Source organism: Apium graveolens, chromosome 3 (assembly GCF_009905375.1).
Source record: "Apium graveolens cultivar Ventura chromosome 3, ASM990537v1, whole genome shotgun sequence".
In the NCBI taxonomy this organism is placed as follows: domain Eukaryota; kingdom Viridiplantae; phylum Streptophyta; class Magnoliopsida; order Apiales; family Apiaceae; genus Apium; species Apium graveolens.
This window is the reverse complement of record NC_133649.1, coordinates 115793710-115865798: the sequence shown is the minus strand read 5'-3', so window position 1 is coordinate 115865798 and position 72089 is coordinate 115793710. Positions and strand designations below refer to the sequence as shown.

The window sequence follows — 72089 nt, the reverse complement described above, 5'->3', positions numbered from 1 at the left end:
ACCCATGATGACGATAAGTGCTATTATGGGCTAATCGTGATCATGGGGTTGCAACGGATTTATTATGGAATTCTTTAGTAATTGTTTAATACTTTAGTGTGTGATGATTGTATGATATCTAGTATTGGTTGTGCGTATTCGTCTTATGTGCGTCGCGAACATATAAGATAGGGTGTTAATCTCTTGTGAAGCGACGGTGGATCTTGAGATTTAGAACTTGCCATGCTAGCATAGGTTCATGTACGTTGTGCTTGATTAGTGGGTAACTCTAACAGTTTTATTTGCCCTATGTAATCAAAAGGAATAACTTGTTCTTAAATCGTTGTGTTGTCAATTTCTGTAGACATATAGGAACTCAACATAATTGATGACTATTCAACTTCTATCTTAATTGTGGATGTTTGGTAGAATGGTATTAGTACAATGAAAGTTGGCTTTTATCAGTTTCGTGTTATTCGATTAATATCATCACTGTCACATGCTAAAGGTAATAACAATGACTATTGAAGGAAGTAGTAATGAAGTTGTGATCTCATGAGTGTTTTATTATTGATAATTTGAAGTGTTAAGTAAGTGATTAATTAAGCAGTTAATTGTAGTTAATATTTAATCAACAATCTTAAGTGTTAGTGTCTTAACATTGAGAAGTAATCATATATTGGTGAGTGAGTTTAATTAGACAATAATTTAGTCTGAGTCTCTGTGGGAACGAACTAGAAAGTATTCTATATTACTTGTGAACGCGTATACTTGCGTGAATATTAGCGCGTGTTTTCGCCCTAACAAGTTTTTGGCGCCGCTGCCGGGGACTCGGCGTATTTGTTTAGTTTATGTACTTACCATCATTGGTCATTAGGACTCAGTGATTAGGACGTAGTAGTTAATTATTGTTTCCGGTTGTGTTTCAGGTACTTTAGCAAGTGTTTATGCAAACTCGTTCTCGTGCTCGCAAGAGGACTTTAGATACAGCTGAGGAGACAGACGAAGTTCTTGATATTCCGGAGAAGTTAGATTTTGAGGATTCGGATTCAGGAATTGAGCGGAAAGAACCAGTAAACATGGGAGATCGTATTGTTCAAGCTGATCCAGCTCTTATGGATTTTTCTCGGCCTAAAATTGATGACATTCAGTCAAGCATCCTTCATCCGGCTATTCAAGCTAACACCTTTGAAATCAAGTCGGGCACTATTCAGATGGTGCAGAATTCTGTTTCTTTTGGAGGAGCGGCAACTGAAGACCCCAACATGCACATAAGGAATTTTGTCGAGATCTGCAGCACTTTTAAGTATAATGGCGTGACTGATGAGGCTATCAAGTTGAGGCTTTTCCCATTCTCACTGAGGGACAAGGCTAAAGACTGGTTACATTCTGAACCAGCTGGGTCCATCACTACGTGGCAAGATCTTGCGCAAAAGTTTCTGGTGAAGTTTTATCTGATGGCAAAGACTGCTGCTATGAGGAGTGCTCTTACTCAGTTTGCGCAGCAACCTACAGAATCTATGTACGAGGCTTGGGAACGCTACAAGGAAATGTTGAGAAAATGTCCACATCATGGAATGCCGTATTGGATGGTGATCACGGGTTTCTGTAATGGTTTGGGGGCCCAATCTCGGCCCATGCTCGATGCAGCAGCTGGAGGCGCCTTATGGGCTAAAAGCTATACTGAGGCGTATAATCTTATAGAGACGATGGCTGCAAATGAGCATCAAAACCCAACTCAGAGGATGACGTCAGGCAAGGTAGCAGGTATTCTGGAAGTTGATGCAGCCACCGCTACTGCAGCCCAGCTCCAAGCGCTATCAATGAAGGTTGATTCTCTGGCTACATATGGAGTTAATCAAATAGCTATGGTTTGTGAGCTTTTTGTAGGTTCTCATGCTACGGATCAGTGTTCTCTTGTCAACGAATCTGTTCAGTATGTGAATAATTATCAGCGACAACAGCAGCCTGTGTCAGCGACCTATCATCCTAACAACAGAAATCATCCAAATTTCAGCTGGGGGAATAATCAGAATGCTATTCAGCCACCATATCAGCAAGGAGTGAGTAAACAGTTTAACCCACCTGGATTCCAGCAACCACAGCAGTATGCTACAAGGCAATCATATCCTCAACAGGGAAGTACAGCTGCACCTACTAGTGCTGATTTTGAGGAACTTAAGCTGTTATGCAAGAGTCAGGCGGTTTCTATCAAGACCTTGGAAAATCAAATCGGTCAATTAGCCAATACAGTGCTCAATCGTCAACCTGGCACCCTTCCCAGTGACACGGAAGTACCAGGCAGGAAGGAAGCTAAAGAGCAAGTCAAGGCTATTACCTTAAGGTCTGGAAAAGTTGCTGATACTGAAAAGGCAAAAGAAGGAGAAGCTGAAATTAGAGATGAAGAATCTAAGCAAAAGGAGAAAGCGGCGGAACCAAGGAAGACTACTGTTGAACACACTCTGCCTGAGGCTAATACAGGGGAGAAACAGCTCTATCCTCCACCACCTTTTCCTAAAAGATTGCAGCAACAAAAGTTGGATAGACAGTTCGGGAAGTTTCTGGAGGTGTTCAAGAAACTTCACATCAATATACCTTTCGCTGAGGCTCTGGAGCAAATGCCTAGTTATGCGAAGTTTATGAAGAGTATTCTTTCAAGGAAGGTGAAACTGGATGACCTTGACACCGTTGCTCTCACGGAAGAATGCAGCGCTGTTCTGCAGCAAAAGTTACCACCAAAACTAAAAGATCCAGGAAGCTTCACCATTCCTTGCACCATTGGCAATCTGACCTTTGACAAGTGCCTTTGTGATTTGGGAGCAAGCATTAATCTGATGCCATTGTCGATCTTTAAAAAGCTGGATCTGCCTGATCCAAAACCCCATACATGTCTCTACAATTGGCTGATCGTTCCATTACTTACCCAAGGGGCATAGTGGAGGATGTGCTCGTCAAGGTGGATAAGCTCTTCTTTCCTGCAAATTTTGTTATTCTTGATTTTGAGGAAGATAAGAAGATTCCCATAATCTTGGGAAGGCCTTTCTTGGCTACTGGTCGTACCTTGATAGATGTGCAAAAAGGTGAACTTACTATGTGGGTACAAGATCAGGATGTGACCTTCAACGTATTCAAGGCAATAATATTCCCTACAGAAGATGAGGAGTGCTTAAAAGTGGATGTGATTGATTCTACGGTTACTTCAGAACTCGATCGCATGCTAATGTCTGATGCATTGGAAAAGGCCTTAGTAGGGGATTTTGACAGCGATGATGAAGATGGCAACGAGCAATTACAATATCTGAACGCTTCTCCCTGGAAGCGAAAGCTGGACATGCCATTTGAATCTCTTGGTACTTCTGACCTTAAGAATGCTGAAGGAAAGCTCAAACCATCAATAGAGGAAGCACCTACCTTGGAGCTCAATCCATTACCTGAACACTTGAGGTATGCTTTTTTAGGTGATTCATCTACGTTACCTGTTATTATTTCATCTGACCTTTCAGGTAGTGAGGAAGACAAGCTCTTAAGGATTTTGAGAGAATTCAAATCGGCTATTGGATGGACCATAGCAGACATCAAGGGGATAAGTCCTTCATATTGTATGCATAAAATTCTGCTAGAGGAAGGTAGTAAGCCAACTGTGGAACAGCAGCGAAGACTGAATCCCATCATGAAGGAGGTGGTGAAGAAAGAAATTCTGAAATGGCTGGATGCAGGCATCATTTATCCTATTTCTGATAGCTCGTGGGTGAGCCCCGTACAATGTGTACCTAAGAAAGGAGGTATCATTGTGGTCGCAAATGAAAAGAATGAGCTCATCCCCACTCGAACAGTTACAGGATGGAGAGTATGCATGGATTATAGAAAATTGAACAAAGCCACAAGGAAGGATCACTTCCCTCTTCCATTTATTGATCAGATGCTTGACAGGTTGGCGGGTCATGAGTATTTTTGTCTTCTGGATGGTTATTCAGGGTATAATCAGATTTGTATTGCACCAGAGGATCAGGAAAAGACTACCTTCACTTGTCCATTTGGCACGTTTGCTTTTCGCAGAGTTTCGTTTGGGTTATGTGGCGCCCCGGCCACTTTTCAGAGATGTATGATGGCTATATTCTCTGACATGATTGGAAATAATGTCGAAGTGTTCATGGACGACTTCTCCGTCTTTGGACATTCATATGATGAATGTTTGAATAATCTGCGCGCCGTACTCAAAAGATGCGTGGAAACTAATTTGGTGCTCAATTGGGAGAAATGTCATTTTATGGTGCGTGAAGGCATTATTCTTGGGCATAAGGTCTCTAACAAGGGTCTGGAGGTGGACAAGGCCAAGGTGGGAGTCATTGAAAATCTTCCCCCACCTAATTCTGTGAAAGGAATCCGTAGTTTTCTTGGTCATGCGGGTTTTTATCGGCGATTCATCAAGGACTTTTCAAAGATATCTAAGCCGTTGTGCAATTTGCTTGAGAAAGATGTGCTTTTCAAATTTGATGATGAATGTTTGGCAGCATTCGAGACTCTCAAGAAGAGTTTGATCACTGCACCAGTTATTACAGCACCAGATTGGACAGAACCGTTTGAGATGATGTGTGATGTGAGTGATTATGCGGTAGGTGCAGTTCTGGGACAGCGCAAGAAAAATCTCTTCCATGTGGTCTACTATGCGAGTAAGACTTTAAATGGGGCCCAATTGAACTACACCACTACTGAGAAGGAGCTTTTGGCTATAGCCTTTGGTTTCGAGAAATTTCAATCTTATCTACTTGGTACAAAAGTAACAGTATTCACTGATCATGTGGTTATTCGCTATCTGGTTTCCAAGAAGGATTCGAAGCCGAGACTCATTCGTTGGGTGCTTTTACTTTAGGAATTTGAGTTAGAGATCAAGGATAGAAAAGGTACTGAGAATCAAGTAGCTGACCATCTCTCTAGGTTAGAGAATCCCGATTCTACTTCACAAGATAGGACATTAATCAATGAATCTTTTCCGGATGAGCAGTTGTTCGCAGTTCAGGAGGAAGAACCATGGTTTGCAGATATTGTAAACTATCTCGTCAGCAATGTAATGCCTCCTAATTTGACATCCGCTCAAAAGAAGAAGTTTCTGCATGAGGTGAAGTGGTATATGTGGGATGAACCATATTTGTTTAGACAGGGAGCTGACCAGATCATCAGGAGATGTATCCCGTTCTGTGAGACGGAGGGGATATTACGAGACTGCCATTCCACAGTTTATGGTGGACACTATGGTGGTGAGAAGACGGCAGCTCGTATTCTGCAAGCAGGTTTTTTTTGGCCTACTTTGTTCAAGGATGCTCATCAGTTTGTTTTAAGGTGTGATCGTTGCCAAAGAGTGGGAAATTTGACAAGGAAGGATGAGATGCCATTAAATGTGATGCTTGAAGTCAAGGTCTTTGATGTTTGGGGAATCGATTTCATGGGGCCTTTTATCTCATCTTGCAATAATCAGTACATCTTGCTGGCAGTCGATTATGTCTCAAAATGGGTCGAAGTTAAAGCTTTACCGACAAATGATGCAAAGGCAGTGCTAATTTTTCTTCATAAGCAAATTTTCACAAGGTTTGGAACACATCGGGTAATCATAAGTGATGAAGGATCGCATTTCTGCAACCGTAAGTTCACTTCTATGATGCAGCGTTATAATATGAATCATCGAGTAGCTACTGCCTATCATCCGCAAACAAATGGTCAAGCGGAAGTGTCTAACAGAGAGATAAAGCGCATTCTAGAGAAGGTTGTTTGTCCGTCAAGGAAGGATTGGTCTTTAAAGCTCGATGAAGCTGTTTGGGCTTACAGAACAGCATACAAAACTCCACTTGGTATGTCCCCGTTTCAGTTGGTGTACGGTAAGGGATGTCATCTACCTGCGGAGCTTGAGCATAAGGCCTACTGGGCATTGAAGAAGTTGAACCTGGATTTAGATGCAGCTGGTAAGAAAAGAATGCTTCAGCTTAATAAACTTGATGAATTTCGACTGCAAGCGTACGAGAATAACAAAATGTATAAGGAAAAGGTGAAGAGGTGGCACGATAGGAAGCTACATCCTAAGTTATTTGTGCCGGGACAACAAGTGCTCTTATTCAACTCTCGGCTCCGACTTTTTCCAGGGAAGTTGAAATCGAGGTGGTCTGGGCCTTTTATTGTCAAAACTGTGTTTCCACATGGAGCGGTAGAAATTTTTGAGAATGATCTGGACCAAGCATTTAAGGTTAACGGTCAGCGTTTGAAGCACTACTATGGGGACATGGCAAACCGAGAAGTGGTTAGTGCCATTTTGTTGACTACTTGAGAAGGGTACGAAACGTCAAGCTAATGACGAAAAAGAAGCGCTGCATGGGAGGCAACCTATGAATTGTTGTTACAGGAACCCTTAGAAGTTAATAACCTATCCAAAAACACAAAAAAATCAGAAAACAGGGGCTGAAAAAAAAAATTCCAGTGACCCCCTGAGCGCCCGCTCAGCATTGCTGAGCGACCAAAGCTGAGCGCCCGCTCAGCTTTGCTGAACGACCGCGCAGCAAGCTGAGCGCCCGCTCAGCTTTGCTGAGCGACCGCTCAGGGGTCGCCTGCCAGAATTTTTTTTTTTTATTTAGTTCAGAAAAAAAAACAGTTGTAGCCCATAAACCCACGATTTGTTCCCACTACCCCATCATTTTAACTCTTAATTCCCAAACCCTAATCTAATCCACACCCTATATATACATACACCTATCCTACATATCTCCCATAAACTTCCTACACTTAAACTCTCTCCCAAGCACCAAAACCCAGTTCTTACACACTTTTATTCACGAATCAATGGCACCCAAGAGAGCACGCACTATTGACAGCAGCAGCACAGTTCCTACTGCTGATTCATCGAGGGGTACTGCTGTAAGGCCTTGGTTAACTGACAGAGCTGCGGAGGAGGAGTACACTAGGCTTTTGGGGAAGCCGATTCTGAAAGAGAGAGGGTTTTTACCATCGGGGAGGGATGGTGAGTTGCTGCCCATGATTGCAGAGAAGGGGTGGATAGCTTTTTGTGAGTCACCCGAAGCGGTACCGATGAGCATTGTTCGCGAGTTCTACGCGAACGCGAAGGCCGAAAAGAATGGATTTTCTATGGTCTGAGGGCTGACAGTTGATTATCACCCTGCGGCGATTCGCCGTGTGATTGGACAGCGAGAGAGGAAGCCCGAGGAGGAGAACTGGAATGAAAAGACTGCTGAGGATTTTGACTTGGATTTGATTTGTGCGACTCTCTGTCGACCGGGCACAGTTTGGACCTTCAGGACCGGCACTAATGAGTGTCGTCACTTTTCGGCGATCGCCATGAACAGGTATGCTCGTGCATGGAATGCATTTATTTATGCTAATATTTTGCCTTCTTCGCATACACACGAGGTCACAGTTGAGAGAGCACAGTTGTTGTGGGGAATTCTGAATGAGGAGTACTATGTGGACCTTGGTGAGTTTATCTACCAAGGAATTCTGAAGTTTTTGAGGGGAGCGAAGCATATGAACATCCCTTATGCATCCACGGTTATGAAGCTATGCCGAGCAGTGGGAGTGAACTGGCCGGCTCATGAGCAATTGCAGTTGCCGGCAGCTCCGATTGATTCTGGGACGCTGAATGGGATGCAGGAGTGGACCGGTGGTGAGCCTGAGGAGCATGGGCTGGGTTATCGTCTTCTAGGAGGGCGTCCAGCATGAGGTGCTACTATGGCTAGGCCAAGGCGTGATGAGGCTAGTTCTTCGAGAGCTCAGGAGGGTGATGGGTTGGCTGATGCTCAGTATAGGAGGCTTTCACGGTGGATGGATGCCATGTATGAGACGCAGAGCAGGTTTGCTCAGGAGCTCACCCTTACGTTAGGGACTGCTTTTCGGGGCCTTGGAGCTGATATCCAGTGGCCAGTTTTTGGTGAGAACTCTGCATACCCGCCGCCTGATACTCCACCCACTGAGGGTGATGATGATGATGACTCCGAGTAGGTATACCCTATGTTCCTTTCTACTACCTTCACTGAGGATAGTGAAGATTTTAAGTTTGGGGGTGGTAGTTAAGGAATATTGTGTGTGTATCATATAGCTGCATATTCATGATAGCTTAGTTCATATAGTTGCATAATTTAGGCCATATAGTTTTTTTTATATATATAGCTTTTATTGTTTATCATGTCACGTAGCTCATGCATTTGCCATGATCCCTTTTGCAATGATTGATCGACTGAATTGTGATATTGATGCGAGTGTAGTGATAGCATTAAAGTGATATTAAGTCGTGTAGGTTGATATGCATGCTAGAAACACTTGTAATTCCACTAAGTCTTAGAGAATGCGTAAGGGCTAGATTGTTGTTATGATTTGGTTGTTTTCGAGGTCAATCTATTTATTATGCTTAGAATTCGATAATAGGTTCTTAGTGATAAAGGCATGAAAAAGAAAAAAAAATGGAGAAAAAAAAATGGAATTTGTTGCTAGTTGTGGCTAGGCGTCAAATGGCTAGTAGCCGGCTCGCATATGGTGCGAGTAGTCTAGGGTTGAGCAAGATGGAGCGAAACGCACTTGCTCAGAAGTTATTAAAAAAAAAAATTAGTTTATGCATAATTGATCAAGAGTGGGCTCTTTGGTATTCGAGTTATTAAGTTCTTAGGGGACTTTGTGCCTAGTGACCTAAGGCTTTTAGAGTCTGGGATCCGCTAACCTAACGCTCGTTATATGGATACCATTGTATAAGTCTTTTGTGGACCTCACTCATTGCACGGTCAAATAAGCATTTGTGTTGTGAATAAAAAGCACGATTCCGTAATAAGCTCCAGAATTCTTGTAGTATTGTATATCACTTTGTGCCTAGAATTTTTATTCTTTGTATAATCATATGATTGCCTTGAGGATAGTCGAGTCAAAATAATTGGTCTAGTTCCGAAGCATATATGTTAAGCATTTGCACACACCACGTTTCTGGCTGTATGTTCGTTTACATGAGTTTATTGATCTTTAGTTGTCTAACTGCATTTGTTGAGATGTTGCAATTTGGTTGGTTAATCGTAGTAAGGGGGATCGCTGTATTTTCATATAGATTGCATTCATGCATGTTTTATATTTATTTTTGAGTCTGTGACGCTTGAGGACAAGCATCGATTTAAGTTTGGGGGTGTGATAAGTGGCATTTTATACCACTTAGAGCGTCTTAAAATGGCTTAAATTGGTGTCTTGAAATCAAGTATTTTGTGTATTTGATGCATTTTTCTAGTGTTTATGCATTTCAGGGTATTAGTTGCATTTCGGGGGAGGAATCATCAAGAATAAGCCTTGGCATGTGTTCACCATTGCGTGAGGAAAGAAATGGGCAGATTACGGCGAAGAAACGGAGCAAATCAGGATTTTTTCCAGTAGAGGTCTGAGCGCCCGCTCAGCAATGCTGAGCGGCCGCGCAGGAAGCTGAGTGCCCGCTCAGCTATGCTGAGCGGCCGCGCAGGGTCGGGAAAAAAGATATATTATTTCAGGACTTCTACTTCTGTTTGGTTTTCACTTCTATGTAATCTGAGTTTTATTGGACTATTATATAAGTAGATTTGAGACGTTTTCACAAGTGTGGATTGAAGAAGATCGTGTTTTTACGCAAGGAGCGAAGGAGATAAGGAGGAAGACCAATTTAGCACACCGCAACGAAGAAGAAGCATATTTTCTTGTGATTCTTGTTTCGTTGTAACGTTGGATGCTAGTTTTCTTACTTTGAACTTATTTACTCTTGTGACGTACTCTGTTTTAATATAATTAGTTTAGTTATTATTTTCTTGTGTTTGTTTATCATGATTTCATATGAACCCATGATGACGATAAGTGCTATTATGGGCTAATCGTGATCATGGGGTTGCAACGGATTTATTTTGGAATTCTTTAGTAATTGTTTAATACTTTAGTGTGTGATGATTGTATGATATCTAGTATTGGTTGTGCGTATTCTTCTTATGTGCGTCGCGAACATATAAGATAGGGTGTTAATCTCTTGTGAAGCGACGGTGGATCTTGAGATTTAGAACTTGCCATGCTAGCATAGGCTCATGTACGTTGTGCATGATTAGTGGGTAACTCTAACAGTTTTATTTGCCCTATGTAATCAAAAGGAATAATTTGTGCTTAAATTGTTGTGTTGTCAATTTCTGTAGACATATAGGACCTCAACATAATTGATGACTATTCAACTTCTATCTTAATTGTGGATGTTTGGTAGAATGGTATTAGTACAATGAAAGTTGGCTTTTATCAGTTTCGTGTTTTTCGATTAATATCATCACTGTCACATGCTAAAGGTAACAACAATGACTATTGAAGGAAGTAGTAATGAAGTTGTGATCTCATGAGTGTTTTATTATTGATAATTTCAAGTGTTAAGTAAGTGATTAATTAAGCAGTTAATTGTAGTTAATATTTAATCAACAATCTTAAGTGTTAGTGTCTTAACATTGAGAAGTAATCATACATTGGTGAGTGAGTTTAATTAGACAATAATTTAGTCTGAGTCTCTGTGGGAACGAACTAGAAAGTATTCTATATTACTTGCGAACGCGTATACTTGCGTGAATATTAGCGCGTGTTTTCGCCCTAACAGTTACTCACTCGATGGATATCAAATCATCATCTGTTGGGACTATATTGAATCATCTGTTGGGACTATATTTGATCATCCGTCGAGTGCTACAAAATTCACTAAGTTAAATCTACTAAAATGTTTTGATTAATTTATCATCAAGTTCACAACATATTCCTAATAATCTCCCCCAATTTATGTCTACTGGAATTGTAGCCATAAATTAAGAGAAACTTGATGATAACAAAACACCCTAAAACTACAACTTGAAAATAGTAGATAAAACTGATAAGTGCTGCAATATTTACTGAAAATTGAACAACACAAAGTATACAAAGAAATTGCTCACAGTTATTATCAAGGTGCTCCTCAAGTCTGAGAAAATAAGTCTATTTCCTTGATTGTCTAGGTTTCTTCCCAAGCCTCCTGTTGTTCTCTTCTATCTGATTTTGGAGTTGTCTATGGAATTTAAGTTCATCAGCTTCTGAGAGATCTAGCATTCCTTGCATTTCCAATAGAGTCTCATTGCTAGAGATACTCAACTGGTCCTCCAATATGAAAAATCTTCTAACTCCCTTTTTATCCCTGAATTCCATTAACCAATAGGGCCTTAGATGCACTCTCTTTCATGTGAAGGGAATTGACAGAGTTTTTGGAAGTACATCTTTGGTTCTATTACTCCTCAGCTCCCCAATCTTCTTTAGAACTAATCTTCTAGCAGTCACATGGTACCCAAAGTTCTTTTTGAATGATGAGTAGATCTTTATCAGAATAGATTGGCTTTCTAGAAGAATCCTGTAAAGTGGCCATATGATCTCTTTTCCTCCCTTGTATTTGAATACCAGTCTTTCAGGAAGATGTCTGTGAGCATTAATTCCTTTAACTTCTTCCAATTCATCTAAGTAGAGGTTGATATCAAAAAACTCTTTGATGTCACAAATGTATAACATATCTCCTTTGTTGATTGTGGATTGAGATTTGACCAGGGTCTTGGATTTGAGAGTCACTGGTTTCACTTTCTTGCTAGCTCTTGTTTTTGTATTCTTTGGCTTGAAGATAGGAAAGTTCAGTTCAGGAATATGCAAACTATCCCAGTCCACTGGCTCATCCTTTGAAATTATGGGCTCACCATGCTTCAAATGCCACTGAGGATTTTGATGTTTGAGTTGTAGTTGTGGAATTTTTAGGAATGTGGTCTTCCTTTTCCTCATCACTAAAGTTCAATTTCCTCTTGGAATGGAGTTTGTATCTGAATCTTCTTTTCTACTGTGGTTCTTCTTACTCTTTCAGATCCTTAAGTTCAGCAATTACAGTTGGTTGTACATGAATTTCTGTTATGGTTTTTACAGCTTGAAGCTTGGCCAAGATAGCAGCTTGCTTCTTCTTTTATTTAAGCTTTTTAGCATCCAAAGCAGCTTGCTTCTTTTCTTTCCTGATTCTTTATTTCTATTCCTTCTTAGCTTCCACAAACATGGGGTGTCTAGCCACCACACAAATTTCCTTACCATTTATGTAAATCTTGGCTAATCTTCTTTTGAGTGTTGAGTCATCTGGATCTTTGTAGAAGGTAATTGACCTAGCCGACAATTTCTTCTCATCTGGCCTAGGTGTCTCATACACAGTGTCCATAGGATTCTTGTCTGAAAACTTTGAATAGTTTCTTTTAGGCTTCATGATGAAATCTGCTTTTGGAGATTTGATGCAAGATGTTTGGCCTTTTCCAGATAATTCATACTCATTTCATTCGCAGAAATGTTCTTGACTTTAGAATGGTTAATGAATGTTTTGTCTGGCTTCTGAATTGGCCCAAACTTTTGTTGAATTTATGCATCTATCTTTCTCCATTTTTCTTTCAACTCCTTCTCAGATGTTGTTACACCAATCTTTAGCAGTTTGTCATCTATGTTTAGCTTTGCTGCTTCCAGATTTATGATGTCAATAATGTCCATAACCGGTGGCTTTGTGAAAGCAATTGCTGGCACAATCACTTTGTTGACTTGAATGTTTAGAACTTTCTGATCCCACTCACTCCTTGATTCCTCTTGACTGATTGGGACAATAGAGCTTTCTTTCTCCCCCTTTTTGTTATCATCAAGTAGAGTAGAGGAAAAGGTTTTTGCTACCACCAGCCTTTGAAGCAAGTCTGTTTGTTGTGCCTGATGTAGATGTATAGCTGTTAGAGAGGCTTCCATAGCTGTTATTTTTTTGTCCAAGGAATCCACCTTGATTGCAAGATCAGTGTTCTTCCTTAGCTGTCTTTTAATATCAAGCATTATGGCTTCTGGAAGTTTGACATCTAGTCTGTCAGAAATATCCTTCTTTACTTGATTGATCTCTGTTTTGATAGAAGTGATATCCTGATTGTGTTGGAGGCCTTGGATTTGATGCAGTTGTAGAGAATTTAAATGTGCCTATAGGAGCTGCCTAATGCCTGCATCTGTTATAAATTGAATGACATTATGTATTTCCTGGATTTGATGAATGAGAGTGACCATGAAATGTTAAAGATCACAGTCCTTAGAGAATGTCCATGAAGGAAGGCCAGATCTTGAGTCGGTGCATGTTTCTCCCCTATGTTCATGAGTTCCTCATTTTCACCATCTTTTCTAAAGAAATCAGCAGATTTCTCAATCCCATAGTCAACATCATCATCAGCTCTATGTGGCATAGTTGTGATGGCATCCTTAGCTCTTTGCATTGACTGGGTGGTGTGTACCAAGTTCAGCATTCTTTCTGCATTTTCATTGCCCTTTCCAGACAAAATCTGATATGCTGGAACAGGATGAGTAAATGCCTCAGCATCCAGAGAGATGGAACTTATAACAGCTTGATCCTGCTGAGATAGTTTCTCTAAGTCTGCATCATTGGCATTCATTGACTCACTAGCAATGATGTCCATCCTTATATCTCCTGTACATGTATTTCTCTCAATTTCTCTCTCTTTTTGCATCAAGGGCTCCCCTTGGCTCCCCACCCTCACACCCTCACCTTTACCATCTAAGGTGGGACTCCTCTCACTCAATTTTTCCAGTCATGAAGAAATGGACTGCATTTGTTCACTCTTTTTCTCTCCTTTTTCCTGGGAGCAACCCACACTATCACTCAATTTACTCCCTTCCCTCAGTCCTAAGAGTGATTGTATTACTACTAAGTCTTCTGCACTTCTGAGAATTGAATAAATTTTAAGTTGTGCAGAGACACCTAACGGATGAGGAATATCGATCGGGATAGTAGTTTGGCTATCCGACGGATGACTGCTGTTAGGCTTATCCGTCAGGATACAATCACTACTCGAAGGATGATGAATATCCATCGGGATAGAAGAAATGAATGAGTTTGGAGTGGAGACTATTGTAGACTTTGTGCAGATTGATGAAAATTATGTCACAAATGTCTCAACAGACTCGGAAAGAAATGGCAAGTGAGCCAACAAATCATCTAAAAGATGATGCTCACTTGCTTGGATTTTTGGCTTCTCTAAGAGAGTTAAAGATGGAGAATTTGGAAGTGATGTGTTTATCATGTCAACATCCAGTGAGTGTGTGGGAGAGTTTGGTCAGGTGCTTCAATTATGAGAGATTTTGGCTATGACTCCACATTTATTGGAGCCACATCAATCTGACTTTGAGATGGTGCAGTGACTGGGTCTTTAGGACCAGTTTGCACTATGTGTGTGTCCTGTGCATCCCCAAGGGCTTTTGATCTTTTCTTTCTAGCATAAGTTTGTGGTGAGCTAGTGTCCCTACCCCTTTTGGCCTGTGCTCCTGGTTGGGAGCTTGTTTTAATAGTGACATCCTTTTGGGAGGATGAAACTAGTAATGTGATTATTTCCATATTAACAACCACAGTTTGTTGGGAAACTCTGGTGTGGCTAGGTTTGGGTACTCTCTTCTCACTAGCCTTATCCTTATAGTTTCTTTGTTTTTCACCCTGTCCCTTACCTTTCTCACCCACCTTCACACTCCCCTCTTTGGCTTTAGTGGATTTTGCAACTGGTTTCTTTTGAAAGAAACCAGAGGGGGCTTTTTTAGATTTGGATTTAGAAGTATGTGATTTATTAGCTTGGGTAGGCATCTATTTGGTCATTGACACAGATGCCATTGCTACATTTGAAGTCAAAGAAATATGTGAGGTTGGAAGAGTGGAGACAGTAGAAATTACCTCACTTACTTGAGGTCCCTCCATTACTGGAAAATAGAAGAGGATCACCTCTTTGTTGTGGTCTGCTCTATTAAGATCTGCAATTATTCTTCTTTCTTGAACCCAAAAATTCAGCTTGTTGGTTGGGTTCTCAATCACAATGTTCTCAATAAGATGGTTGCATCATGAAAAATCTAGCATAATAGACACTTTTACCTCTCTTATTGAGTTCTCCTAACTTAAAGCCTAACTCAAACAAAACCAAGTCATTGAAATTAAAGTACTTATCAGTAACTAGCATGTAAAGCATGTTAAGCATGGATATGTTAATAGAGTCAAAGTTACTAATTTTACCAGAAAACACTTTAGTTACCACATCACACAAATAACTCCATTCTTTCCTAAGACCCAACCTTCTAATTTCACTTAGTTTAGAGGTAGTGAGTGCATAGCCCGTGGAATTCAGCATGTTAACTATATCAGTGTCTGTATGTGGAGTAGTAACAGTATTATCAGGAATTCTAAAGCATGCTTTGACAATATCACTATTAATACAAAACTGTTTACCTTTAAGAGTGAAAGTGATGGTCTTGTTAGTTGAGTTGTACACTGCAGTTGTCCATATCTCTTCTACAACCTCACAGTAGATAGTGGGAGATTCCAGCATAACATAGTGGAGTTTGCAGCCTTTCACAAAATCCATCATTTTGTGGTAATTTCCAGACTGTTGAATCTCCTTGTTCACTAGAGCTGTGAAGTTGTTCTTTTCATTGATGTACCCAGTTTGAGACATGATCTTGACTACTGGTGTCATTGTTAGAGATTGAAATTTTCAGAGAGAGTGATTGCTTTTGAGGAAGAAAGAAGTTAGAGCAATTGAATCTTGAGAATGATAAAAGAGAATAGTAGAAATGAATTTAGCTTTTATACTATCTCAGAAATAAACTGTCAAAAATAATAAAGTAAAATAAAGTGACCAATAAAAATTGCCCAAAATAGCCGTTTACAAATAAATAAACTGTAAAAATTCCTTCAATTATCCGTCATGTTATGCTTACAAACTGTAAGTATACCCGATGGATAATGTTCAGAAATTTAACGGCTAGGATTGAGACAATTCGACATATGAGGATAAATCAGTTATCCGTCGAGTTATAAAATTCTCCAGAAAAATAATTGATTTTTATTAACAATTAATATCGATTTGAAAAACAATCGCTATATATATATATATCGATTTGAGAACTCTGTGAAGCTCAAATTGGCTCACAACTGCTTTACAAGTGAACAAACAAACTACAGAGAAATTCTTAACAGTTACAGCTTTTTCTATTTCTCTTCTAAATGTGTTTGCTTAGTTTGATAGTTGTTTTTGTTCTACTTGCTACACTTGGTTTAGATATCACCAAGTTTACATGGTAATAAGACAGGATAATAAAACAAAACCTATCAAGTCTAACTCCATGCTACTTCATAACGCATGTGACTGTGTTATCACTGTCAACAGATATTTGAATTGATCATCCGTCGGGTACATGCTTGTCATCCGTCTGGTGGCTTTGTTGATCATCCGTTGGGTAGCTTTGTTGATCATCCGCCGGGTAGCTATTTGACACTTGAATCCATTTCATTTATGCAGAATTACAAGATTATCTCATATTTACAATTAATCCACCTATTCTGCATATCTACTAGTAGTCAACATGACTCATATGCTCCTACGGAATCTACACAAAGTTGTTTGCAGAAATGTGCTACAATACTTATTATTACATAAGCTGCTCACTCGATGGATATCAAATCATCATCCGTCGGGACTATATTGAATCATCCGTCGAGACTATATTTGATCATCCGTCGAATGGTACAAAATTCAATAAGTTAAATCTACTAAGGTGTTTTGATTAATTTATCATCAAGTTCACAACATATTTCTAACAGACCAGATGGAAACCTTGTTCTTGACCAAGTTCCAAGCAGCTGTGAGATATGCTCCGTCTGTCAGTACTCTGTCTAATGTCAAACAAAGGGAGAATGAAAGCTTGACATCTTACTTTAAAAGGTTCAATGCTGAGTCTACCAACATAAGAGGTGCTTCGGACGAAGCTTTGAAAAGTTTTTTGATAGCAGGGCTAAGGGTTGGCTCAGATTTCTGGAAACATTTACAGGAAAAAGATATGGCTCCTCTGTCAGACGTCTTTGCTTTTGACAAAATCATTCAAGGCCATTAAACAATCTTTGGCAGAGGTTCAACCGGCTTTGCAAACAAGCCAGCGAGGTAGAGCAAGAAAGAGGGATAGATCCCCAATCCCAAGATATTGAAGAAGTAGTCGAAGCCCGAATAGGGTAAATGCTGCAACTGTAAGGAAGGAATGGAACCCTCCCTCAAGCTATGACATCAGAACTAGAGGGTACACCGCTTTGGTTGCATCGATTGAGCACATCTTTGAGGTAAACAAGAACATGGGACTTTTTAGAAAGCTAGAGGCTCTGTCGTCTTGGCAAAGCAAAGATAAGAAGAAGTACTTTGAATTCCATGAATCATCCGAACACAACACCCATGAGTGTCAGAAGCTAAAAGATTAAATTGAGATTATAATCAAGGAATGATATCTTGGTGAGTGGGTGTGAAGGAAGTAAGGAGGCATAAAATGGTGCTGACATAGTAAAGGAGGAAGGAGGTCGTACCCCTCGGGGATCTAATAACGAAACTCTGGAAGAAAACAAGTTCGTCAGGGATGGCTGCATCCGAGCAATATACGGAGGGGATCCTGGGATGGAATGCAGTAACAGAGCCTTGGCAAGATATGCAAGGGAAGCTTGGTTTAGACCATTGAATGACGTGCACAGGGTGGAGACTCGGCCACCAAAAGTATTCAAGGGAAAATCCATGGATATCACCTTCAGGGAAGCAGATGTCAGGTGGGTACATCACCCCCATAATGACGCTCTAGTCATTTCTCTCCAAATTGGAACTAAAAACATCTACAGAGCCTTCGTGGACAATGAAAGCTCGGCAAACATCCTTTACTACAGCACTTTTAAGAAGATGAGTTTTCCTGACCGAGATATGTCAGGAGAGAATTCTTTTGTCTATGGTTTTTCTGGCGAAGGAGTTAGAGTAATGGGATCAATTCAACTGTAATAACCCTAATTTTTGGAATTTTTGAAACCCTGATGAATAGTAACTTTTGCTGATGATGCTGATTAAGGAAAATTATCAGACCACACTATATAGGGGTACTGTTATGGAAATTCTAAGATCGTATTAGTATTTCATAAAGTAAATAAGTATATGTAAAGATCGTCAGAATCCAAATTCGAACACTTTGATTTTTCCCGAAAATCCACCAGATACCGAAAGAATTGAGTATAAGGTAACATGATTAAAAGGATTTAAATTCAAGGATTATAAGAGAGGATCATAAAAGGAATATAAAATATTGAGAAAGGTTTAGGGGAACCCAAGTAATAAGATCCCGGATATGATCCCTCGAACGATAAACGCGAACGAAAGTTAAGCGAACCGTATAACAGATAAGCGGTCATTAGCCAAGTAATTAAGGGTTAATCAAAGAGGTGAGTGGATGATAATGTCATCATACCAACAAGAAGAAGACAAGTGTAACAAGATGACCTAAGCTTGATGACATAAGCTTGACAAGTGGGAAGGATTGGTTGGTTGATTGTGAGCCACACATTTTTCACCATGGTAAATTCCATGTAACCAAGCTAAACACCACACAAATCATCAAAACACAAATCAAGAAGATATTTCTTCTTCTTCTCCTTCATTTCCTCGGCTTTTCTTCTTTAAACAAGAAGGAAAATTTCAAAACTCAAGCTTCACTCCATCATAAATCAAGAGGTTAGTCTCTATAGCTCCTATATTTCATAACTAAGAAGAGCAAGTAGTTTGAGTGCTTGAATCCAAGGTTTTCTAGCTCAAATAAATCATTTTAGTCTAGGGTGAATAGTAACTTTCAAGAACAAACTTTTGATTCTCGATTTTATTTGTAAGGTCAAGGTAGCTTAAGCATAGATCAAGGCTTCCATGGACATTCCAAGGATCTTTCATTGATTAAAAGCTTCAAGAAGGTATAAAAACCTTCAAACCCTAAGCTTTACTTTGAATGTTTAGGAGTGGTTTTGATTGTTATAGTATATGAGAAGCATGATGCTTGTGTGTTTCAAGTTTGGTTGGGTTTGTAGTGATTTGGATGATTGAATCTTGTTTATAGTTAATGAAATTTAAGTATAGTTAGTAGTTCATGTTTAGGGTTGAATGAATTGGAAAATCTTGAGATGTTGGGACTGATATGGTAAGGTTTGGATGAGGGTTGGGTGTATTGTTGATTGTGAGTTGGATTGTGGTTGTTTGGAATGGTTTAAAACTTTGGTAATCGCGTAAACATAGTCGTCATAATGCCCAATTTACCTTAGACTGCTTTAGTTCTTAACTTCAGGACCTGTGAACTCACTGTAAGATTCTGACCATTGCCATTTTTAGATATTTCATGTTACGAGCTTCATTTTGATATGTGGTTCGCTTGAATCCGATGTACGGTTTAGGAGAAACGACCGTTTTAAGTAACGGCATTTCGCGAATGAACCATTACCCCTCTCCTTACTTTGAAACCTTGGTTAAGGCCCTTAAATGACTATTTGGAGTATGAAACAATTATGTAAAGAGGATTAGGCAGTTGGTAGGGTACTCGCGAAATAATCGCCTTAAAATTCTTAATGGTTAATTTATTAAAAATGGTAGAGCCGAGGGTACTCGAACGACTTATGTAATTCGTTAAGCGTAGAAGTGACCATAAGCGAACGTTAGGGTTCAATTGGTTAAAGTCTAGTTTCTTAAGCGACCGGGGTTTAATTCCGACTTATGTTGTTGTTCATAGGTTATCGGACCCACTCTAAGCTTAAGTCTATCCGGGAACACTCAGGCAAGTTTTCTACCCGTTATACTGTTGTTATGATGTAAATAGATGTATATGTATTATCTTGTGATAAGTGCATGATTGTTATTAGCAAATCTTGCGATATATTGGAGCATGCTGATATGGTATATATGCATGTCTGTTTCGTAATCTTGATATCTAATTCTTGATTCAATTGCTTATAAGTTGCATAATACATATGCTAGAGATAAGCAGTAGTTACGTATACCCTTAGTATAGGGGACCCAAAGGTGAACATTTTCTAAACCGGGAGTCGATGTTCTCGAGTATAATATATATATATATATTTATTTATTTATTTATATATGTATATATATAGATATAGTTTTCAAAACTATTAATCGAATAAGGTTTATTCGATAACTTTATTTTATTTAATGAATATTATTTTGAATATTCATTCGAGGACTTATGACTCCGCTTATTTTATTTAATGAATATTATTTTGAATATTCATTCGAGAACTTATGACTCTGCTTATTTTATTAAATAATATTATTTATTTTATTAAAGAATAATATTTCGATAATCAAACTTATTTTCGATTATTCAAATAAAGATCGTACTTTCGTATAAGTATATCTTTGGTTATTTATTATTCATTTCAAGTATGAGTTTTTAAAAAAAACTTCTACTTCAATTATTTTTATAGAGATTATCCTTTATGGGAATATTATTTAAATAATAATATTCAGATATTCTCCAATATATCGGGACTGATTTATTTTATAAAATCAGCATTACTTGCCCAACGTTCGGGATGTAAGTCCATCTATTATAGTCGGCATAAGCAACATGGGCTCAGTGGGGGTCCATGAAAGTGTAAGTGGCTCAGTGGGAGTCTATCAATGTGTAAGTGGCTGAGTGGCAGTCCAACATAGGTCCTAATACGGCCAGGGTGATGACCAGTGGGGAATTCGTCCATCTACTAGTAGAAAAGGTTACTTATTGGTATCTTTGCCTGATCAGCAAGATATCAGGTTTATACCAAGGTTTTCTCCTTTCCAAATTCATTGGATATTGTAACTCTATTTATAATTTTCATAACAGAGGTTTTCAAGGAATGTATGAAATGTATATATAGGTGTATATATATATCGGGACTTAATGAAGTATCTTGTAACTTCATTATTTATAATGATATTTCAAAGATTGAATCTATTCAAGTCTTTTCTTGTAGTCTCATCTATGTGATGAACTTTTTAAACTGATTATACCTTAAATGGTGGTAGTTCAAGCAATATTTGGAAAAGATATAAGTATATTGGAGTATCTCGTAACTTCACCTTTTCAACTTATATCTGGTTAATGATTATCTTATGCATGATAAAGATTTTCAAAAAAACGTTGAGACAAGGTTAGATATATGAGATCACCTTGCAACGATATTTTTTTATACAGTTATAAACTGGAACTCTGTGTATGTTATACATGACAGAGGATTTCAAGATTTTTAAAAGTATATATACATATATACTAAATATTTTGCGACTTGGTCGCATTAAGAGATCAAACTTGGTTCATTTCTTTTTGACCAAGACTTTCATGAGTATTATGAGAATGCTCATATATTGTAAATTATTATACATATTATTTCGGTGGGCTCACCCTTGCTTTCTTCTTTCATCACACAATAACAGATAGACAAGATGAACAGGACCAAGCTCCCAATTCGTGAGCGGATAGGAAACGTTCTGTAATTTCCTGTAGGCGTTGATGCCATTGTGGCTGAGGTAGGAACTACCAATAGGCTAGGCTTTCAACTTTTGATGTACCAGGCTTATGTATATTATGAATTATAATAATGGGAAAGAATATGTAAATTTATTCAGAAACCCTTTTGAGGTGTAATTACTTATAATTGTGGAATAAAATGACTTGTGTTATTTTTGGTATTCATCTCTGAGACTATAACTTGTGGGGTGTCTGTGTGTGTATATTGTGGGGTTACAGTACGCAGTAGTTGGTTGACTATTAAGATTAAGTATTGATAAGGGAAATGGAACTCGTGATAACCCGAATCCCCGACCCCAGATTTGGGGGTGTTACATCAACTGCCATGCACCCTGAGAGAAAGTCTACTGTCTGTAAAAAAGATGCTCAAGTTTAAGGTCCTGAATTAAGAGTCATCCCTCAATGTGTTGTTAAGGCGACCTTTTCTCAGGGAGATGATGGTCATCACTTCGATCCACCATCTTACAATCAAATTTTCAACCCCAAATGGGGTAGGCAACATAAAAGGCTCTCAATATGATTCCTGGGAATGTTACCGACAGGCAATGAAGGGTTTTAGGAGAAGGGATGTCCAAGTCGGAGATGCCCAAGATGATGAGCTGGAAGGAAGCATTGAGCAGCCAATCGAAGAGATCCGTGTCCATTACTATGTTGAACAGGAAGATGAATACTCTGCCAAGTTTCCTTCTGTAATGTTATTCTTAGAAGACACTCTCAGGGTCGAAATGTTGGAAGAGGAAGAAGAATCCCCAAATGGTATATAGTCCAAGGAAACTTCAATGGGGAATGGCTTGAGGGAAGAAGTGATGTTTTGTAAAGCCTCGGACAAACTGTGTGTAAGGTAGATGCCCTCTTCCTAAGGGCGCGCTCTTATCACAAAAAATCTCAAAAGAAGTTGATGCCCTTGTGTCTCAGGGCGCGCCTTCTCATAATCAGAATTCAGAAGAAGTTGATGCCCCTATTACTCATGGTGCACCTTCATTCAAAGAGGAAGTTGATGCTCCTCCTCTAGAGGATGCGCCTTCTAAACAAAGTAATGAGGATCATAATCAGCTCGACTTGGATCCAAGGATACCAATGCCAACAGAGAAAATGGGGCCAGGTGAGGATATGATTGAAATTCGAATCAACAAGGGAGATCCAAGCAAAGTTTTGAGAATTGGATCTCAGCTAAGTTTGAGGATGAAGGAAGGGATTTCAAAATTTCTCTTGGCGAATCTTGATATGTTTGCTTGGACCCACTCAGATGTGGTTGGAATTGATCCGAAAGTCATGTTCCATCGATTGAATATCGATCCCAAACACAAAGGGATTCGACAAAAGCGCAGAGCTATAAGTGGAGAAAGTGTTATAGCTTTGGTCGAGGAAGTGGATAGACTCTTGGATGTCGGATTAATCAGAGAATCTTTTTACCCGGAATGGTTGGCAAATCCGGTGTTAGTGAAAAAACCTAATGGGAAGTGGAGGACTTGTATGGACTTCACAGATCTAAACAAGGCTTGTCCAAATAATAGCTTCCCTTTGCCAAGAATTGATCAATTGGTTGATGCTACGGCAGGTCATGCTTTGCTAAGTTTCATGGACGTATACTCTAGCTATAATCAAATTCTCATGTATAAACCTGACCAAGAGCACACTTCTTTCATCACTGACAGAGGTCTCTATTGCTACATCGGAATGCCATTTGGCTTAATCAATACCGGGGCAACTTATCAAAGGCTTATAAAAAAGATGTTTAAGAAGTAGATTGGGAAGACAATGGAAGTGTATGTGGACGATATGCTTGTAAAACTAAGAGAGCGGAGGATCATATAGAGGATTTGGTTGAAGTGTTCCACATTCTGAGAAGGTATAGAATGAAGTTGAATCCTCAGAAATGTGTATTTGGCATGGATTCGGGGAATTTCCTGGGATTCATGGTAAACCACTGAGGAATCGAGGCAAACCCCGCAAAACTCAAAGCTCTGCTGGATATGAAATCTCCCACAAGCGTTAAGCAGGTGCAAATTTTGACGGGAAGAATTGCAGCATTGAATCAATTTATGTCCAAATCTTCAGATAGATGCAAAGAATTCTTTAAAGCAATTAAAGGCATGGGGAAGGATTTTGTATGGACCTCGGATTGTGAGGAAGCTTTTCAGAAAATCAAAGAACAGTTGGGGAGTCCTCCTATGTTGGCAAAACCAGAAGAGGGGGAAACATTGATTCTTTACTTGGCAGTCTCAGAATACTCCATCAGCGCAGCGTTGGTAAGAGAGGAAGAAGGTCATCAGTCACCATTGTACTATGCGAATGAGAGATTATTGGATGCATAAACTAGATACACCAGCATGAAAAAGTTAGTATATGTCATTGTCCCTGCGGCACGAAAGCTAAGGCCATACTTCCAAGCTCATGAGATAGAGTTTCGCACCGCCTATCTTCTCAAGTACATTTTACATAAGCCAGAATTATCAGGGAGAATGCTAAAGTGGGCAGTAAAGTTGGGACAATTCGATCTGGAGTATTGCCCTCACACAGCAATCAAGGGGCAAGAGTTTGCTGACTTCATACTTGAGTTCGATTTTGAGGTAGATGATAAGTCTATAGTGTTGGCAGAACCTTCGTCACAGGGGAATTCCCCTATCGAAGTGAGAGAAGATTTCCCACACCCTTGGTGGGTCTTGCATGTCGATGGGGCAGTGAATAATAGTGGGGCAGGAGCCGGGATTGTTTTGGTTACCCTAGAAGGACATCATTTGTTGAGTGCCATTCACTTCAAGTTTTATGTCACCAATAATGACGTCGATTACGAAGCACTAATCAATGGCCTGAAGATAGCTTTTGAAGTAGGGGTCATGAATTTGATAGCTCAAAGCGACTCAGAGTTACTAATAAATCAAGTCAATGGAGGGTTCCAGGCCCGAGGTCCTCGAACTGAATTATATATGCGATAGTGCAGTGCTTAATTAAAAGATTTGGTAGCGCCAAGTTGGAGGGCGTGCCAAGAGAAGAAAACAGCAATGCGGATGCCTTGGAAAAATGGGCTCATAGTTGGATAGCGTATTTCTAGGACAAATTCCCTTGGGAATTTAAGAAATTCCAAGTATTCCAGAAGTAAGTTTGTTTCAAATGCAAGAGATCCCATAGGAGACTTGGATGACCCTTATTCATAATTATATCCAAGCAGGGACTTTGCCAGAAGACAAGTTACAGGCTCGACACCATCGCTATCAGGATGTGAAGTACGTTGAGTATCGCTCGGGAGCCAAAACAAAACGAACACGCCTGCTATGATGCAGTCTATCACCCACAAAGTAATGGTCATATGGAGGACATAATTAAGATCATTAAGCATACTTGAAAGGACAATAGCTACAGAAAAAGAAAGGAGATTGGCCAGAACATATGCCAATGGTTCTTTGGTCTTATAATACAACTCCAAGATCGACTACGGTCGAGTCCCCTTTTATGCTGACCTATGGGTATGAGGCTATGATTCCCGTAGAAGTGGGAGCTGGATCGTTGTGAAGGAATTTTGTTAGGTCCCAATGTGTTTGTAGAAGGGGGGTTGAATATAAACAGTACCGAATAATCGATAAATGCGGAATAAAAAATGTGAAACAAAATTCAAGTTAAATAAAAATATTATTAAACTTGAAAGGTGTTACAACAACTGTATCGATTACAAGGAATTAATCTCAAATTAATTATCACAAATTTATAATAAATTCGACATGAACTTTTTCTATTTTTGCAATAATTAGAATCAAATGCTAAACGCGATTTGAGATTAAGTTCTAGGGATTTTGATCCGCTAGATTGTTACACAAGAGCAAGATAAAGATTTCTAGTGCATTGGATTTAACTTTACAATCTACAAATTTAATCTTGAAGTATGCAGATGAAAAGATGAAATATTGATTCTTGTTTTTCTTTTCTGCTTTGTTCTTGACTTCTGTGTTGTGGATATGTGAATGTGTTCTGCTTCTACTTCTTTTTAATCAAACAACCGAATAGAATGAACTGGAATGACAATCCAGAGCTCAGCAAGACAATCAGTAGGACTATCAAATGAACTAGCAAGACTATCAGAATGAACTAGCAAAACTATCCTCCTCCCAGTGTAACTTTCGGCAAGACAACTGTTTGTACTAGCATGACTTTGGGTATGACTATCAATTGTCATACCGATTGTCATATTAGTACAATCAGATTGTCTTGTTGAATTTAAATAGATTTTAATCCAATTTAAATTCTGAAAATCCTTAATACTAATTCTAAATTAATTAATCAATTAATTCAATTATTCAATAAATTAATCTTTGCAGATATAATTTATTTTCTTAATTAAATTATATGACTTAATTAATTAATAGAGAATTAATATTAATCTGGAGCAGCAACCATTCTTCTGAAAATCTTCTGAAAATCACTGTCAATTGTGAATCAATTTCACCACTTCATTGTTGACACTCGATGTACTGTCTGGTTCATGAGTGACTAACTTCCGTGACGTTTCTTCAAGCCTTAACCTTGATACTCTTGATTTTCTTCAGACTAAATCCTTGTAATTAATTGATACTCTGACGAGATCTCTGTCACTTGATTAAATCCACAACATTGATTTATATCACTGAGGCTTGATCAATTTCTTGAACTTGTTCCAGTGAATTAATTCCTCAAGTCTGTAGATGCACCTTGTTTCTGAATCCTTTGACAGATATTACTTTGCGAGATCTCTTTGACGGTAGATCCACTATTTACTTATTACATTCTTATTTGAGTTGAGTTGAATCCTCGAATATACAAATAGGCTATGACATATGCCTTACAATCTCCCCCTATTTGTTTGTTAGACAATAACACACAAATACCTAGAGGATAACTCAACTAACAAATAAGAAAAAGATATAAACAGAAATGCAAAGTAAATAGCAGAAAAATTCTGGAATAAATATAACATTTTCCAGATTCCAAAGTAGACGTTCCTCTAGACTAAACATATCTTCAAGTAGTTTCATCTTCTTTTGTACAACCACATTTCCTGTTGAGAAGCCCATATCTCTCTTGCTTCTCCCCCATGAGAATCAACTGATTAAAGAAGATCACCTTCGTTTACCACCTCTCCCGTACAATAGGATCCGCAGATAAAAACCAATGGTACTCCCCTAACAGCTTCTTCCCTTATCAGAAAATCACCTTGTGTTTACCACCTCTCCCGTACAATAGGATCCGTAGTTACAAACAACAATGGTGTGGTGTAGTGTACATGTTTGATCTTTTTCTTCTCCCTACTATTTCTCCCCCTTAGTTGAGGAATCCTCCAAACTATTACTTAAGCTTTTATCTCCCCCTTAAAGAAGGAATGTATGCCGTCGTCTGAAGGAGTTCTCATATTCACTTGGTTGGAAAAGAAATAACAAGAAGTTTCTCTTTCTTCCTCACTATGAGTGTGTGATTCTGTTTAGTGTACCTCACATGTGTTTCACTCTTCTCTCCACTCATGTTTACACTCAATCTCACAAGTATATCACTCCTCTCATAGCTCCAAAAACCAGCTGTACCTGCAAGGAAAATCACATTAGCCATCCTTAAGGAGGTCACAGGTGGTGCAATGGGAGTTCACAAATCCCCATCCTTGTTAAACTCGTCAGATGAATCTGAGTCATAATTTACAAGTTGCTGGTTTCCCTTTTAGGGTTCCAGATTTGAATTCTGGGAAGGTAACAAATGATCCAATGAATTTAGCATAAAGATCAAAGTTCCCTTCTAATGTCTGTGAAGACATTTCCTTGTGACTCATCAGGTAATATCTGAATCATTATCAATAAGTTGTCGATCTGCACCTATGTCAGATCCACTATCCGCAGATGCATCCAGGGGATTTAAGCCTAGGGAGGTAGACACTGACCACTGACATATGGCTTTTGGATCAGTATCCTCTCCTAACACCTGTAAAGGCAATTGGTCCATTAACGAACCTTAAACAATCGAATCTGACCTTAAAATGGTCGAAACTCTTGTTTCCGTCAACTCATCCTTTGTGTGTGTAACCTCTCCTTGTGCATCAAGAATTGTTTATGTTTGAAGTGGTGACACTACATCGGATACCTTGGCCGACAGGCAAATTTCAATAGACGCACCCTGTTGAGAGAATGAATCTAGTAACTGTTTTTGTGCCTTTTCAGCCATTACATCTTTTTGAGAAGATGTATGGGGGCTAGCAGTTGTCTCGGTTTAAATACTACTCATCTATGTAGGAGACAGAGCTACTGGGTTGACTACAGAACCTTCCTTATGTGGTGCACTAAGGCACTATCTCCCTCACGCTCATTCATACTACATTTAGTGGTAAGAGAGTGTTGGTTAGTTCTGTTTTTGTGTTTGTCTTTACAGTCTGGGATAGATGTTGTGGGTTTTCAACCTCATGACTGTCAATGAAAAAAAAGTCATTGGAGACTGCACCTGTATCACAGAACATAGGGCAATATAGAGTGATAAAATGTACTTAAGATCTATAATGAATGAAAATTATACATTTAATCTTTTGAGAGAGATGATGTACAATAGTGATTTCAAAGGATTTTACATGAAATAAGAAATCACTAATGTAGAAAGAAGTTTGATTTACTCCTAAAACTCACTGCACATATTAAACAATATAATTGTGCCTAGTGATTAGAGAGTTATAAATATGACGACTCTACTAGTTCATATTAAATTATAACTTCAGTTAGAGTGCCATACCATGTCCTTGACGATTGCTTGAGTAGTACACTAGTTCATACCAACCTGAAGTGAGATTATGAAGAAGAGATTGCATAGTCCAATAGATCTGCAGCTGTAAAGTCCATGAACTGTGGTGCATTGACTTCCTCTTTTGACTCACCAACCAGGAGTACACTTGTACACATCTTACTAGAGTCCAATTCCAAGTGTAATGTGCAGCAGGTGCCTGATATGTCATAATAATCTCAAGTCTCGTCACTGGTGCTATATGTTAGATATTTCTTCCTGATAATAACCTAGCACAATATACAAATTTTCAATGATAACATTCCCAGCTTGCAAACAGCCATATCCCTCAGATAAACCTTTGCTGTTATCTCCAAAGGTAACCAGTGGGCCAGCTTTCTCAATCCACATTTGATAGCAGGGCTCTATCTCCGGTCATATGTCTTGATGATCCACTTGTCAAGAATCCACACTACCGGTTACACCTGTATAATGCCCTGCACTACAAATGGATTAGACCTTCTTCGGAACCCAAACTTGGTTGGGCCCGGCATACTTGTAGAATTGTCCTTTGTCAGGAAAAACAACATTTTTAATTTTAATGGTCTCAACTTTCTCACTGACTGAACATTTGACCTTATAAATAGCCTTAACAAATTTCTATTTAGGCTTAGGCACAAATGTCTCCTTTCTAGCCTTAGAAGGACTAGCAGTCTTAGACCTATCATGCTTCTTATTATTCACATGCTGACGAAGAGTAGTCTTACATTAGAAACATGCTTACCATTAAAATAAGCATACATCATATTAAAAGCACAAGACATACAATTAGAAACACCACATGCTTTATGAGAGTGATTAACAGCAGGCAATTTATGCATGGTAGTCATGGCATTTTTGTTTTCTAACTCATGTGTGTCTGAGTTAGTCTCAGTTGCTTTCACAACTTTGACTGGAACTTTCGACACACTCGACTTGGAAACAACCTTCTCATTAGCAAGATCTTCAGCACGAATTTCTTCTTGAATAACAGAAGAGGTTGCATCAAATGGTTCAGCAATTGATGGTTTATAGAGGGGTTCATCAACACCCTTAAGCACATGTGGTACTTCCCTCCCTTTAGCACATACATGAGGAGGGAAGTTTATGCCTAATTCTCCAATAGCAGCATTGTAATCATAACCTATTCCAGATGTTTGATTAACAGCTTGCTTACTGTAGAACTCTTTAGCCTTCGAACAAGAATTGAAGTAGGCTCTAACCTTAGTCTCAACACCGATGATCTTGTCTTTGAGAATAGTTTCGATTTGTCAATAACAGTCAACTCTATTCTCTAGAAAAGATACTTGTTCTTTTAACTTGTCTTGATTAATGTGCACAAGTCTTAATTCATTGACCTCTTTCTCAAGGTCTTTGATCTGCTGACTTAACAGTTCATTATCACGACGAGCACAATCTAAGGAACCTCCTAGATGATAAACTAATTCAGCATCAGTAAATTTTACCTCTTTTCTTGATGATGAAGCTTTTCCATCAATAACCATAAGAGCAAGATTCTCATCTTCTTCATCTTCACTATCAGTATCATCCCAGCTTCTTCCCTTTGACAGGTAAGCCCTTTCAGAGTTCTTTCTTACTTGCTTTGGCTTCCTACATTATGTGGCAAAGTGTCCCAACTCATTGCAGTTATAGCATCTAATGGTGCTCCGATCAACCATCCCTGTTTTGTATCCACCACTGCTGGTGTTAGAGGATGAAGATCCACCTTTCTGGAATTTGTTGTAGTTGGACTTGTACTTAAGCTTGGGATTCCTCTTGAATCTGACATGGGAGAATCTTTTGACAATTTGGGCCATTGACTCGTCTTCCGATTGCTCCAGCTCTTCCAAGGAATAAAAATCATCACTTGATTGATTTGTAGTAGGAGGATCATATTCTGCTACTAACATATTTTCCTCAGCCTTGGAACACTGTACCATTCTCTCCAATTGTTGAGATTGCTGTTGTTGTTGACCTTCAGCTACAAGTGCAGTAGATGTGCTGACCATTCTATCCTTCCCGTAGACTTCCTTCTGTTGAATCTGCTCCAACTCATAGGTTTTTAACACTCCATAGAGCCTGTCCAAAGAAATCTCACTCAGATCTCTAGCTTCTCTAATGGCAATGATTCTATGTTCAAGATGAGTTGGCAGTGTTAAAAGGAACTTTTTGTTGACCTCCCTGATTGAATAAAATTTTCCATTGATGTTCAAGTTGTTGATCAACGCATTGTACCTCTCAAACAATTCAGTAATTCCTTCTCCTGGATTTGATTTGAAATGTTCATACTCAGAGGTTAGGATCTCCAACTTGTTCTCCCTAACTTCCTCTGTGCCTTCATTAATCACCTCAATAGTTTCCCACATGTGTTTGGAATTTTTACAGTTCATCACATGTCTGTTCATCAAGGGATCAAGGGAATCAATTAATATTATGTGAAGGCTGGCATCCAAGGAGGCTTCTTCCTTCTCAGAAGGAGTAAAATCTTCAGGCTCTTTTGGATAGGTTCTAGCTTTGGTAATCACAACATCATCTACTATCACCTCTGGTTCAATAACCATCGGAGTTTTTAGACCCTTCTTTAACAAGTTCAGATATTTGGGATTTGCAACTTGTAAAAATAATAGCATCTTCTTCTTCCACATGATATAATTTTCTTTATCAAATAGTGGAATTTTAACGGTTCCAACTTTTTGTGAAGTCATTATGAATTTTTGAATAAATAAAAATTCAAGGAGTTGAAAAATCACAAAAGTCTAGGATCTTGATTTGTTCGTTAATCAGAAGGCTCTGATACCAATTGTTAGGTCCCAATGTGTTTGTAGAAGGGGGGGTTGAATACAAACAGTACCGAATAATCGAATAAATGCGTAATAAAAAATGTGAAACAAAATTCAAGTTAAATAAAAATATTATTAAACTTGAAAGGTGTTACAACAACTGTATCGATTACAAGGAATTAATCTCAAATTAATTATCACAAATTTAGAATAAATTCGACATAAACTTTTTCTATTTTTGCATTAATTAGAATCAAATGCTAAACGCGATTTGAGATTAAGTTCTAGGGATTTTGATCCGCTAGATTGTTACACAAGAGCAAGATAAAGATTTCTAGTGGATTGGATTTAACTTTACAATCTAGAAATTTAATCTTGAAGTATGCAGATGAAAAGATGAAATATTGCTTCTTGTTTTTCTTTTCTGCTTTGTTCTTGACTTCTGTGTTGTGGATTTGTGAATGTGTTCAGCTTCTGCTTCTTTTTAATCAAACAACCGAATAGAATGAACTGGAATGACAATCCTGAGCTAAGCAAGACAATCAGTAGGACTATCAAATGAACTAGCAAGACTATCAGAATGAACTAGCAAGACTATCCTCCTCCCAGTGTAACTTTCGACAAGACAATTGTTTGTACTAGCATGACTTTCGGTATGACTATCAATTGTCATACCGGTTGTCATATTAGTACAATCAGATTATCTTGTTGAATTTAAATAGATTTTAATCCAATTTAAATTCTGAAAATCCTTAATATTAATTCTGAATTAATTAATCAATTAATTCAATTAATCAATAAATTAATCTTTGCAGATATAATTTATTTTCTTAATTAAATTATATGACTTAATTAATTAATAGAGAATTAATACTAATCTTGAGCAGCAACCATTCTTCTGAAAATCTTCTGAAAATCACTGTCAATTATGAATCAATTCCACCACTTCATTGTTGACACTCGATGTACTGTCTGGTTCATGAGTGACTAACTTCCGTGACGTTTCTTCAAGCCTTGACCTTGATACTCTTGATTTTCTTCAGACTAAATCCTTGTAATTAATTGATACTCTGACGAGATCTCTGTCACTTGATTAAATCCACAACATTGATTTATATCACTGAGGCTAGATCAATTTCTTGAACTTCTTCCAGTGAATTAATTCCTCAAGTCTGTAGATGCACCTTATTTCTGAATCCTTTGACAGATATTACTTTACGAGATCTCTTTGACGGTAGATCCACTATTTACTTATTACATTCTTATTTGAGTTGAGTTGAATCCTCGAATATACAAATAGGCTATGACATATGCCTTACAAATTTGTTCATTGAGGAAGATGCAGAGGTTAACCAAAGGCTCCACTTGGATTTTCTGGACGAAGCTAGAATGAATTCTCCATTAAAACTTGTCGTATATCAGCAGAAAATTGCCAAGTATTTCAATAAGAAGGTAAAGTTTGTGCCTTATAAGTGGGAGATCATGTTTTGTGAAAAGTAATGCCAAATACTAAAATAGATCAACATGGAGTACTTGGAGCTAATTGGGAAGGACCATACAGGGTCAAAACTATACTTTGGAAGGGGACTTATCGCTTGGAAGATTTAGATGGCAAGCTCATCCATCGAGCCTGGAATGCAGAGCACTTGCGAAAGTATTATCAGTAGGTGTTAGGGCGAAAACACGCGCTAAAATACACGCAAGTATATGCATTCGCAAGTAGTATAAGATATAAATTAGATTCATTCCCACAGAGACTGGTTTAGGTTATGTTCAATTTATGCACCTATGAAATAATGTATGGTTATCGCTCAATGCTAAGACAAATAACAAATTGGGTTTTTATTAAACTAAGAGATTATGCTAAATAACATTAACTAAGAGAATTGAGGTTGAATTACTATATATGACAAACATGGGATTCTAACTTCATTAAATACTTCATTCAATAGCCTTTTCGTTCTTAACCTTAGCATGTGATGGTGATGACACTAATCAGATAACACGAAACTGATAAACGCCAACTTTCGTTGCTCGAGTACCATTCTACCAGACATCCAGAAAATAGATAGAAGCTGAATAGCCACCAATTATATTGAGACCCTATATGTCAATAGAATTTGACAACATAACGGTTTAAGCACAAGTTATCCATAATGATTACATAGGGCAAGTAAAACGGTTAGAGTTACCTACGAATCATGCATACACAAACATGAACCTACGCTAGCATGGCAAGTTCTAAACCTCTATGTTCACTGTCGCTTCAATAGAGATTAACACGTTATCTTATATGTTAGCTACACACATAAGATGAATAAGCACGACGAATACTAGGATATCAATTAATCACCACATAACAAGATATCGAAATAAATTAATTATTGAAATCCATAAGTAAATCCGCTAGAATCCCATGATAACGATTAGCCCATAATTGAACTCATTGTCACCATGCGTTCCAATGAAAGCATGGTATAAAACAAGGTTTTAATAAACTGAATAATAATTAAAGTATGAATAAACGAGATCTAGGTTCAACAAGAACGAAAATGAGCATCCAAAGTTACAACTAATTCAAAGAATCACAAGTTGAAAACATGATCTTCTTTTTTGGAGTTGTTATGTGCTTCTAGGTCTTCTCCTTGGTATCCCAATCTTCTCGGATGATGAAAACCTTTTTTTAAGTATATATACGCCCCTAGTGGACCTGGACCCTTAAAATCGTCAAATTCCACTCAAAAAAGGCTTTTTCAGCGAAATCAGCGACCAGCCGCGCCTTGGGCGGCAGCTCGGCTCTTCTGGATGGGCGCTTAGCTCTCTGGGCGGCCACTCAGCTCTCTGGGCGGGCACTCAGCTCCTGTCTGGAAAAATTTCTGATGAATCTTGTTTTGGCCATAACTTGAGTTCTACTCGTCAGAATTAGGCGATTCAACTGCCCACGCGAAGCTGTTGAGATTCTCTACAACTTGACAATGGCCTTGGCTTCTAATTCTGATCACTTTTTATCATATTTCCTTTAAAAGCTCTTTTATTCATATAACTGATACCTGAAATGCAATAACACAAAAATACATCAAAATACCAACAACTTGAGTCCAAAACACCAATTTAAGCTTGTAATAAAGCATTCCAAGTGGATATAAAATCCACTTATCACACCCCCAAACTTGAATCGATGCTTGTCCTCAAGCATAACAGACTCAAAACTACAAAACAAACCTAATGCATGAATGCAACTACGTGAATACAACTAAATGATAATGCAATCGATCCCCTCAGAATAACCATAACCAAATGAATAAGCCAATGCCTCTAAGAATACAATAACTTGAAACAGAGTTTGAATAAATCCCACAAACCAGAAACGTGCGTGTGTGGAATACTTAACAGATATCTCTCGATACTAGATCAATAACCATAACTTATGTATCATCAAAACAATCAAAAGTTTATAAACAGAATAGACAATAAACGCATTATGACTCACAACACCTCCTTTCTACTAGAGTTATACAAGGATTCACACTATTATTGAACATATAGCAAAGATGCTTCTTTGACCGTGCAATGAATGAGGTCCCAAAAGACTTATGCAATAATACCCATGTAGCGAGCGTTAGGTTAGCGGATCCCAGACTATAAAAGCCTTAGGTCACTAGGCACAAAGTCCCCTAGAACTTAATAACTCGAGTATTAAAGAGCTCACTCTTGATCAATTATGCTTAAACACATAATTTTTTTCTTCTTTTTTTTCTTTTTTTCTTTTTTTTTCTTTTTTTCAACAGTTTCTGAATGAGTGTGTTTCGCTCCATCTCATTCAACCCTAGACTACTCATAAAAATATGAGCCGGCTACTAGCCATTTGACGCCTAGCCTTACAACAACTAGCAATGAAATCCAATTTTTTCTCCAGATAAAAAAAATCAGTATTTTTACGTCATTACGAGAATGTCACAAATTCTAAATATAACCAAGTGATTAAATCTCAACAACAAATAAGTATGATCATGATCTAGATCAAAAGCAACCCTATAAGACTTTGTGAAAATATTTGTTTCTGGCATGCAAATCAATTCATTAAGACTTAGATATCCCTCTATTCGTCATCACCACACTGAAATCAGTATCAACTTATCAAATATCATAGTTCATCTTAAGGGATCATGCTAAATATGCATGCAAATGCAACTATATGAAATCACATAAAAATAAACAAATATGTCCTAAATGAACAATCATGCAAAAATATGAATGAACTACAACTAAATATGCAATATGAATCTATATGAATCTATATGGACACACACACTAATCCTTACATTATCACCCCCAAACTTAAAATTTTCAATGTCCTCATTGAAGGTAATAATAAGGATTTCAGGCATACCTAGTCGTCGAAAAGATCACCCTCTTCGGGTGGAGGATCAGGTGGCCAATCAACCTTGTCACCAGTGTCTCGAACAATAGTATCGAAAGCGTGTGTCAAATCTTCAGCAAAATGATGGTGAATGTCGTGCATGGCCTCCATACTCCTAGTCACTCGCCTGTACTGCTCATCACCAACACTAGTCCTATCAACTACCTGTGGCGCATGAAAAGAAACCTCTAAAGGCACGAGAGGATCCGTTCGGCCATCCTCTATATCATCAAAAATATATCTTAACCCCTTGTCAGGGGGTGCACCTAAGAATGCATAACTCAAGTGATCTGGTAGTGGGTTGAGCTCAAGTGTGGGAGCTTCTTGAATAAATGTTTCAAAACACTCTTGAGAAATTTTCAGCTCTGCTAACCCAAGAGAATCGAATGGCAAATCCAACTTCCTCTTCCACGGAGGTGCATTCAAAACCTGAATTTGCTCTACTTTAAATCACTCCTCTTTAGCTGTGGGTAACTTTATTTCCTTGAACACATTAAAAGTGACCTTTTGATCGTAAACCTTCATTGAAAGCTCTCCTTTTTGCACATCGATCATAGTTCGGCCTGTAGCCAAGAATGGTCTTCCCAAGATAATGGGAATCTTCTTATCTTCCTCGAAATCAAGAATTACAAAGTCAGCAGGGAAGAAGAGTTTATCCCCCTTGACCAAGACATCCTCTACTATACCTCGTAGATAAGTGATGGAACGGTCAGCTAGTTGCAATGACATGTACGTTGGTTTTGGATCAGGCAGACCAAGCTTTTTGAAGATAGATAAGGGCATCAGATTGATGCTAGCTCCCAAATTACATAAACACTTGTCGAACGACAAGTTTTCGATGGTGCAAGGAATAATGAAGCTTCCAGGATCTTTAAGCTTGAGAGGCAACTTCTGTTACAGCACAGCACTGCATTCCTCCGATAGAGCAACGGTCTCTAAGTCATCGAGCTTCACTTTTCGAGAGAGAATACCTTTCATAAACCTCGCATAGCTAGGCATCTGTTCAAGAGCTTCAGCGAAAGGTATGTTGATATGAAGTTTCTTGAACACCTCCAAAAACTTCTTAAACTGCTTATCCAGCTTTTTTTTCTGTAGCCTCTTTGGAAAAGGAGTTGGAGGATAGATCTGTTTCTCCCCTGTATTACCCTCAGGAGGAGTGTGTTCCACAGTAGTCTTCCTTGGTTCCACCTCTGCTTCCTTCTGCACTTCTTCTTCAGCCACAACTGCATTTTCTAAAACTTGAGACTTTTCAGGCTCTTCATCTTGTTGAATTTGGGGGCTTGCGACCTTTCCAGACTTTAAGGTGATGGTGTTCACCTGTTCTTCAACTTCCCTCTTGCCTGGATTGGCTTCTGTATCACTAGGAAGCATTCCTGGTGGCTGATTCAATAAGGCATTAACAATTTTCCCTATTTGGTTCTCCAGAGTCTTGATAAAAATAGCCTGGCTTTGGCATATAAGAGCCTGGTTTTTGTACATAAGCCTCAACTCCTCCAATTCAGATTTTTCATTCGAAGATAAACCTGCATCATGATTTTGTTGTTGAATTTGGAGTTATTGTTTTGGTACAATTTGGTTCTAAAAATAAGGAGGGTTGAATAGCTTATTTCCAAACTGCTGGAACGGCTGTTGCATCGCATTCTGATTGTTGCTCCAGCTGAAGTTAGGATGATTCCAGTTGTCAGGATGATAAGTGTCTGGAACTGGTTGTTGCGATCTCTGAAAGTTGCTCACAAACTGAGCTGAGTCACTAGATATAGTGCATTGCTCCGTCACATGCGAACCTGCACATAGCTCACAAACACTAATTATCTGTTTAACACCATAGTTAGCCAGAGAATCGATCTTCATAGACAACGCCTTTAGTTGAGCAGTGATAGCCGTAGCTGTATCCACTTCAAGAACTCCTGCTACCTTGCCCTGTAGAAATCTCTAGGTTGGATACTGATATTCATTAGCAGCCATCAGTTCAATTAGATCATAAGCTTCCTCATAGCTTGTAACACCCCCAAATCTGGGGTCGGGGATCTGGGTTGTCACGAGTTCCATTTCCCTTAATAACACCCAATCTTAATAAACAATCAACTACTCCGTACTGTGACCCCACAATAAACACACACACCACAAGTTATAGTCTCAGAGATGAATATCCAAAAATAACACGAGTCATTTTATTCCACAATTATTTCTCATTACACCTTAAAAGGGTTTTTGAATAAATTTACATTTTCCTTGCCATTATTACAATTCATAAATATACATAAGTCTGATACATCAAAAGTTGAAAGCCTAGCCTATTGGTAGATCCTACCTCATCTACAATGGCATCAACGCCTACAGGAAACTGCGGAACGTTTCCTATCCGCTCGCGAATTGGGAGCTTGATCCTGTTCATCTTGTCTATCTGATGTTGTGTGATGAAAGAAGAAAGCAAGGGTGAGCAGCAAGCCCGCCAAAATAATATGTATAATGATTAACAATATATGAGCCTTCTCATAGTACTCATGAAAGTCTTGGTCAAAAGAAATGAACCAAGTTTGATCTCTTAATGCGATGAAGTCGCAAAATATTCAGTATATGTACATATATACTTTTCACAATCTTTGAAGTCCTCTGACATGTATAATATACACAGAGTTCCAGTTTATAACTGTATAAAAATATCGTTACAAGGTGATCTCATATGTCTAACCTTGTCTCAACGTTTTTCTGAAAATCTTTGACATGCACAAGATAATCATTTACTAGATATAAGTTTAAAAGATGAAGTTACAAGATATTCCAATATACTTATATCTTTTCCGAATACTACTTGAACTACTACCGTTGAATGTATAAATAGTTCATCCCATAGATTAAGCTACAAGACAAAACTTGTATAGAATCAATCTTTAAAATATCATCAAAATAAAATGAAGTTATGAGATACTTCATTTGATGCACACGTCATTTTGAAAACTTGACCCTGCCAACACTCAACAATCGCCCAACCGTAGCCTTTCTATCGAAGTGCTCTGGGTAGTGTTGCAGAAATATTCAATTGGATGATGAACTCATTACGGGAGTTTGCCGCGCCAGGAAGACCACTTACGATGATCAATCATAGTAGTGCAACCCCACCATTTTCTACATGTAGAGGAGAACCTGTCGGATTTACTTGTCAACCGAACACTGAACTCCTAAGGAATGGACCGCCTTAGCGAAACTTCCAGGCCATTTGGGCCAATATAATAAGGCTGGGCCGGCGCCACTCGACCACTTACGCCACTCCTAGTTCAGATGAAATCCATGACTCTGAAACGTAAAGCTTGTTCCCCCTTTCCCCAAGTAGAAACTTGTTGATACGGCTCCACCAAGAAGTCGTATCTAGTTGGAAAGGAGAACTCACCGATATTTCCCAGGCGATGCCTGTTAATGGATTAACTTGTTCCAAGAATTTTACTTCCCGAGTGTTGGGTAAGTAATCAAAAACTCTTTTATCAAGACAACAACCTTGTTGCGAATATAAAATACACCACAGAGCCGGATCCCTCCGGTTTTGAGCGAGTATTTAAATCCCCTTTTTAAAAGGAAGATCTTAAATATAAAAATGAGTTTTGGGATCCGCTCTAACTTTTGAAAATCATTTTAAAGACTTGAAAACACTTTAAAGAGTGTTTGGAATAATGCTGATTTAATAAAGTAAATCAGTCTCAATATAAAGAAATATCTGAATATTATTATTTAAATAATATTCCCATAAAGAATAATCTTTATAAAAATAATTGAAGTAGAAGTTGTAAAACTTATACTTGAAATGAATAGTAAATAATCAAAGATATACTTATACGAAAGTAATATCTTATTTGAATAATCAAAAGTAAGTTTGATTTTCGAACATTATTCTTTAATAAAATAAAGAATATTAGTAAATAATAAGCGGAGTCATAATACCTCGAATGAATATTATAAATAATATTCATTAAATAAAATAAAGGAGTCATACATCCTCAAATGAATATCCAAGTAATATTCAATAAATAATATAAAGGAGTCATAAGTCCTCGAATGAATATTCAAGATAATATTCATTAATAAAATAAAGTTATCGAATAAACTTTATTCGATTAATAGTTTTGAAAACTATAACCATATATATATATATAAATATATATATATAAAATCTACTCGGGATCCTCGACTCCCGGTTTTAGAAAATATTTTCACCTTTGGGTCCCTATACTAAGGGTATATGCAAATTACCGTTATTCTCTGGCATAGGTATTATCAACTGAACCAACGGATATATATGGAAAGAATACGAAATAGGCATGCATATGTACCATATCACATGCTACAATATATCGCAAGAATTTGCTAATATAACCATCATGCATCTATTACAAGATAATGCATATACAAGTGTATACATCACAACAACAGTATAACGGATAGAAAACTTGCCTGAGTGCTCCCGGATAGACTTAAGCTTAGAGTGTGTCTGATAACCTATGAACAACAACATAAGTCGAAATTAAACCCCGGTCGCTTAAGAAACTAGACTTTAACCATTTAGAGTCCTAACGTTCGCTTTCGCGCTTACGATTTACTTAAGTCGCTCGAGTACCCTCGGCTCCACCATTTTTAATAAATTAACCATTAAGAATTTTAAAGCGATTCTTTCGCGAGTACCTTACCAACTGCCTAATCCACTTTACATAAATGTTTCATACCCCAAATAGTCATTTAAAGTCCTTAACCAAGGTTTCAAAGTAAGGCGATGGGTAATGGTTCGGTCGCGAAACGCCGTTACTTAAAACGGTCGTTTCTCCTAAACCGTACATCGGATTCAAACAAACCACATATCAAAACGAAGCTCGTAACATGAACTATCTAATCATGGCAATGGTCAAAACCTAACAGGGAGTTCTCGGGTCCTGATGTTAAGAGTAAAAACAGTCTAAAGTAAATCGGACATTACGACGGCTATGTTTACGCGATTTCCCAAATTTTTACCATTCCAAATCATATCAATCCAACTACTAATCAACAACAACTCAAGATACACATCAATGCTACTGATTTCAGTCATAATAAGCTCAAGGATCTCAATCCAATCATATATTATAACATCTCCAAATTTAACTAAACTACTTAACAATTAATCTCGAATCATGCTTATCATTCAAATTACTACTCATCCATCCAAACCATCTCCAAACTTCAACATTCAAACTTATTACTAAAGGGTGTGAAGATTTATACCTTTCTTGGAGGGTGGAAAGTTACTAGGAAGCCTTATGGAGCCTCCTACAAGCTTGATCTTTCCAAAGAAATCAAGAACACAAAGTTAGGCTTTAAAGTTTCTAAAAGTCCGATTGAAAGAACTGTAAAAATGAGGGTCTTACCATGCTTATTTGGATGAGACTTGTGAACAAGAGTTGTAGACCATCTCAATACCTTTCCAACGAGTTATAGAACATAACATTTGAGTGAGTATTGAAGGAGATATGGCAGTTTAAAGTTGCTGGGTTTGTTTTGGCCGAGAGCTTTTGCTCTTGGAAGTAAAAGTCAACTTCTAATTTTTGTGTTTTATGATATTTGCTTGGTTGCTTCTCCTTTTTGCCTTGGAAAATGTTTTAGCTTTTTACCATTGTAAATTTTACATGGCCCAAAATCAACGAACAAAACAAAACCCCTTGTCATGCTTATGTCATCTTGCACATGTCATAATGCTTCCACTTGTTCACACCTTGTTGGTTTGATGACATCATCATCCCTAACCTCCTTGATTAACTCCTAATTGCTTGCCTAATGACCGCTGATCTGTTATACGGTTCACTTAACTTTCGTTTTCGTTTATCGTTTGAGGGATCATACTCGGGATCTTATTACTTAGGTTTCTTTAACCTTTCTCAATACATTATATTCCTTTCATGATCCTCTCTTATAATCCTTGAATTTAAATCCTTTTTATTATGTTACCTTATACTCAATTCTTTCTGTATCTGGTAGATTTTCGGGAAAAATTAAAGTGTTCGAATTTGGATTCTGACGATCTTTACATACACTTATTTATCATATAGAGTACTAATAATATCCCAGAAGATCAATAAAAGAGCCCCTACATAGTGTGGTATGAAAAGTTTTCTTATTCAGCATAATCAGTAAAATCACTATTCATAAGTGTTTCAAAAATTCCAAAAATTAGGGTTATTACATAGCTCTTTGCCCATAATGCTCCACTTGTTGCTGCATCGAGCATGGGTCTGGATTGTGCTCCCAACCCATTGTAAAAATAATTGATGATCATCCAATCAGGCATTCCATTATAAGGACACTTCCTAAGCATCTCCTTGTAGCGCTCCCAAGCTTCATATAAAGATTCTCCTGATTGCTGCACAAATTGAGTAAGAGCATTCCTGATTGCAGCTGTCTTGGCCATAGGGAAGAATTTAGTAAGAAACTTCTGAGCAAGATCTTCCCAAGTTGTAATCGAACCAGCTGGTAGAGAGTGTAACCAGCTCTTAGCCTTGTCCCTCAGAGAGAATGGGAACAGTTTCAGCTTCACAGCATCTTCAGAAACACCGTTGAACTTGAAGGTGTCGCAGATCTCAATGAAATCCCTAATGTGCATATTGGGATCTTCCATTGAAGAACCCCCAAACTGGATTGAATTCTGCACCCATTGAATTATACCGGGCTTGACCTCAAAGGTATTAGCTGTGATAGCTGGTTTGACAATGCTAGATTGAATGTCATTGATCTTGGGTTGAGAAAAATCCATCAAGGCTTTCGTTCGTGCTGCTGGATCTCCCATTGTAATGAGTACTTGAAACACAAATAATTAAACCGTGAAAGTAAAAGAATCCGAGTCAGTAAACTTTAACGACCACTGATGACAAGCACATAAACTAAAAATTAACATTGAGTCCCCGGCAGCGGCGCCAAAAACTTGTTAGGGCGAAAACACGCGCTAAAATACACGCAAGTATACGTGTTCGCAAGTAGTATAAGATATAAATCAGATTCGTTCCCACAGAGACTGGTTTAGGTTAAGTTCAATTTATGCACCTATGCAACAATGTATGGTTATCGCTCAATGCTAAGACAAATAACAAATTGGGTTTTTATTAAACTAAGAGATTATACTAAATAACATTAACTAGGAGAATTGAGGTTGAATTACTATATATGACAAACATGGGATTCTAACTTCATTAAATACTTCATTCAATAGCCTTTTCGTTCTTAACCTTAGCATGTGATGGTGATGACACTAATCAGATAACACGAAACTGATAAACGCCAACTTTCGTTGCTCGAGTACAATTCTACCAGACATCCATAGAAGAGATAGAAGCTGAATAGGCACCAATTATATTGAGTCCCTATATGTCTATAGAATTTGACAACATAACGGTTTAAGCACAAGTTATCCATAATGATTACATAGGGCAAGTAAAACGGTTAGAGTTACCTACAAATCATGCATACACATATATGAACCTACGCTAGCATGGGAAGTTCTAAACATCTATATTCACTATCGCTTCAATAGAGATTAACACGATATCTTTAATGTTAGCTACACACATAAGACGAATATGCACAACCAATACTAGGATATCAATCAATCACCACACATCAAGATATCGAAACAAATTAATTATTAAAATCTATAAGTAAATCCGCTAGAATCCCATGATAATGATTAGCCCATAATTGAACTCATCATCACCATGGGTTCCAATGAAAGTATGGTATAAAACAAGGTCTTAATAAACTGAATAATAATTAAAGTACGAATAAACGAGATCTAGGTTTAACAAGAACGAAAACGAGCATCCAAAGTTATAACTAATTTAAAGAATCACAAGTTGAAAACAAGATCTTCTTTTTCAGAATTATTCTGTGCTTCTCGGTCTTCTCCTTGGTATCCGAATCTTCCCGGATGATGAAAACCCTTTTTTTAAGTATATATACGCCACTAGTGGACCTGGACCCTTAAAATCCTCAAATTCCACTCAAAAAAGGCTTTTTCAGCGAAATCAGCGACCAGCCGTGCCTTGGGCGGCTGCTCAGCTCTCCTGGGCGGCGGCCAGCTCTCTGGGCCGCCTCTTAGCTCTCTGGGTGGGCGCTCAGCTCCTGTCTGCAAAAATTTCGGATGAATCTTGTTTTGGCCATAACTTGAGTTCTACTCGTTAGAATTAGGCGATTCAACTGCCCACGCGAAGCTATTGAGATTCTCTACAACTTTTCAATGGCCTTGGCTTCCAATTCTGATCACTTTTTATCATATTTCCTTTAAAATCTCTTTTATTCATATAACTGATACCTGAAATGCAATAACACAAAAATACATCAAAATACCAACAACTTGTGTCCAAAACACCAATTTAAGCTTGTAATAAAGCATTCCAAGTGGATATAAAATCCACTTATCAGTAGGGTGCGATCTTAGCCCCCTCACTTCTATGATCATTTTTTATGTAATAGACTACTAGCAAATAAATTCCTCCTAGCCTAGTGGGTAGTATATATAACTACGAACCTTGGAACTAGACGAAGGATAAAATTTTTAAATAATTATCCCACAGAGCATAGTAGCCATGGGACTGGTGTAATTTTTACACGAAGGGCTTTAGCGAAGAAAGAGATGCGGATGAAAGTGATCTAAAGTAAGTAGCCCTTACTTCTGCGTATTATCAATAAAAGAAGAAAAGTTGCTTCAGCTGTTTATTTTTTTGGTATGTATGCTCTTAAAAAGATAAGGCACGCCCTGTTTGAGAGTGCTTTAATGATAGTAATTTGGGAAAAGTTGTGCTAATTTAAACTACACGAACAAAAGATATCCATGATATGATACTTCATTTATAACATTTGAATTCCATACATATATTAAAGGATGTTTAAAGCCTACAGATTATAGGTGGACGTGCACTCTGGATAAAGATTAGAAAAGAATCCTGATCTAAATATCTGCTAAAGTTGGAGGTGCGCCTTAAAGGTAGGCGAGCCATAATCGAACTTTTCTAACATAGTCCAAAGTTATGACTATAAGATAACGCAGAATAGTGAAATCAATTTGACTTGGAAAAATAAGGTTCATAAAAGATAAAATAGCCAAAAATAATGAGGCTTGCCTTTTTAAATTGGCTTTGAAATAATATCACATTCTAAGTTAACGTACAGTTAAGATATCAAGGCGCACCCTTATAATAGGAGGCGCCCCAAGTTTCTATACTCGGAAAATTTTATTAGAGTAGAAATGAAAAGCATACGATTGTCATAATAAAAGGAAATCCAGAAAACCAAAACAAAAGAGTAAATAGTTTCACAACTTTGCACAGCATCAAAAGAGGGCTGGCACCTCAAAGTATTAAGATTAGTTTAAAACATATTCAAAAGAAGATCAGGGCACGCCCTGAGAGTCACTAGTTGGAGGAATTGATTGGAGAGGAACTGAGGGATCAACCTCAGGCACATTCTTGGTAGGTTCATCAGGGGGTGCACCTTCCTCCTCTTCTAGGCCGAGCTCAACCCTCTTATCCCGAATCTCATTAGCAAACTCCTTCTTGAACTTTGCCATTTCAGTAACCGTTTCCTCGCTAAATTTTTTGAAAGTATATTCAGGATCATTCGCTACGAATTAGAAGCCATTGGAAAAGGCTTTATCCGTTATCATTCTTTTTTCCTCCATCCAACCATTCTTCTCCAGATCCTCGAGATGCTCCACCCTCAAATTTGTCACTTTCAGCTCTGTGTGGAGAAGTTTTACCTCTTTATTGCCAATATCAAGCTGACAGGTCAAGTTCTTCACTTCTCTCTTGAGATAAGAAATATGAGAGTCTTTTGCTTTGATATCTTTGGAGTGGAGGAGGTCTTTATCCTTCCAATTATTTTGGAGAATATTGTTATCTCCCTGAAGCCTCTCCAGGCGCGCCCTATCTGCCAAAATCATATCCACGGCTTGAGCAGAGTGGAACATGAGTTGGCAGGAAGCCCTAACAGAAGCCTTGGTAGATTCTTCAAGGCTCATAGCCTGCCATTGCTTAACTTCCTCATATGTCACATAGAGAGAAGCCATAGGACCTAGATGGTTAAGTGTTAATGTCTCAGAGCTGGAGGACGTGCCCTCCGTCCTTCTTTTCTTGTCTACGTCTTGACCTTCTGTTATATCAACCACTGCCTTTTTGGGACAGGGGTAGGTTGGAGAATGAGAGTTGGAGCAAGGATAGATGGATTGGACTTTGAGGCATCCTTCTTTGATTTTGGATTGGCCTTATCACTAGGGCACGCCTCGAAAGATTTGGGGATTCTAGGGGGAGCTAATTCTGTATAAAATATTAAAAAGGATTAGTAAAAATAGTAAAAGGCGTGCCTAACATATGAGGCGTTCCCAAATAGAAGTGAAGAAATATATTTATGCAGAAGTTAAAAAAATGCAAGTATGAGGCGAATGAAGTACAATGTGCGGTATACGAATAAAGAAACTAAGCCGACAATAAAGTAAAATATAGTGAGGACGCGTCCCAAAGGGAGGGCGTGCCCCAACAAATACTATCGTTATTCAAACCTATTGAGCATTCATTTTAGGTGGTGCTATCTTCATATTCTTCCTCATCTTCTTCATCATCACTGTCAACTTCTACAATACGAGTAAGGGGAACGCCTTTCCTAAACTCTGTATACCTACGTTTAGTCCCAATATGATCAGATAGTATGCCAACTTGCATTATGTTGGACTATGTAACAAGTGTCTTCAAATTCTATCTCTATGCAGCAATCTTGAGTATGGCTTCCGCCCTTTCTTTGGGCACGCCCTCATGTTCCCACACAAAAGTCTTATCTGGTGCAAAAGGGATGAATAACATGAGAATAAGAAAAAAGTTAAAATAAAGAGAAATAAGTAGGGCGCCGCCTTACTTGGGTCTGTATTGAACTGAATTCTAATTCTAGGGACGTCATATAAGTATAAGAAGTTTTCTTTCCATATCTTCTCGGGACTGACTTTCCCTAATGAAAAGCCCTTCTTATTATGTTGTTTTTCCACACCCAGGTAGTAATAACCATGATCAGACTTTCTGAAGCTGAAGAAATGGCTAACCTTTTCCATGGAAGGTACAGAGAATCCTAGATCCATGTACATAATGTACAGTGCTAGAACCAGTTTGTAGTTATTGGGGGATATTTGAAGGGGTTCCAGATCATATAACTCATTCACATCCCTCGGGTAGGGATGGAGAGGCGCGCCTACACCTAAAGATACCAGCTTTGGAATGGTAACCATCCTTGGGATTCTGAAGTTCCTGCCATAATTAAAGATATGGGGGCACATCATGCTCAGAGGGCGCGCCCACATCCCTTTCATATCATAGAATTCCATTAGCCATTCTAATTGTTCATCCGAATAATTATATGAAAGCCCTACACAGAATAACTTTCCTTGTTCCTTTCTGAAACGTTTCTTCACGCCCTCCGTACAAACTTCATACTTACTCCAGTCAAAATCCAGCTCGCTGTCAGAAACTTCCCAGTGAATGAATGGAATGGGTGTGGGTGCTGGAGAGGTAGAGAACTGAAGGGTGTCTTCATCGAAAAAATTCATCTCATCACGAAGAGGCGATGAGTTTTGTGATTTTTGTGGGGAAGTAGGCGCGTCCTATGATTGTTGTGGGGAAATACTCAGAGAGATTGCCCTATAAAAAACCTTGGACAGTCTTGCACCAACATTGGCGTTAATTTCGGTACTTCTGTACCTATATGTATTGAACTCTTCTAGCCAGTCATCAAGTTCTGTGTCAACAGGGGTTGGTGACCTTTCTTTTTGGACTAGCTTTTGCTTGCCTCTTCTTCAAGATAAAGGAATATCATCCATAGAAAAGCTACTCGGGGAATCTGCCAACAATTTGCCTTCCTTGGAATCCTGGATAAGGCGCGCCACACGGCCTAGAAATTCAGGGGTATGATGGGTGTTTGGAGGTTGTGGTTTAAAGTAGACGTTGGGAAGAGAATATATCTCAAGATTAGAAAGGAATTTCTTGAAGGGATGAAATGGAGAAGACGCGCCCTCGTCTTCCACCTGTCAAACGAAAAGAAAAAACATTGAGGGCGCGTCCAATTCAGAAAGATGAGAAGAAAATATGAATAGTAAATAATATAAGGCATGCATTGAGAAGGTAGCATGCCTCATTCAGATGTTACATGTGTTAATTTAGGCTAAAAGCATTTATCCTGGCTACCTTTAAAGGCGCGCCCTAAGTTAAGGTAGAGCGTCAAGTAAGAATTTGTGTTTCTAAACTTATAACACAACAAGAAGAATACTAAAAAGAAAAGGGAGGGCGCTCCTTAATGGGGGAAGGCATGTCTAAAGCTTAAAATCTAAGTACACTATTAATAGTAAAATGGGATGGCGCGCCCTAACCTGTTGGCTCGCCTTAGGTAAATTTTACGATATGATAAACACGCTTTGAATCTAAATTGGGTGTTGAATAATAATGGTTGAAATTCTTAAAAACATGAAATTAAAATTCAAAATCCCAAAATTATGGATCTAAACTGCAGAATCCATATATGTGCAGATATATACACAGATATATACAGATATATATACACAGATACATACACATCAAAGAATGACTTATGACCAAGAAGTTGAACAGACTATATGGCATGCACAACGATTTACTTAAAAAAACTCAGAAATATAAAAAGCTTTGTGTACCTTTTTGATCCGTGAGAAAATCGACCGGAAAGAAACTTGAAAGTGGTGGAGGATCAACTGATTCCGGGAGAAATAGAGTTTAATTACTGTAAGGGTTGTCTTCTGGATAGAGAAAGTGGAGTGAAAAAGAAGATGAAAAGTAAAAAAGTAAAAATGAATGATTACCTGTATTTATAGGTAAAATGACGTGGGACAGCTGTCAATCTCATCAATCACGTCAATCACGATTCCCGAGAAAAAAGGGAGAACCATTTTGAACCGTTTGAAATTCAAAAGACGCGCCCTGTTGAAGGCGCGCCCTCTTTGATTATTATAGCAATTTGAATAAAGATAAAATGATGTGTTTCAAATGGCACACCCTGTTGAAGGCGCCCTATAAGATAATATGGATAGTTCATAAGTTTATGCAAATTTTGATAAAGACGAGTAAAAATTTCAATCCCATTTTCAATAGCATATGGAATTTGAGGGGTAGTTGTTTTGCCTAAAAATTGGTATAAACATTATTCAGGACAAAACCAGATAGAGTGGTCAAAAGTTGAGATATGTGTGCCTAAAATTAAGGAGAAGACAATGAGAGTTTCTTTTCTGTCATGGGAATGGGCGCGCCTTTTGAGTAAGGGAAGGCACGCCCTGTATATTGATTGGTTGAAGGATTTTTGATTAAAAGCATTCTGTGAATATGGAAGGATTGCCCTTACAAGACGAAGAAGGCACACCCTATTGTTAACAAGAAGAATTTAAGTGATTCACTGAGCGAGTCCACCTGTGGAAGATATTAGGGCGCGCCTGAAGTAGGAGAGATAGCTTGTATAGGGATTTCAACATGGTTAATTGGACAAATTCTTTGGATGATTCAAGAAAGATGGAGATTATTATTACTAACGTATTTGCTGCGGGTACTCTATTGAAGAACTCCTTCCTGTAATACAACCACAGGAAGGCGGTGTCCGTGGTCAGAAACCTCCAAGGGTATGCCTGGACGGAAAACCTCCTCTTGTAGTCAATGAGTGTCCTTATTGGGGATGTGGGGTAAATTCTGGTGTGTGCTTTGGGAGCTCTGTCTCTATAGTCAACGGGTGTCCTCGTTGGGAGACTTTGGAGTATCCTACACTTTGCACCCAAAAGCTTGGGATTACTTGTCCTGCAATCTGGTAGGGGCTCCTTATCTAGGGGACAAGGATGCGTCCAATATTTGGGGTGAACCACGGGTATACCTGCATCCACGGACTAGAGAAACAGCTGGTAGCGGAGGGTTATCCTTGGTCAGGGAGATGCCTTATCCATGAAGTATCGAAGTCGTGGATGAGCCTTGGGCCTTTGTGGTTGGGTCTCATCAGTGGATATTCCTAAAGCTAGTAGAAGACGGTTTCCAGTAGGTTTCCTACTAGGCCTCGGGACAAGAGATCTATGCCCATTAGGTTTCTTGTTCCCCACGAACTACGTTGGCTTGATTCCTTATAAATAGGGATACGTAGGCAAATTATAAGGGGTGAGAAGCGAGAGCGTAAAGGAGCCACCACTAACCCTAAGCAATCTCAGCCGCCAATAATCACAAACAACAAACACTGTTCATAAAATACGATGGTTACTGTTCACATTGTCCGACGAAGAACCACCGTCACAGATCTTGTTTCCGGCTACGACCCTCAAAATTTGTTGCTACAAAATTCCTCCGTCAACAACTTCCTTTATAATATTTCTAGCTCATAGTTCTTCAAAATACCATACAAGACTTCCAGAGTCATTCTGCTTAAATATTTTCCTTCTCTAATAGCATATATCTTTTGTTCCAAATGATCAGGATGGCTGAGCAAGAATTTAAGGTCGGCCTCTTCAGCTTCATAATACTTGTCATGAAGCTGCAAATCATTTATCAGTTTATTGAACCTTTCAAAAACTTCAGTTATACCTTCCTTTGGTTTAGCCATAAAACCCTCACACTGTGAAATGAAGATCCTCCTTTGATTTGATCTAAACTCTTCTGTTCCCTCACATAGTATTTCTATTTTCTCTCAGATCTGTTTAGCTGACTCGTAGTTAATAATGTTATTGTACATTACATTATCAAGGGACTCAATCAGTATGAGGTATAAACTGTTATCCAATGAAACATTTTCTTTTTTAGGCTCTGTGTAGGTTGAGGGATCTTTAGGTTCAAAATGTGCAAGTATGACCATGTCTCCATCTGTAGATTCAAGAACCCTTTCCATATGAATAAAAGGTCTATTTTTTGAGAATCTGAATGTACATAGGGTTGTCCATCCTTATGAACAACATCATTTTCTTCTTCCATAATGTGTAGTTGATCTTGTCAAAGACAAGTATCTTGATACTGCTTATTTTCTGAGCACTCATTCTTCCAAGATTTTTAATCTATTTACTTTCAGATTTTGCTCTGATACCACTTGTTAGATATTGAGTATAATGAAATATAACACAGAGGGGGGTGAATGTGTTTCTTGGATTTTAATTTTCTTTTGAAACTATTTGAATTAAATTGAACAAAAGCAAATATATATTTATAGAGATAAATTGTTTGACAGTAAACACAAGATAAGATATCAAAAACTCATGTGATTGTATTAATCAAATTTGTTTTGCTACAAATCCGTGTTCTTTGAAATAAGAACTCAGCTACAAATCTTGAGAGAAAATACAAGATTTTTCTAGATCGGTTTTGTTACATCTAAACTAAGGACACGTGCATGCTTTATAGACCAACAACACGGGATTACAAAACTTGCACTAAAATGCACTAACACATTTTCTAAAGCTATCTTGTCTATTTTCTTTTCTGGTGTTAGCAAATCTGTGTAGAATCTTGTAGGTTTGTGACCATCCTTTGTCCAATGAATCTTGTCCCTTGATCTTGTATCTTCAAGGTACTTTTGTAGTCTTTACAATTCCGTGAATGAATTGTTTGTTGATTGATAATCTTGAATCTTGAACTTGTTTGTATTCTGAATTTGAGATTGTTTGTCGAGATCTCTTTTTATTTTGTGGAGAAATGACATATTGATAATTAAAATGACTTATCGATATCTTGAGTTCTGTACATATATATTTGACTTTTCGAGGTCTCTATTTCTCTACATGTGGAATGACTTGTCGACATCTCCAGTTCTCTACATGGGCTTCTTGAAAGAGATATGTCCTAAGTCCAATCATGTATGAGGATTTAGGTATAACTTTTATATAATCTGTTTTGATTTCATTGATATTAATAAAAGACTTGTTTTGTTTTTATTGCGGGCTCTGTCTATTTAAATGTTTAAATAAGATATACAACAGTTTAGAGTAAAGCTTTTTATGGATTGTGATGAGATCATAATAATGAGACCTAAAAGATGATAACTCTAAACTTAAATAGTTCCTGGTCGTAGGATTACTAACTGGTAATTAATAATCCGCAAAGATCGGTACATACTATGCTTGCTTCATTATGAAGGATGTCTGTTCTCATAGACATTTGTATGGTGACACTATAGCTAGTATGTATGTGCTTATTATAGAATAAGTTCACTGAACATGACTCACACAGCTGAACAACTGATGAAGTTCACTCACCTGTCAGCAGTTGTTCACATAGTGATAGTTGTACAAGTATCCTTAGACTTGAGGTCATCATAGTCATCTTGTGTACACTGAACTATGCTTTGGTTTAGTTCTTAGTCTCAAGGGACAATTATAAGGGCTCTACTGGGTATAGGAATTTGTACACGAAGATAGTGTATGATCAATAAAGGATCTACCCCTTCCAGTGTAGGAAGAGAATGTTCAATGCTGATCCACTTATGTTAGTTCAGGAATCTCTGGCCAAAGTGAATGAAATTAGAAAGGAGTTTCTAATTTACATTAAATAGAACTAAGCATAGTGAATGGGAAAGCAAGTGATTAAATAAGATAGGCTTGACACAAGTTCCATGCCTTGTATTTAATCGTGACATTGCAGGGTAGAAGGAATTAATTGTACGGTAACTACTCACTGAATAGGTTCTTGATATTCTAAGCAGTGAATTCGTATTATCCGGATAGTCGCGATATGCTGAGAAGTATCCCTCACGATGTAGAATAAATACGATTAATTAATTAATCATATTTAATGAATTAGAGAATTTATATAAATAATGATAAAATAGTTTTATTATTATTTATTTCTACTACCGGCTTAATATTGAACCTACAGGGTCACACCATAAAAGAGAATGATTTAATGGTGGAGAAATTAATTAATAATGGCTGATAATTATTTATTTATGAAATAAATAATTAATTGGCAAATTTAATAATTGATTAAATGATATTTAATTAATTATAAATTAATTAAGAAAAAGTTCTTAATATTATTAATTAAGAATTTAATTTTTGGAAATTAAATCAAGTGAGAGAATTATTTCTAAAGTGTTTAGAAAAAGAATTAATAATTAAAAGGTGTTTTAATTATTAGTGAGAATAATAAAGGGTTAATAATAATAATATTTTATGGGAAAATTTTCAGCTGAAAATTTTGCCTATAAATATACTATTATAGACCCTATTTTTGCCTCAACCAAAAAAATTTAAAAACCCTAATTCTCTCCATCTCCTCCTCCTTCATTACATCATTTTTCTTGGTGGATACCAGTGGAGTGCTTCACACTTGAGGAGCAGCTGCTAAGGATCTCCGTTCATCATTTTTGGATCGCCATTAAAGACCTCCATCTTTCCATTAACGTAAAGCTTCTTAAGGTAAACATACTGAACTACGAATTAAATATTATTTTTCGCATGGATCCTGCGGAGGGTTTCATTTTTTTTTTAAGATTTAAATTTACGTTCTCGTTGCGTTTATGTGCTAAAAACCCTTCACTTCTAACTTGTCAACATCTTGAGTTCTCTACATGAAGATTTTGACTTTTCGATATCTCTAGATCTCTACATGAAGAAATGACATGTCGATATCTCTAGTTCTCTACATATACATTTTGACTTGTCGATATCTGAGATCTCTACATGCATTTTGACTTATCAATATCTCTTGGAATTTCTCTACAAGTCATTTTGGACTTCTCGATAGACTTCTCAATATCCCTTGATCTGTAATTTATCGATATCTGACTTAAAACATTTTTCCTAGAATAGTATTATTCAAATCCAAGCTGCTACACTCCTCTCTGAGGCATGATCAGGATTTGATCTTCTTCCAAAGTTTATTCCTTTGCTTGAAAGTTGTTCACAGAAAAATCCTCCAAGCTACTCTACTAAACATTTTATAGACTCAAGGAATATAGTTACAAAATATAAATATAGATTATCATACAATTAATCCTTAGGGCTGTCAATATGACTTAATCTTGTTATATACAGATATGCCTTGCACAACAACATGCCTGAAATGGAAAGAAATTTGAAGATGACTGAGTTGGATAAAGTTAACACTAAGAAGTACTTAGATGAGGAATGGGTATCAAAATGGAAGGATCCAACCTAGCCAATCACTGTAAATCATGCTTTTCTTCACTTGGAGACTGCTGAGAGACAGATCAAAAATCCCGATGTGCTCACCCATCTAAAGGCTTCAGCTTTAATGGTCAAATCCATTCATTCCACTCAGGTAAAGCCAATTCTCAAATGGATCAACTCAAAGATGCCTTCCAGAGGTTAAATTCAAGTCAGAGCATGATCTCCAAAAGCAATTGAAGCTCATCCTTATCAGACAAGACATAATTGAAGCCAATCAGACTAGTTTAGAAGCCACTCAAGCCAAGATGTATGGGAAATTGGATGAGGTACAGCGGTCTATGGAGCTTATTTTCTCTATCCTACTTGGTGATGATGCCAAAAAGGGGGAGATAATTTCTAAATCTAAATGCAAAGAGTTCCAGTTAAAATCTGATGACAGAGATGATGCCTCAAATGGAGGAAATAAGGGTGGAAAATCACTTGGGAGGTACAAGGATGGAGAAACGGTTGGCTCTAATGGTGCTTCTAAATCCACTATCCAAATAAGAGGTGAAGCTGGAAGAAGTGGTGGAGCTGGAAGGAAGAAAACTACAACTTTTATAAAGGAATTGACTATTGTGACAACTACTGAAAGACAGACTCTGGCTGTCACAAATGCTGATGATGATTAGGCTGAAAGGGTTATGGAAGTTGGTGTTGAAGCAAGTCAATTTATGAAAACTTTGAAGATGAAAGGAAGGAAAACAACTTTATTTTATAAGGATCCCAAAATTATAGCTTTTGATTCTTAGGTGAGTAGAAGGATTTTTGGAAAACAAATCATAGAGTTAATTTTGAGCAAATAAGGTTGATGGAAGAGTAAATATTGATACTGTCTCACCATATGATGATGTTCCTGGAAGACAAAGACCAACTAAAGGAGCGGTGATCAAAGAAGTCAGTCAAACTCTAAATGCTGAAAGATTTGTTCTAAGGTCCCAAGCCATTTTAAATGTTGATAGAAAGTATAAGGTGAAAGAAAAAGTTGATGAATCCTCAAATCTTGCACCGGAAGACACAAACTTTGATTCTGACATCTCAACCCCTGACAAAACTCATGTTGAAGATATTCCAGGAAAATACTGATGAAGTTGCAAGATTAACCTCTGACACTGCTCAAGTTAAGGAAACAAAAATTCAACCAGTCACAAACTCTGATACTACTCATGTTGATGACAATACTACTCAAGACATAAAAGTTGATCACACTATTCATGAAGGAGACTCAAACTCTGATTCAGAAGGCTCAAAAACTAATAAGCAAGAACTTACCTTTAAAGAAAAGAAGAAGCTACTGTGGGGAAGTAAGACACCATCACCAAAGAGAGATTCTTCTGAGACCATTAACAAAATCTGCAGTGGTAATTCACAAACTAGAATGGATGGCAGAAGAGGTGGCTTGGGTCTTCCAAATGCTGATAATTTCACAGGTAATGCTTTAATTTTAAGGGAGCCAGGGAATCTGACAAGAATCGGTGAAAATGTGAAGCTTGAAGATCTACAGAAGATTCTTTTATTCCAAATTATGCTTGATTTGTCTGACACGAATAAGCTAAAAAAAAGATGTTGTATTTTTTTGACTCTGAGAAAAGGTTGAAGATTTCACGAGAACAAATGAGAGAAAAACCATGACAGGCGTTGGAATATATCACAACTTTGTTAAAGGTAATCAACTCCACAACTGCTAAGTGGTCTGCTTATTTGAAAGACTTGATATCTAGGAAGCAGAAAGGAATGCTCAACAAACCTAAATACATTCTAAAATACATTGATGAAAATGAACACATTGTTTATGCCTAAAGGAGGAGCAAGGGTGATTACATCTATTGGGATAAATGTTCTTACTCTTAATCCAATTGGTAAGAAAGTTGAATTTTTGGAGCTGGATGACTTGTCACTTGGCAGATCTAACATTCATGACCTCATAGCGGCTATTTATCAAAATAATGAATCTACAGAGGATGGAAATGTATTTGAATTTTCTTGAAAAAAATATACTCAAGAAATTCTTTGATGATGCTACTGGGTTTGCCAAAGTTGAAGACTGAAGATAAAATCTGATACACTGATAGTAAGATTGTACATATGTTTATATTTTTGTATTTAGATAGTTTTGACATCATCAATTAGGAATTTGTACATAAATTACTTAATGCACAAGTCGGGGGAGATTGTTAGAAGAGATTGATGATATCAGTATTTAACTATCAGAGTTTGCCATCAGTATTTGATATCAGAGTTTGACAAAGATGTCGTCATCAGCATTTGTCGTTAGTATTTGCAGATCAGTATTTGTCATCAGTATTTATTGATATCAGTATTTGTCAAGCCGGGATTAGGAGATATCACGGGAGGATATATTTACATAGATATATCGGTATATGACTTTAATTATTGTAGCAATCAATAGTTGGATATATATATTAGAATTCCTTATTCACCTGTAACATATCTTCTAGATTGATTGTGTAACTGTACAGTATATAATCACATATTAGGTTAAGACCATATGTGTCTTCGAGCATTGATATATTATACATATAACCTAACAGCTCTCAAGGATATCGGTTCATCATTTGAGAGGGTATTGTAATCAGTTTTTATTCATTAATATAAAAACTATTCATTATGTTAAGTTCTTTAATTCGATTTAATTGTTTAACTATTCACCCCTCTATAGTTGATTTAAGGCCTAATATAATTAAAGTCGTGTCAAAATAGAATATTGTTATTTTATTTGAGTAGTGTTGGAGGTACAAGAATATCTGAAAAATAAATTTCAAAAGACATATGTCATATTTTAATTAGTTAACTTATATCAACACTCGTGAGATCTCTCTTACATTTTATATGAACTACATCATCTTTTGAGAAACTTTTGAGATTTTTTTAGAAAACCTCTACAATTACTCTATTTATAAGTGTAATATTGAACTTGAGGGGCAAGGCAAGTTTTTCTTTGGATTCTTGTTATTTTTATTTTTATGAAATACTTGTTGAGAATATGTATGTACCAGTATAAGGTGCCAAAAAACTTCTTGTTTCTTCAATGATCTCAGATAATTTTAACGAGCCTCATTATACATTCTACCTCCAACTGTATTTTGACGAAATTTCAACCTCTGCTTATTTTTACGATAATTAGAGATCCTATTTTTTTATTCTTTTATCATTCCTCCACCCCAATCTTGAGTCTAACACTACACTTAGCCATTTTTCTCATAATATCATTATTATCTTCATCCCTCCAAAATTCTCAATAAAATATAAATTTAGATTGATGTATAAAAAACGGAACGATATTTATTTTAACAAAATACCGAAAGACGTCAAGATCCTAAAGATAAAGGAAGGATTAGAGGTAGGATAAAAGATTGAGGAACAGAGTAACATGCAAAACTTGACATTAGTAGCTGGTAGGACATAACAGACGACGGTAGATGCGCCGGTTTCATCGGAAACAAATTGTCAAAAATGCATATGATTTTTTTAGATTTGGTCCCAGGTATAAGTTATAACCAAATCTCATGTATCTCATCAATGATTTAATCACCTAAATTACGCCCCAAAGAACGCTTATTCCTTCCCTATATATAGAAGCACTTCTCACATTCTCCTCTTCAAGCCTGGCTTATCTATCATTTTCACCACTAGCCAAAACACAAAACTTTAACAGTTGGTTAAATGGCAGCTGGACGAGACTTGTTGCTGGTGTCGTTGCTTTTCTTGGTTGCATCATTCAACATTGTCGAGGTATGTGCTGCTAATGATAGTTCAACGTTGTCACTTGTGTAGTTTGGAAACACATATATTTTTTTTGAAATCATGATTTTGCTGTTAAGAAATTGGTTTTGTTTTGATGCAGGGATACAATAGGCTGCGTCGGGGAGACTGCAAACCGAGGTGTTCTTACAGATGCTCAGCAACATCACACAGGAAGCCTTGCATGTTTTTCTGCCAGAAATGCTGTGCTAAGTGTCTGTGTGTTCCTCCAGGCACTTACGGGAACAAACAAACATGCCCTTGCTACAATCGCTGGAAGACTCAGCAAGGAGCTCCTAAATGCCCTTAGTCTTACCAACTCCTGTAAACTATATCTCATTCATCTCTATATACCCTATTCTTATCTATATGTTTAGCTATTCGCCTGTCTTTTTTCATCACATTACTATTTTCTTAGGGAGTTATTTATGTCAGTTTGATGCGAAAGCAGTGATTCTTGTATTAATTCTCGTATGAGAATGACTGGACAATTCTATTGTTGTCTTTTGCTTTTTTGTTTATTAATCTTATTTTTTCGAGTTTGATTACGAGTTTCAAATATGACGATGTAAGTAAGTATATGACTTGCTGTTTTTTTGGTAATATCTGGTAACTCAGTTCGTTCTTGCACAAGAGATTTGCAGTTTTTTCTTTTGGTATCTGGTAACTCAGTTCGTCACAAGTCCATTTAATTGTATTTGTATTTTTGTTTTTTTGGAAATTAAATATTCAAGTCATACAACAACAACGCTTCAAAAAAATTTGTTTGTTTTCGGAAACAATGAAAACTCACCGAAGTTAACCTGCTGGGTAGCCAATAACCTATCTCTAATCACATATAACTCCGCTAAAAGGGGATTTAATTTGACTGATACTTAGCGAAAGAGTTCTTTGCCTATAAATCATCAACATATTCATCGCTAAAATGACTATATAACTATTTAAGTCCTCAATCTTGAGGATTCCGCTTTACATATTCTCATATGCTTTGACACTTAACATGGTGCACTCTCTCTTTCTCATCGTTAATTATACCATGAATTACTAAAACTTAAATGGGAAAAAAAAGTAGCTTCAAAAGATCTTCCTTTCTCTGAAAGAGAGTCTGATAAAATCATCAACATATTTAGGAGAAACACGGTAAAAGAGTTCTAAAAAAGTCTCAACCACAAGTATGCTTTGCTGATTAATGATCAGAGTCAGTTTTTTGAAAAATTCATCTAGTCTGCAAATCATACAATTTATACCAAGCAATCAAAAGATGATCAGGAAATATGTAAAACAGAAGTTTTAAACCATGCATACAGAATGGTCATCTATTACAATAAGAACCCCACCCATGTAGTCTGTAACCCAAAAACAATCACACGTTTTGCTTCCACTATGACCTGAAACTCTAAGGCTTTATTTGGATGGGGTTGTGAGGGAGGGAGTTGGGTTGGGATGAATTCAAAAGAATCATTTGAAAATTTGTCAAAACAGGGGTTGGGTTTTGTGAGGGTTGATCAAGGGTTCAAATGGGGTTAATTTGCAATACAAAAATTGAATTTTTCCAACATCCCAAATTAGAGCGTTGACAGCTTACTTTTTTTTTATTCATCCTCTCTTTCATTCTCTCTCTTTCTCACTCTCTCTCTATTAAAATTTTTACATTTTTTTTCTTTCTGAAATTTTTTTAGTTTTTTAAAAATATTTTAAAATTTAGTTAAAATTTTTAGATAAATTTAAAAACATTCACTAGCTTTTTAATATATAATTTATACATGATAAAAAAACATTACTCCAATTTCAAACCAAACATGTTAAGGGTTCAACCCCTACTAACTTCAACTCTGCACTTACATAAGGGTTCCCCTCCCTTTCAACCCTCAATCCAAACAAGGCCTAATATTACAACACTAGAGACCTTTTACTTTGGCACGAACACAGTAACCAAACTTCTCATTTGCTGCAAAGAGAGAAACCGAACGACAATAAGTGATAAGTGAAGTAAGAGCGTCTCTCAAACCCTATAATTTGAAGAGTGAGTGACCCAAAGTTGCCCCAAGACCGGCGGCAAGACACTCCTCAAGTCCTCATACCCTTAAAGACACTTCCGTCTTTATCTTCACTTTAACTTTTTTTTTCAATATTTAAAGTACTTTTAATATGAAAAATAATAAATAGAAAGCCAGCATAAGCAGTATCGTTATTGATACACAAACATATATAACAAGGAAATTCAGCTATCCAATGTCTGATATATAAACTTCTGGAAACTGCTTTCTAAGTTCATACAGAAGTGTACCGGTGCATGACCTCTTATTCTAGCAAAACATCAACTTCCCAGATTACTATGCACAAGTGACTCAAAACCAATAATTTAAAAAGATTCATGGCCAATATAAACATTGATAAACAGAGAAATGTATGGCTAGAAACCACAATTATAAGGTAGTTTGGGATAAAAAGTAAGTCTTATTATTTTGATACTCTGGTACAAATTAAGAAGCACCTGGCAACAGGTATATAACTAAAATAATAGTTATTCTTTAGATATCAAAAATCTAATTCTAATCAAAAATCTAATTCTAATCTCTAGTTTAGCCAATCTCTGTACGAAAGTGTAATAATACCATCTCCTGTTTTTCAGTTTCAATAACCGTCATGGTTTCAAATTAAATTATGTTGCACTAGGGAACATTACTGTTGATTCATGTTTATACGAAGAAAGTCTCTTCAGGTTACATTTATTATTTACTAGTTTAATTTCCTCATAGTATAGGTGAATCACAGTTTCTACTCTATATGAATTATGTTCAGGGAGACTATGAAGTACAGTTACATTTGATAATGGTTCAACTTCGGGTATCAAGTTCATGAATCTGGTATAGTGTAATGTTCTGGTCTAGCAGGGCATTGTGAATGAGGAAATATTTATACCCACTACAGTTTGTAATATGGTTTCATACAGGCCAACATATATCCTAACTATTTAGGCTGGAGTCAGGAAAAGAGTTGACAGAAGCATACTTAAACAAAATTGACTTGAAAGTATGATCAAAACAATGAAGGTGACTGTAACATTCAAGTAAAAAGGTGACATAATAGATACAAATAGTTTTGCACCTGTTGCTTTTTGCAAGCAGTGATCAACACAATCTACTGAAAGTGCAATGGAACAATGGTTAAAAAGGTAAATCAATCAAATATATGATTAAAAATAAATACATCAAAAACTGGAGTAGTGTTGTGGGTTTCCAGGTTGTCCATTGGTTAAGTGGTTTAAAAAAACAGAGAACCCAGAACCTACACGGCAGAAGTGGCTACATGTAATACACAAGGCTTTCACCAAAAAAAATCTAGAGTGCATGTTATAGTGACGTTGAATTTAGCTTAGATGAGGCATTGCAAGCTCACAGAATCATAGATCATTATGCAACAATACAATTGATCAATTCAAAAGGTGATGGAATTTTTTTTCTATATTAAAATTTGACTGAAACATAGATAACAACCACATCTGAAGCTAATTGCTAACAATGTTATTGAAAACATAATGCTCAGAAATATTATAGATAAACATAACAACCACGGGTTCTAAACAAGACCAACAAGGACAAGTACATGCCCACTCAAGAGCTAAACAATGTCTTTTGGAAGATCAGCCACCTATGACAAAACACATACAGAATAACGCATCCTTGGAGATGATACAAACGCCAATAGGATACGGTATTACCGTGATATGCTGAATTGTCATCTACTCATCCGCCCCATCTTTCTTCTTCTTTTTCTTCTTCTCTTTTTTCTTCTCACTCTTAGTAGCATCATCATCACTACCAACAGCAGCTGTAGGCGAATCGCCATTCTCCACATCTTTGCTCTTCTTCTTTTTCTTTTTCTTCTCAGATTTCTCCTCAGTCACGGGTTCATCATCAATTTCCTTGCTCTTCTTTTTCTTTTCCTTTTTCGGTGTTTCCACATCCGAAGCAGCAGGAGCTTCATCAACAGCTCCCTTTTTCTTCTTCTTTTTCTTGTCTTTCTTGTCACTCTCTAAAGCTACCTCAACCTTAGTTTTCTTGGAAAGTTCTGGTGCAGGGCTAGCATCAGTCTCCTCCAGCTTCCTCTTTTTCCCCTCCTTATCGGTATCTTTATCCTTTTTCTTCTTTTTCCTCTCATCACCCTCCTCAATAGGCTCTGCCTTCACAGGTTCACTAACAGCCGCAAGGCTAGCAACCATAGAATCCCCACCAGTGGGAAGAACCACATTCCTCAGCCATTCAGACGGAGTCTTCTCATTCGGCTTCCCATGCTTATCCAATTTCCCCTCAGCAACCAACTTCTTCTTCATCGAAGCCTTAGGTCCCAAACCCCATTTCCTAGGATAAGTATCCCTATCCATCACCACCCTCTTAATCTTAGCAACAACCCCATGATCACAAGTAGCCATAACAGCCGTCGTCATCTCCGCAATCCCCAAAGCAATAGCCTCGCCCTTAGTAGTCATCAGAACAACCTCCTCCCCAACCTCAACATCATTCTCAAACCTCAACAACCCAGGAATCATCAACTTAGCCCCATAACAAATAGCATTAACAGCCGAATCCTTCACAACCAACCTCTTATAACTAGTCAAAAGAACCTCAAGCGGCATAATAACTCGTCTCAAATAACTCTCATCCCTAAAATTATCAAACACCCATTGCGCATCCATAACATCATGCATTGTCACCATGTTATCCTTCTCCCCCATAATCCCCGACCGCACTCTCCTCAACTCCTGCATATGAGCCCCCACACCCAAAATCAACCCCAAATGAACACACATTGTCCTAACATAAGTTCCCGCCTCACACGAAATCCAAAACACAACCAAATGCTTCTCGGCATCATACTCAAGCATCTTACTCTCATAAATAGTCCTAATCCTCAACTGCCTCTTAACAGCCGATATCAAGGGAGGTCTCTGAAACACCGCACCAGTCAAACTCTCCAACGCTCTGGCGACTTTGGCAACATCAGTGACACCAGAATGCAACCTAGCAATACAAACATATTCTTTCCCAGCCCCTTGTTGTGACTTAACCAACCTAGTAGCTCTATCAATACAAACAATCAAATTACCAGTAACTTTAGGATCAAGAGTACCACTATGGCCGGTCTTTTCGACACGAAGAATACGTTTAATCCAAGCAACAACTTCATGACTAGAAGGATTAGCAGGCTTATCAAGATTCATAACACCATAACGAATGTACTCGGCTAAAGGTCTTTTGAGAGGAGAATAACCTGAGGGGAGTGGAGTGTAATGACCTGTACGGACATTGAGACGATCGTAGTTCTTGAGAAGGATGGGCCATTCAGAAGTGTCGATTGATGGAGTAAATGATTGGGGTTTGATTAGATAATCAGTGTTTTCATCTTCTTGTTGGCTTTTGGATTTGGGTTTTTTCTTCATGTCGGACATGTCGGCGTTGTGGGTGGTGGAGGTTTGAGAATTAGGGTTTTTAAAGAAGGGGAATTAGGGATTTAGAGAAGGGGGTGATGAGTAGGGTTTATAGGGTTTTGGAGGAGTTTGTGTGTTTTTGGTAAATTTGGGGTCATATTGGATTGGACTGTGTTGGGTGAAGAACTGAGGTTTAAGCCCATTTTTTGTGGGAGTCCAACCAGCCCAAACTATGTAGCTTCTTAAACACACATTTATTGAACAAAATCATTGTGTTCGGAAATGAGCATGGGTCGATTTATAAAAAATCTTGTTCAGGTTTTATTTTTTTAAAAAGGGAATCAATTCAATAATTGTATCTACAAACACAATGGAAATGAAATAAATGCTTATATCATTGTTAAATTCTTTCATCATGAAAAAGATAACCAAGTAATTTTTGAGATGATATAAATATATACATGTATTTGTCATAATCCAAATTTTTTAAGTAATCGCTTGTAAATGTTACGTCATTAAAAAAAATTCACTAAAATAAAATAGTGAAAATCTTGTAGATTTATAATCTCAGACTGATAGGCCATATATAATCAGGCTCAAAAAGAATGTTACATAAATCCAAAGAATGTTACACCCGGGCTCAATTTAGGGTGGTCCCCCGGACACGTGACACTGGCCAAAATATCAATTGTCACATATTACCAGAAATGGAACAGCAATATATCAGCCGTCCACGTGTGTGAATCTCAAAACACCCCAGTTGCAAAGGACAGTCGGACCTCACTAACAATCTAAGTCATTTAATCATTCACCAACCAAGAATTATCACGGGTTAGGATGAAAAGATACAAACCCCTAAAACCCTAAATTTGGGAGCCTATAGAAGGATTTTTAGGGGTTGGAAAATATTCGCTGGATACACACATATACACACACCCCTATATATATATATATATTGAATAGCTCATTTTTCCCTCTTCTTCTTTTTCAAGAAACCTCATTCTTACTCTCACACCGGAGTTGCCGCGGGGACACAACCCCCCTCCGGTTTTGTTTAGCAGAAGTCCCCGCATCACAGCTTAACCACACACCACCTGCCAAGTGGACTGGGCTCGAGCTCGAGCGAGAGAGGAGAAGATCGCGGAAGAAACAGAGTTATCATTGGCGCTAGAAGGAGGGGCGAAACTCCGACTTATACCCCGGCAAGGTTAACGTCCTTGCCCTTACACTCGTTTTTCATACTGTTCATACCTCAAAAACATACATATTGTTGTATTCGTGTCATTTTCGCCTATTTTATTCTGAAAAATGGCCACAAGAAAGAGTAAATCATCAATCTCAGGAAGAATTCAACCCACCGTCGTCCCATCCAGGGATGGAGAAATGGAAGAGATAGAAAAGGAGCCCCCCCATAACTCGTGCTTCATCTCAACTCCAACCGGAAGACCAGAGGATTACTATTGAAAAAGCAGCCCATAAGTATTACAGAGACCTCTACGAACCCTTGGGGAAGCATGACCCCGGAACAGATTCAGACATCTGTGAGCTTGTGGAAAAAAAAGAACCGTGAGCCTGAAACTCGCCCAGGGGATCATGAAGAGCACTCCGGAGAATCCCGAGGTTCGGTCCTCGACCGGATCGCCAGGAACCTGAAAAGGCCTCCAGAAAATGCCCGGGACGAAATCAAAAGAGCCGCACTCCGGGATCGGATCAGATCCGGAAAGAAGAGGAAGCCAAGGCAAAATTTAACATTGAAAAAAGAATCCAAGAAGAGGAGGCAAAGTTGAAAAGAAAGACATGCAGGGTTCATGTTTCCTCAGACTCTGAGCCAGAAAAGGAATCTATACAGAAGCAGATGGCCCGGGCTCTCTGGGTTCTCAAAAGAAAGGTCGAAGGAGACATGGAAGTTGGAGCAGTAGTCACCCCCTTCACCAGAAGACTGGAGTCTACTCCTAGAGAATCCGGCCTTAAACACTTCAACTTTGACTCGTTCGAAGGGCTCGCGGACCCCGAAGAGCACCTGAACTACTTTGAGCATATCTCGAATATCTACGATTATAATGACCTCACCAAGTGCCACGTCTTCACGTCGACGTTGAAGGGAGGGGCTCATAAATGGTTGCAGAATCCCCTCCCGAAGCATCGACACCTGGAAAGACTTCCGAGAAATGTTTTTGAAAAGATTTCGGGTAAACCGCATGAATGAGCTACAGATGTGCCACTTGGAAACGATCCAGCAAAGAAGCAGAGAGACGCTCCTCGAGTTCATAAAAAGGTTCCGAGAGGCAGTCAACCAACTCTCCAACCTCGAAGAAAAAGAGGCCGTTAACACTTTTCGGAGAAACCTCCACCCGGTTTCGTGCGAGGGCTATGTCAAGGACTTAATTCACAGAGAGCCCCAAAGCCTTGCCTCATCCTATGCACTAGCCTCAAAATTCATCAAGGAGAATGATTTCTTCACTTCCATGAAAATGAACAGAAGAATCCGAGATGATGATGAGTCTCCGGAGCGACGCTCCTCGTACAAAAAAAAGAAGTGGTTCAAGACAGACAAATAGTCTAACTACATCCAGTAGTCTCAGGGAACCCCACCCCGGACGAAGATGAACTCCCGAGTTCAACATAAATACGGGAGAATGTTTGGCATCAACAGGGAACCCACCGCCTGAAAAAGGTCATCTATCTGGTTAGTTGTGTAAACACCAAGGCCAGGGTGACGAGGAGCAGGGGCGTAGCCAGTCCCTGGAGCATTATTGACCAGCTCGTCCATATGTGCCCGGTCGTACGCCTCTTTCCCTATGGGTATATAGGCATCAGATAAGTCTCTTAAGTAATAATCGTGGGGAGGACTATTCTTCTGGTCTGTACAAAGTAATGGTCTATGTCTACCCAAGACCCATCCTTCCGGGCCAACGTCTGCCCAGGATGTAAAAGGAATGTTGGCAATTCCTGAACTACGGGTTGTGAAGAGCAGGGAGGCATGTTATTTGGATTCAGAGACGAATCACTGGATGAGGTTTTGGGCAATCCTAAGAAGGAAGGACGAGCAGATCTAAGTTTAAAGTTAGCTAACTGTTTCACTCTCCTAACCATATAACTACCCGGATTCTATGCCATTTCGGAGATAAAAACAGGGAAACAAAAACAACTCAGAAACAAATAACCTCAAAATCAAAAACAACTAAAGTATGTTATATAGCCAATACATACAAATATACTTACACGAAAACACAAAATAGCCATGAGCAACAAACATGTTAGGTCCCGTAAAAGGGCTATTTTAAGCTAAAAAGGGGGTTGAATAGCTTAATTACCAATTTAAAAATTATTATGCCATTTAAAAATATTTATCCCATTTTAAATATTTTACCGATGCAGATTATATACTGTTAGATATATTTGATAATGTCATGGCTAATATGTTTTATGTTTAGTTTTCAGATCTCACTTGAACAGGATAAATCAGTACTTAACTGTTGATCAGTACTTATACTGGAAGTCAGGACTTAAGGATATCAGTACTTATGTTATCAGGAGATAATCATCAGAAGATAGATATCAGAACTTAAGTGCTGAAGGACGATCAGATAAGGACAGTAGCTGATTAAAGGAAATAAGATCAAGATAAACATAAGAAGAGATATGCATGAAGAAGGAATTCCGTGAAGAATGGAATACTTGGAAGAAAAGATATCTGATTGATATATTTTAGGAAGCAGAATTATATTCCATATCAATTAGCGATTATCTTGTAACTGTGTAGTATGTAAACACAGACATAGGGTTTACACTATAAGTGTTATCATTATTCAAGAAGATTATTCATTGTAACCCTAGCAGCTCTCGTGATATTGTTCATCACTGAGAGGTAACAGTTCCATACTGTAACAGAGTTTATTGTTTCAATAAAGTTTGTTTTCTATTACTTAAGTTCTTAAAGTTCGATTTGAGTGTACTATACACTGTATTCACCCCCTCTACAGTGTGTGTGTGACCTAACAAGTGGTATCAGAGCCGATCTGTTAACACACATACAGTTAAAGATCCAAACACAATCATGTCGGACACAGAAACTCCAACTAAGCCTACCAAAACTGAGGAACCACCAAAGACTCAAATTCAGAGTCGGTATGAGACCATCAGAGTTCCCATACTGAGACCATCTGAATATCCCATATGGAAGGTAAGGATGACCATGTTCCTGGTAGCAACAGATCCAGAATACCTTGATAGAATCAAGGAAGGCCCTCACAAACCAACCAAGCTCGCTGTTGCAGTTGCAGGTGAAGCAGCAAAGACCGTACCAAAGGAGAAGAGTGATTATACTGCTGAAGATATAGCATCAATTGCTAAGGATGCCAAGGTACGACACTTACTGTATAGTGCCATTGATAATGTAATGTCAAACAGGGTAATCAACTGCAAGACTGCTAAGGAGATATGGGATGCTCTGGAAACAAAGTGTCAGAGAACGGAGACAATTAAGAAGAACAGGAAGACAATACTCACTCAAGAGTATGAACACTTTGACTCAAAGACTAATGAGTCATTGAATGATTTATATGATAGATTTGTCAAACTTTTGAATGATTTGTCATTGATTAATAAAGAGTATGATCTTGAAGATTCAAACCTTAAGTTCCTGTTAGCTCTTCCTGAATGCTGGGATTTGAAGGCAACGACAATAAGAGACAACTATAATCTTGATGAAACAACTCTTGACGAAATCTATGGTATGCTCAAGACTCATGAGCTTGAGATGGAACAAAGAAGCAAGAGGAAAGGTAGAAAGTCAAGGACAGTTGCTCTTAAGGCTGAAGAAGAATCCCCCAAAGCAGCTTCCTCAAATAAAGACAAGGGTAAAGCTCTTTTCATAAAGTCTGATATTGAGTCATCAAGTTCTGAGAGTGATGATGACTTAGATTCTGAAAGCTTGCCTGAGACTGATGCTGATGAGGAGATGATGAAGCTGTGTGCTCTTATGGTGAAAGGAATCACAAAGATTGCATATAGGAAATTCATGAAGGGAAAGAAGTTTTCCAGGAAAGGCATAAGTTCTGATAAGAAGAATTTCAGAAGATCTGAAGGCAGAGGAGGAAAGTCTGACAGATGAGATTATACCAATGTTAAATGCTATAACTGTGGTGAGAAAGGCCACATATCTCCTGATTGCAAGAAGGTAAAGGCTGACAAAGGCAAGGCTCTTCTCACAAAGCAGAAAAGCTGGACAGACACCTCAGACTCTGAAAGTGAGGAGAACTATGCATTGATGGCAAATGCTGATAAATCAAGTGCTGAGAGAAGTTCTGAAGCTGCTGAAACAAAGGTACCTCAGACTACTTATGCTTTTCATACTGATGATATTAATGAGTTGAGAAGATATCTTAAAACCATGTTTGTTAGTTATAGAGATCAAACTTTAACATGTGAGAGATTAAATTCTGAAAATCTTGCATTTAAGAAAAGAAATGATTTCTTAGAAAAAGAGTTAGTCATGTTCCATCAAACTCAGAAGGATAGAGATGATGCCTTTTATGTTAGGGATGAAGTGCTAAAAATGAATGAATCTCTAAAAACTGAGTTAGAAAAGGAAAGAGTGATTATCAGGACTTGCACTAACTCTGGCAAAACAACTTAAAATTTGCTAAGTAGTGGAAACTGGAAATAGGGCTTAGGTTATGGAGAAGATAAGAATGATAAAGGAACTGAAGAAATTAAGCCTGTTGATAAGCAAAAGCCAAAGTTAAAACCTGTTAAGTTTGTAACTGTAAAGTCTAAAAATGAGAAATCAGAAGTTACAAAGGAATTAACTTCTGACAAACTAAAACAGGAAAAGACAGCTGAAGTGAACATAGGCTTAATGACAAAGAAGCAGCTTAAGTATAAGCTGAAAGATGTTAAGAATGCAAACAAGGTAAAATCACCTAGAAAAAATAGGAATGGAAAGGAAGGTGTGAATAAAAGCAATAATTATAAACCTGTTCCTGATGCTTCTAGGAAAACATGTCATAACTGTGGAAGTTCTAACCATCTGGCTTCTTTTTGCAGGAAGAATAAGAATATTAACTCCTTACCTTCAAAATCAGGAGTTAAGAGTCAGTCTGTTAGATACAAACCACAAAATCCTTGTTTTCATTGTGGTAGTTTATGGCATTCCATTTATACTTGTAAGGAATATCATAGCTTGTACTATGATTATTATCAAATAAAACCTTCTTTGAAGAAAGTTTCCATTGTTCCTTCTAGTGTAAATTCTGATTCAAAGTCTGATAGTGTAAGTTCTGATAAGAAAAATGTTAACATAAACTCTGATGCTAAATCCGCTGCAAATGTTAACAAACTTAATAAGGCCAAAGGATCCAAGCAAGTCTGGGTCCTTAAAACTAATAATTAGTGGTCTTTGTGATTGCAGGGCAACAGAAAAAATATTCTAGTTCTGGACAGTGGATGTTCAGGACATATGACTGGAAATAAGGCCCTGCTATCAGACTTTGTGGAGAAAGCTGACCCAAGTGTTTCTTATGGAGATGGCAACATTGGAAAAACATTGGGATATGGCAATATCGACCTTGGAAATATCATAATTAAAGAAGTAGCTCTGGTCTCAGGACTTAAACACAACCTACTGAGTATAAGTCAAATCTGTGACAGAGGTTATCATGTTGATTTCTTTGAAGAACACTGTGAAATTGTGAGTAAATCTAAAGGCAAAGTTGTTCTGAAAGGATACAGGCGTGGTAACATTTATGAACCTAAGCTTTCAACAAGTACTAATGGTTCTGCAATCTGTCTGATGAGTAGAGCATCAATTGAAGAAAGCTGGAATTGGCATAAAAAACTCTCTCATTTAAATTTCAACAATATAAATGAACTGGTCAAGAAAAATCTTGTGAGAGGACTGCCAAAGTCAGTATTTGCTCCTGATGGTCTTTGTGATTCCTGTCAGAAGGCCAAACAAAGAAAATCTTCATTCAAGAGCAAGACTGAATCATCAATTCTTGAGCCTTATCATCTACTACATGTTGATCTATTTGGTCCAGTAAATGTCATGTCTATTGCAAAGAAGAAGTATGCGTTGGTCATAGTGGATGAGTTCACCAGATACACATGGGTGTATTTCTTGCACACAAAAAGTGAAACTGCATCTATCTTGATTGATCATGTCAAATAGCTGGATAAAATGGTCAAAGATTCTGTGAAAATTTTAAGGAGTGACAATGGCACTGAGTTCAAGAATTTGATAATGGAAGAGTTCTGCAAAAACCATGGAATAAAGCAGGAATTTTCTGCTTCTGGAACTCCACGGCAGAATGGAGTTGTTGAAAGAAAGAATAGGACTCTCATTGAAGCTGCACGTACAATGCTTGAAGAAGCAAAGCTTCCAACCTATTTCTGGGCTGAAGCTGTACAGACTGCTTATTTTACTCAAAATGCAACACTCATTAACAAGCATGGAAAAACACCATATGAGATGGTGAAGAAAAAGAAGCCAAATCTGAAATACTTTCATGTATTTGGATGCAAGTGTTTTGTTCTCAAGACTCATCCTGAACAGCTATCAAAGTTTGATCTAAAAGCTGATGAAGGAATCTTTGTTGGATATCCACTTTCCACAAAAGCCTTCAGAGTCTATAATTTGAGAACAAAAGTGGTCATGGAATCTATCAATGTCTCTTTTGATGACAAGAAGATTACTGGTCTTGAAGATTTCATTGACCATGATCAGCTGAGATTTGAAAATGAAGACTCAAATTCTGATACTGAAACTCCTGACAGTCTAAGTCCTGATACTGTAAACTCTGATGGATTAAACTCTGATGTTATTGAAACTGTGGTAACTACGTCAAAGGAAGATGCACCTATGCAGGGGGAGCATACTCAAGATCCTACCACAGCTCAAGAAACATCAGAACATACATCTGGCTGTTCAAGTTCTGATAAGACAAGTTCTGATAATGCTGAAAATCTAAATACTGAAGACTCCAACTCAGAGAGCACAGTTTCAGGGGGAGCATCAGAAAATAAAAATGAAGATAGCATGGATCATGGGGGAGCATCCAGTTCTAGAGAAAACCTTCCATCTGCAAGGAAGTGGACAAAATCACATACACCTGATTTGATAATTGGAAATCCTGATGCAGGTGTCAGAACTAGAACAGGTACTTCAAATGAATGTCTCTACAATTCTTTTCTCTCTCAGACTGAGCCAAAGAAAGTTGAAGAAGCTCTTCAAGATGCTGATTGGGTGCAAGCAATGCAGGAAGAGTTAAATGAATTTGAAAGAAACAAAGTCTGGACCCTAGTGCCAAGACCAAAGAATAGATCTGTTGTTGGTACAAAATGGGTATTCAGAAACAAAACTAACAGTGATGGCATAATTACAAGGAATAAGGCAAGACTGGTTGCAAAAGGATATTCTCAACAGGAAGGAATTGATTATGATGAAACATTTGCACCAATTGCTAGGTTAGAAGCCATAAGGATATTTTTGGCTTATGTTGCTCACAAAAAGTTTACTGTCTTTCAAATGGATGTGAAAAGTGCTTTTCTCAATGGAGAATTGGAGGAGGAGGTATATGTTGAACAACCTCCAGGCTTTGTAGATACCAAACATCCAGATTATGTCTACAGGCTTGATAAAGCACTTTATGGACTTAAGCAAGCTCCTAGAGCATGGTATGAGACTTTAGCTCAGTTTCTTCTGGAAAGTGGATTCAACAGAGGAACAATAGACAAAACACTTTTCTATCTCAACCATGGAAAGGACCTACTTCTTGTCCAGATTTATGTTGATGATATCATCTTTGGATCTACAAATGACAGACTTTGCAAGAAGTTTACCAAACTAATGCAGTCAAGATATCAGATGAGTATGATGGGGGAACTTAGCTACTTTCTGGGCCTTCAAGTCAAGCAGAATGAAGAAGGCACTTTCATTTATCAATCTAAGTACACCAGAAACTTGCTGAAGAAATTTGGAATGCAAGATTGTTCAAGTACATCCACTCCCATGGCCACTGCAACAAAACTGGATAAGTATACTGGTAAATCAGTAGATATTACTGACTATAGAGGTATGATTGGCTCTCTACTCTATCTAACTGCTAGTAGACCTGATATCATGTATGCTACCTGTCTTTGTGCAAGATTTCAAGCAGATCCTAGAGAACCTCACTTAACAGCTGTGAAAAGAATCTTTAAATATCTTAAAGGAACAGCTGATCTGGGATTGTGGTATCCTAGAGAATCAGACTTTAAACTAATAGGTTACTCAGATGCAGATTTTGCAGGCTGCAAAATTGACAGGAAAAGCACAAGTGGAAGCTGCCAATTTCTTGGAGG

The 72089-nt window shown here is 37.8% G+C and overlaps 3 protein-coding genes and 2 non-coding genes across 5 annotated transcripts; 3 read left to right on the top strand and 2 right to left on the bottom strand.

Moving 5' to 3' along the window:
* Positions 1–1451: 1451 nt before the first annotated feature.
* LOC141715755 (small nucleolar RNA R71) lies at positions 1452–1558 on the bottom strand. Its single transcript, XR_012572506.1, has one exon. It is a non-coding gene; the product is annotated as a small nucleolar RNA R71 (small nucleolar RNA).
* A 22183-nt stretch (positions 1559–23741) lies between these two features.
* Positions 23742–24347, top strand: LOC141714537 (uncharacterized). The gene has a single exon (XM_074518052.1). It carries the CDS (start codon positions 23742–23744, stop codon positions 24345–24347), a length of 606 nt encoding a protein of 201 aa, XP_074374153.1.
* Positions 24348–41669: 17322 nt separating this feature from the next.
* On the top strand, positions 41670–41776 carry LOC141715314 (small nucleolar RNA R71). Its single transcript, XR_012572081.1, has one exon. It is a non-coding gene; the product is annotated as a small nucleolar RNA R71 (small nucleolar RNA).
* A 15293-nt stretch (positions 41777–57069) lies between these two features.
* Positions 57070–57922, top strand: LOC141710862 (protein RSI-1). Its single transcript, XM_074513374.1, has 2 exons — positions 57070–57310; positions 57423–57922. Exons 1-2 carry the CDS (start codon positions 57242–57244, stop codon positions 57627–57629), a joined length of 276 nt encoding a protein of 91 aa, XP_074369475.1. The 5' UTR covers positions 57070–57241; the 3' UTR covers positions 57630–57922.
* A 2900-nt stretch (positions 57923–60822) lies between these two features.
* LOC141712705 (H/ACA ribonucleoprotein complex subunit 4-like) lies at positions 60823–62873 on the bottom strand. The gene has a single exon (XM_074515748.1). The coding sequence runs from the start codon at positions 62766–62768 to the stop codon at positions 61062–61064; it is 1707 nt and encodes a 568-aa protein (XP_074371849.1). The 5' UTR covers positions 62769–62873; the 3' UTR covers positions 60823–61061.
* Positions 62874–72089: the final 9216 nt, after the last annotated feature.

Bases quoted from the DNA above. Each gene is read 5' to 3' on its own strand.
- LOC141712705 (XM_074515748.1), bottom strand. From the start codon at position 62,768: ATGTCCGACATGAAGAAAAAACCCAAATCCAAAAGCCAACAAGAAGAT.
- LOC141710862 (XM_074513374.1), top strand. From the start codon at position 57,242: ATGGCAGCTGGACGAGACTTGTTGCTGGTGTCGTTGCTTTTCTTGGTT. The intron at 57,311-57,422 runs GTATGTGCTGCT...GTTTTGATGCAG, and splicing joins CATCATTCAACATTGTCGAG to GGATACAATAGGCTGCGTCG.
- LOC141714537 (XM_074518052.1), top strand. From the start codon at position 23,742: ATGAAAAAGTTAGTATATGTCATTGTCCCTGCGGCACGAAAGCTAAGG.